We start from the raw sequence: 72,089 nt of genomic DNA, 5'->3' as shown, positions 1-72,089 counted from the left end.
GCAGCCTTAGCTCCAAGAAGTCCTTGTTTTTAGTCAGATAAGGGAAGTTCTGAGAAGGTTTTTTTCCGGCATCTGTTGATTCTCAAAAAATCTTCAGCTTAAAATAATCTTTATGCCAACTCTGAGCTTCAAGTGGGTCCCCAGAAGACTTCTCTGAAGATACAGAAAGAAAAACCAACTTGAACTCAAACTTGGTTTCTTCTACACTCTCACAGCACTGGCCACTTCTGACACAGATATTTGGGGTTTTCATGAAACATAAAGGAAGCAATCAGTTCTGCAGAGAACTCAGCTGAGTGTCCCCCATTTTATGTATGCATGTATGTATGATATATATGTATTTTTTTTTTTTTTGTGGTGGTGGTTCTTGGGATTAAACCCAGTGTTGTGTGCCCGCTAGGCAAGTGTTCTACCAGTGAGTCACATCCTTAACCCCTCATCACCTAATTTAATTCAACTCTGCCACTGTCTACCAAAAAATAGTGTCAGATGCCACAGGTTAAGGGCTCAGTCCCCAAGACTGTTCCTCCTTCAGTTGAAGGACCCAGGTTGTTTCAGCTGTGCTTCTGACCCAGTGACTACAAATCAGGGTTCCCACAATTCCTCCTTGGGTTCTATTTCGCCATGTGGCTGAGAACTCAGGGAAACGTGTTTACCAGTTTATTATGAAGAATGTTAAGGTCAGGCATGGTGGTACACTCCTGTAATCCCAACTGTTTAGGAAGCTGAGACAGGAGGATCAAAGCTTAAGGTCAGCCTCAGCAACTTCATGAGGTCCTAAGCAGCTTAGTGAGACCCAGTCTCAAAATAAAAAAATTAAAAAGGGGTAGGGATGTAGCTCAGTGGAAAAGCACCCCTGGGTTAAATACCCAGTATCAAAAAGTTTAAAAAATAAAATTTAAATTTAAAAAAGTTCCAGGCCAGGGGCTGGGGTTGTGGCTCAGCAGTAGAGTGTTCACCTAGCACATGTGAGGCCCTGGGTTTGATCCTTGGCACCACATAAAAATAGATATATAAAATAAAGTTTTGTGTGCAACTACAACTAAAAAAAATATTTAAAGAAAAAAAAATGTTCCAGGCCAGTCTCAGCAACTCAGCAAGACCTGCAGCAACTTAGCAAGATCCTATCTCAAAAATTTAAAAGGACTAGACGTGTAGCTAGATGCCATGGTGAATACCTGTAATGGCAGTGACTAGGAAGCCTGAGACAGGAGGATCCCAAATTCAAGGACAGCCTCAACAATTTAGCAAGGCCCCAAACAACTTAGTGAGACCCTGCTCAAAATAAAAATATAAAGGGCTGGGGATATGGCTCAGTGGTAATGCACCCCTGCGTTCAATCCCCAGTACCAGATTCATTAATTAATTATATAAAGGACAAAAGTTATAGACAAAAAGATGCCTAGGACAAAATTTGTGGGAAGGGGTAAGGTACTTTCATGCCCTCTAGGGGCATACCACCCTTCATTATCTGAAAGTTGTCCAAACCTTGTCCTTTTGGGGTTTTATGGAGATTCACCACATGGACATGGCTGAAGTATGGACAACAGTATTGAAATATGATTAGACAAAAGAAATTTGACCTAATGCTAACAGACTAGGCAGGAAAACCCAGCCAGGCCTGTCTGTTCAGATTCTTCAACATTCCTTCCTTGTAGCTACATGGCAGGACCCTTTGTGAAATGGGGTCTTATCTTCTACTATCAGACAGAGTAGGTCAGAGAATTTCTTTCTGACCAACTTCAAGGTAGGAGAATAGTAAGAGATTCTATGACCTGCCTTGGGGAGGAAAAGGAGCAGGTGAAGGGAGGGCAGGAGGGCAGAGAGCCATACTTTGCTTTCTAAGGCCTAAAACACCCTGATAATCTAATCACTTTTGCAATAACGAGGATGTTATAGTTTGGATCTTAAATGTTCCAAACACATGGGTTAAAAATGTGATCCCCATTGCATCAGTGTTCAGAGTTGGGTCCTTTGGGAAGAGACTGGATGGCTCCTGAGGGCTCTGACCTCATGAATACATTAATCTATTGATTGATCCTTAATGGGCTATTGGGAGGTGGAGGAACTTGAGGGTGGCACCTCACTAGAGGAAGTAGGTCATGGGGTGCACACATGAAGGTTGTCAGCCCCTTCCCCTTTTCCTTTCTTTTTTTGTCCTGAGAACCATCAAAGCTCCATCAAAGTGACAGGTCCAAGTGACCTAGGACTGGAACCTCTGACACTATGAGCCATAATAAATCTTTTCTCCTTTACATTGATTTGCTCAGGTATCTTGTCACAGCAACAGGAAGCTGACTAATACAAAGAAGTGTGGAAGTAATGAGCCAAGAACTGTGAGAGAAAACCAAAAAGTATATATCATAATATCACTTTCCTTTTTCTTTTCTTTTTTTGTACCTGGGGTACTGGGGATTGAGCCCAGGGCCACTGAGCTACATCCCCAGCCCTTTTTTTTTTTTTTGTATTTTATTTAGAGACAAGAACTTGCTGAATTGCTTAGGGCCTCACTAAGTTGCTGAGGCTGGCTTTGAACTCATGATCCTATGGACTCAGCCTCCCAAGTTGCTGGGATTATAGGCTTTCACCACTGTGCCTGCTATATCACAAATTTAAGAGCAAAAACTGAGGTTTGCTGTAGAAGTGATTCTGCTATAAGACTGCAGGTTCAACTTCTAAGTTCTGAGCTTCCAGCCTACTGGCCCACCCTATAAATTTTGACTTGTCTGCCTCTACAAGTGCCAGAGCCAATGCCTTAAATCTTTTTTTTTTTAATACCTTCATTTTTTTTTCAAATTTTTTTAAAGAGAGAGAGAGAGAGAGAGAGAGAGAGAGAGAGAGAATTTTTTAAATATTTATTTTCCAGTTTTTGGCGGACACAACATCTTTGTTTGTAAGTGGTGCTGAGGATCGAACCCAGGCCGCATGCATGCCAGGCGAGCGCGCTACCGCTTGAGCCACATCCCCAGCCCCTAATACCTTTATTTTATTTACTTATTTTTATGTGGTGCTGAGGATTGAACCCAGGGCTGCACACATGCGAGTCAAACACTCTACCACTGAGCCACAACCCCAGCCCTAAATCTTTTATTATACGTGTATAATCTTAGCTGCATGCACTTGTGCACACCTATAACCCAGCAACTAGGGAGACTGGGGCAGGAGGATAACAGCTCAAGGCCAGCCTCTGCAATTTAGCAAGGCCCTGTCTCAAAATAAAGAGCAAAAAGGATTGGAGACATAGCTCGTGGTAAAGTGCCCCTGGGTTCAGTCCCCAGTACAAAAAAAAAAATGTTTACTTTCTCTATATGTATAATCTCCTATTGGTTCTGAAAATCAAACAAATACAAAACAACAACAACAACAAAACCTGAAAGAAGCCAGAAATGGGGCTGGGGATGTGGTTCAGTGGTTAAGCCCTTCTGGGTTTAATCCCAGATACAAAAAAAAAGAAGAAACAGCAGCAGCAGCAGCCAGACATAGTGGTCACATACCTGTAATCCCAGTGACTCTGGAGGCTGAGACAGGAGAATCACAATTTGAAAATGGCTGGAGGTGTAGCTCAGTGGTAGAATAAAATGCCCTGGGTTTGATACTCAGTACCGCAGAAAAAGCCCCTGAAGATACAACTTGTCCATGATCTCATCATTTTTCATTTGTGCTATCAATAACTTAATTGATCTTTCTCTTTTAAGTATTTTCTGTTCCACATAATATTACAGATCAACAATAAATTTATCTTCTTGTAGTTATTTCCCCAGAACTTGCAGGACATAGCCCAGCGCATCAAGGGCAGTGTATGCCCTCAGCAGGTTGGCTGGTTCCCAGTGCAACCTCCTTTTCCACAGCTGTCTTTGTTCTCACAGTCTGCTCTCCTAGCTCCTACAGGAAATAGGAAGCATTGACATCTTTTCCTAACCGGATTTCACTTTTCTTTCTTTCTCTTTTTTGGGGGGGCAGGGATACCGGGGATTGAACTCAGGGGCACTGGACCATTGAGCCACATTCCCAGCTGTATTTTATTTAGAGACAAGGTCATTGAGTAGCTTAGCACCTTGCTTTTGCTGAAGCTGGCTTTGAACTCGCAGTCCTCCTGCCTCAGCCTCCCAAGCTGCTGGGATTCCAGGCATGTGCCATTGCACCTGGCCCTATCTGGATTGCTTATTACCCCATTTTCTCATCCACTTATTCTTGGTTGTCCATGCCCTTCCTTTCCTCCAAAGTCCAATTTTTCTGACAGTTTTTCTATTACTGCCTACATTGGGTTCTTATTGCTGCTGTAACAAATTACCAACTATTTGGTGGCTTAAAACAACACATATTTATTCTCTTACAGTTCAGGAGATCAAAAGTCCAAATTTAACTTCATTGGACTAACACAGATGTGTCATCAGGGCAAGTGGGTGAGGCCACAGGGGCATGTGTCTTAGTCCCAAATTCTCAGGAGACTGAAGCAGGGGTCTAGTTCCTGCAACATGGCAAGACTGGAAGCTCTGCAGGAGAATCTGTCACCTTGCCTTTTTAAGCTTCTGGTGGCTTCCTGAGCTCCTTGGTTTGCAGACTTGCCCCCCACCTTCAAAGCACATCACTGGCATCTTTTTTTTTTTTTTTAATATTTATTTAGTTAGTTAGTTAGTTTTTGGCCGACACAACATCTTTGTTTGTATGTGGTACTGAGGATCGAACCCGGGCTGCACGCATGCCAGGCGAGCTCACTACAGCCCTATCACTGGCATCTTTATCCTGTTGTGGTCACACAGTCTTCTCTTTGTCCTCCTTTCCTTTTGTAATAACACCTGTGATGACATTTAGGACATTTAGGACATTCATCTCCCCATCTCAAAATTCTAGATTTAATCACCATGTCTGCAAATTGCAAATTACTCTTTTTTTTTTTTTTTTTGGCACCAGGGATTGAACTCAGGGGGACTCAACCACTGAGCCACATCCCCAGCCCTATTTTGTATTTTATTTAGAGACAGGGTCTCACTGAGTTGCCTAGCGCCTCACTGTTGCTGAGGCTGGCTTTGAACTCACGATCCTCCTGTCTCAGCCTCCTGAGTCCCGGGATTATAGGTGTGTGCCACTGTGCCCAGCTGCAAAGTACTTTTTGTCATATAAGGTGACATGATATTCAGAAGTCCTGAGCTTTAGTATATCCTTGGAAGCCATCCTCAGCCTGCCACATTGCCCCATTTTTCTTTCTTCCTCAATTCCAACCAGAATGATGATTGTTTAAACCAATTCTTCCAATATCCTCCATTACTTTTCATCCACATTCCCTCTCCCCCTTATCCAGTAATATATTGTTTCTGGAATTCCTGAGTCTTACCAGGAGGAAAAAATTGACAGCTACAGATTATCACTGCTTCAAATTTACATTGTCGGATCTCAGCTGACCATAAATCCCCCCTCAATACCCCTTTCATTTATCCTTTGCTAGAACTCTCTCAAGTTCTTACCAGCAAAAGTTCCCTTACCATTCTCAATCCACACAAGCCCTCAATGCTCACTCTTACACAGGTTATCTTTCTTATATTTAATTGAGAAAAACAAGGCCATCAAGCAACATATATAAGCTCCTTCTACCCTAACAATGAATGTGGTTCCATTTTCCACTCTGATTGTGTTACTCAGCCTTATGTTGGCTGTGTACATTCCTAGAAGTCTCTGAGGGTGAAATATCCTTCCACTACTCAAGACCAACTCCTCCATCCACCTTGTTCCTGATCCCACTTGATCTTGTATAAATGTTTATGTTCCCCTAAAATTCATATGTGGAAATTTTTTTTTTGAAAAATTTTGGGGGAGATTCTGGGAATTTAATCCAGGGGTGCTTAACCATTGAGACATATCCCCAGCCCTTTTTCATTTTATTTTGAGACAGGGTCTCACTAAGTTGCTTAGGGCCAGGCTAAATTGCTGAGGCTGGCCTCGAACTCCTACTGAGTCTCTGGGATTTCAGATGTATGCCATCATGCCTAGCCATTTATTGAAATCTTGACCCCCAAGATGATGGCATTAAGAAGTAGGGTCAGTCATGATGGCAAATACCTGTAATCCTAGCTATTGGAAAGCCTGAAGCAGGAGGATTGCAAGTTCAAGGCTAGCCTCAGCAATTTAGTGAGACCCTGTCCCCCCCCCAAAAAAAAAGGCACCCCTAGGTCAAAAAAAGAAAAGAAATGGGCTCTTGCCAGGCATGGTGGCAAAGGCCTATAATCCCAGGGACTCAGGAGGCCGAGGCAGGGGGGCTGGGGACATAGTTCAGTTGGTAGAGTGCTTGCCTCACATGAACAAGGCCCTGGGTTTGATCCCTAGCACCAAAAAACAAAACAAACAACCAACATAAGGCTGAGTCAGACAATCACCTCCTTTGGGGAGGTGAGTAATTCACTAAGGAAGAACCTTATGAAGGAGGTTAGTGCCCTGGGGGGAGGGGGGGGAATCTGTGAGGCAGAAGGATCACAAATTCCAGGCCAGCCTAAGCAACTTAAGAAGGCCCAGACAACTTTGAAAGAACCTGTCTTAAAAAATAAAAAAAAAGGCCTGGGGATATAGCTCAATGGTAAAGCACCCCTGGTTTCAATCCCTAGTACCAGAGGAGAGCTAACATGTGAGGGCACAATGAGAAGTCTGCAGTCTACACTCTAAGAGGACCCTGACCCAAGACCCAGCCTTGGTGCACTCAGCTTTATGTTTCAAGGACAACCTGATATAGATGATTTTAAAGGTGGGAAAGACTTATTTTAGCTCACAGTTTTAGAAGTTCCAGTCTATGGTCAGCTGGCTCCAATTGCTTTGGTCCTGAGGTGAGACAGAACATCATGGCAGAAGGTTAAGGCAAAGGAAAGTTGCTCAGCTTATGGCAGCAGAAAGGGAAGAGTGTCACAGAGAGAGTATGCACAAGCACAGTCAGAAGGGGTCCAGAGAGGAGGTACAGCGCATGCTCAGTAACCTACTTCCTCTTCCAGGCCCTACCTCCTACAGTTCTCACCATCTCCCGTGAGAAACTGATGTGACTCCATTTTTGAGAAACCAGCCTCTACCTCAGAGCAAAGCCTGTCCAAGGAAGCAGGGGTGACCCTTGTCCTTGGAAAAACCCACAGAGCACTTCTAGGCAGATAGCCACCCTACTGAGTTGTTTGTCTGTAAATAACAGGAGAGATCTGCAGCGCCAGGTGTCCCTGACTCAGTCAGGCTAAGTGAGGACCCATAGCAACCCCAGCAACCTCCAATCAGCATGAGACAGGGAAAATACCTGGGATGCCAGGTGACCCCCCAGTAGTTTATGGTGGTTGATAACATGTTGGGAAACCATGTAGTTCAGCATGTACTCCCCTGGTGGCTTAAACCAATCAGTTCTAACGAATCCCCCTCTTGTACTAACCAATCATTTTTAAGTGCATCAACCCCCTGAACTAACAAATAATCCTTTCCAGATTCTTTCCCGCCACTTGATACGCTAATCATGTTTTAGAGTTGTTGTATGATTTTCCCACGGTGTGTGATGATTTGCTAAGAGATGCTATGATGTATGTGAAGTCCCTGCCTTCCCCAAAGAGTGTATAAAACTGCTGCAAACTCTGGGCTTAGGGTCTCTCAGCGTCACCAGGTGCTGTGTGCACAGAGGACCAAGCTAGCTCGAAATAAATGCCTCTTTGCTGCCTACATCGATCTTGGTCTCTGGTGGTCTTTTGGGGGTCTCAAACTCGAGCATATCACCAGTAATGCCATAAGGTATAAATTCCCTCAGTGGATTAATCCATTGATAGATTACTAATCTGATCCTTTCTGTCTCTGCTTTCTGGCTACATGAGTTGAGCAGCCTCTGACAGGCCCTTCTGCCATGATGTTCTGCCTTGCCTCAGTCCCAAAGCAATGGAACCAGTGGGTGATGTCTGAAACTTCTGAAATTGTGTGCCAAAATAAGTCTTTCCTCCTTTAAGTTGTTTTTTTAGGTGTTTTGGTGACAGTGACAACAAGCTAACTAACACACTGATCTTGGATTTACCAGCCTCCAGAACTGTGAGCAGTTCTGTTTATAAACCACTCCATATTTTATGGTATTTTGTTAAAGCACCACAATGGACTAAGACACCTTGCATATGGTTTTCTCTGAGAACCTGCTTTATCAGTCATACTCTTTGTCTCTAATTTCTTCCTTTTACCTGACTCTTTTCTTTCAACAGATTTATAGGAGTGCTTACCATGCAGCATAAAATGCAACCCTGTGTCCAAGCTTATGAACATGCTCAAGTCATGAACATACTAAAACCTAACAAACAAAACTTCCCTTGACCTTTCATCCCTAGAAAATAGGTCTATTTTCTCTTACTTCCTTCTCCAAATCAGATCTTATCACTTTCTTCCCTAAATCTATTCATTTCCTAGTTTTCTCAATCTCAGTTCATGTGACTATGATCCAATTTAGAAACACAGAATTTTTTTTTTTTCTTAAGGATTGAACCCAGGGGCATTCACTCATCTCACTGAGTTTCTGAGACTGGCTTTCAAATTATAATCCTGCCTTAGTCTCCTGTGTCACTGGAATTAAAAGCATGTGATACTATATCCAGCATGCATGGACATATTCTAGATCTCTTGTTCTCCTTCATTTACTCAATAATAGAATCCTTGGGCCAGGGTTGTGGCTCAGTGGTAGAATGCTTACCTAGCATACATGAGGCATTGGTTCAATCCCTGGCACCACGTAAAAATAAAACAAATAAAATAAAGGTATTGTGTTCATCTACAACTAAAAAAAAAAATTAGAATACTTGTTCTGTTTTTAAAATTTTTCTCATTGGGCATAGTGGCACACACCTCTAATTCCAGCAGCTTGGGAGGCTGAGGCAGGAGGATTGCAGGTCAAAGCCTCAGCAACTTGGCCAAGCCCTGAGCAACTTCACCCTGTCTCAAAATAAAATATAAAAAAGGGCTTGGGGGTGCCGGGGATGTGGCTCAGTGATAGAGCGCTGCTGAGGCACTGGGTTCAATCCCCGGCATCATATAAAAAAAATAAACAAATAAGATGAAGGTATTATGTCCATCTACAACTAAAAAAATATATTTAAAAAAAAAGGGGGGGGGGGTTGGGTTGTAGCTCAGTGGTTAAGTGTCCCTGGATTCAATTCCCAGCACCAAAAAAAAGAAAAAGAAAAAGAATCTCAATTTTGCTCTCTTTATCATTATATCTCGTTCTAGCCCTTAAGAATATTTTTTCTATAGAAACATAATTAAAGTGATCTGTTTGTGTCCAGTCTTAAATACCTTTCTTTCTACCTGCATCCCCAACCCCTTGCTGGGGATACATCCCAGGGCTTTGTGCATGCTAAGCTCACGCTTTTCCACTGAGCCTCAGTCTTTTTTCTTTGTCCTCTCTCTCTCTCTCTCTCTCTCTCTCTCTCTCTCTCTCTCTCTCTCTCTCTCTCTCTTTTTGGTACTGAGACTGAACCCAGGGGCACTTAATGACTGACTCACATCTCTAGCCCTTTCTGTTTTTTGTTTTGAGACAGAGTTTGGCTAATTTACTTAGGGCCTCCCTAAATTGCTAAGGCTGGCCTCAAACTTGAGATTCTCCTTCCTCTGCTTCCTGAGTTGCTGGGATAATAGGCATGCACCATCATACCTGGCTCCTAGCCCAGTCTTATTTCCTTTATTTTATTATTATTACTTTGTGTGTATGTTCCAATATTTTTTGTTTCTATTTATTTATTTAAATTTCCTTTTAATTCATTGCCAATAGAGTACCTAGAATTACTTTAAAATATCAGTCTCTTCATATCACTCCCCTACTTCAATGCTTTGAACCTGCTGACCATAGCTAAAGTTCTAGTTCTTCATTAACACAAATCCAATCATACATTTAACACTGTAGTAATTCTACATGTTCCTTGAACAAGGCATATAAATTTTTTTTCAACTTATGGGATCCTCCACCCCCATATTCGGGATGAACCCAGAGGTACTCTACAACTGAGCTATATCCCCATTCCTTTTTATTTTTTGAGACAGAGTCTCCCTAAATTGCTCAGGCTAGCCTCTGATTTGTGGTCCTCCTTCCTGCTGAGTAGCTAGGATTATAGCATGTGCCACTGTGCCCAGCCAATTATGGGCTTTTGCTTATGCTGTTCTTACAGTCTGAAAAATCCTGCCCATGTTTGTTCCCCTGACAACCTCATTTTTATCATCCTTCCAGATGTACTCATGCACTACTTTCTCCAAACCTCTGAATTCCAGACTGGTGTGAATGTGTAGACTCTATGTTCCCTCTGCTCCCTTAGTACCTTGTACATACTTTATTGTGTTATGCTAAAATAATTGTTTCGGAATTTTTTGCAGTTTTTTGGCAGTTCGGGGATTAAACCCAGAGCCTCACATGTGTTAAGCAAGTGCGTGGCTACTGAGCATACCCACAACCCTGCAATCAATATCTGTTCACTTGCCTGGATTCTCTACAGGCTCCTTAGGGCACAGACTCACTGAGCTCATATCGATATAAAAGTGAGTATACTTCATTTGATACAGGGTATTTTACTATTTACTTTTTGTATAACTGTTAAGTCTCCCTCATGACTGGAAGCTAATAATGTGCATCTTTATCAAACAGCAGAGTGTATGCACAAAAATATAATTAGTTATCATTATTGTGAACATTATGAGAAAGAACTCAAGCTTATACTCTACCACTTGTGAGTCAGTAATCAACTTTTTGTAATTGTGATGGATGGCAGAACTAGGTCTGGTGGTAAAATGAAATTATAAGAACTGTCCTGAAAAACTGGTGGTTAGTTCCCTTCCCCTTCTTGTTAGCCCTTCTTCAGGAACCTTGTTAACCATGGGCCCCTACCTTTTGGATTGTAAATAACTACCTCTAGGAATCTAACTACTCCGCTTTGAAGTGTAAACACCCCTTTGAGGCCTGGAACTCAAGGCCTGTGAGAAGAGCCAGTTTTCCCCCTTACAACACTCTGCTTCTGTACTCAAGCTTCTGTAGAAACCCCAATGCACAGCCTTCTATCATGTAGACCAGAAATATTATGCATCAGGTAGCCTATAAATGTTGTGAGAAACTGGAGATAGGGCTCAGAATTTGATCTCCTCCGAGTCCTCCAATGTAAAGACAAAAGTTTGAGTTCTCCCACTGAAGTGCCATTGCCCTTTCTTGACTAGTCTGATTCCTGCAACATAATCAGAACAGTTCATTTCAAGTCAAATCTATGTAACTATCTTTAAGGAAATTTCCAATGAGATCCTCCCCAGGAGGCTCAATAAAAACTTTTAATTGATTATAAGTTTTCTTATCATTGAATATTTGCTGCTAATCTTCACAAGAGTGCATTTTCTCAAGTGTTAAATGTGTCTTCAAATTGTCACCCAGGCCTTTCCCAAGGGGGTATTCCCAAAGCAACAATGTTCAAAGGATCATCTAGGCCAAATGTGTCAAGTGGAAAGGCAGGGTTTGACTAGCTTTCTCATTCACCAGCTGCACCTCTCCACCTCCAACTCAGGTGGAGCTCCTGAGGAGAACTTCAACAAATAATCTTGGCAGGACCTGGCTGGGAAATGCAGGGGTAGAGGGATTGGATTGAATTCCTGAACTGCTGTTTATTCTCTTTCAAGAACAAAGTACTGTGACTGGAACAACTCTTCATATCCAGGAGGAACAGGAACAGAAATTGTTCTTCATCTCAGAGACTCCCATTGTGAGTCAACACACCTATTGCCTGGAATGTCTGAGCTGCCTGGGACTGAGATTTTCCCCTCCCCTCTTCCCAGGGTTGGCTCAGCTGGCCTCGGGTGATGTGCTGGGAGACAGGTGCTCTCTTGTCCCTTCCCAAACCAACTACTCTCTCATTCATCTCATCAAGTGGTACTTGAAGGCCAGAATATTCTAGACAGTCTGATGTACTTAGAATGTGCTGCCCAGTGTGGTCATATGGGCCAACAACTCATATTGTCCAGGGGCTGCTGGAGTGAAAGTGTCATGGGAGAGGAGATGTCTCCAAAGAAGCCTCCAAGGAGTTCCCTGAGAGAAGAGGGAACCCAACTCAGGACCAGTGGGGCTCTTGGAATATGTGATAGAAAAGAATTTCAGCATGTGCTACTCAGATGCACAGACAGAGGTTTATTTAAGAAAGTAGATACATATTCAAGGGAAAATGGGGGCACCTTCAAGTGAGTTGTGGGGAAGAAAGCAAGGAAAATGTGTTCAGGGAAAACCTGGGCTATCTTCAGAGGGAGGCACAGCAAACTGTTGGTGTGAGGGCAGTTGCTAGGAGGACTAGAGGTACCTGCCAAGAGTGAAGGCTGGGTGGCTCCCGCGTTGCTACCTTTCCTGGGTCTTTTCTGCATTTCTGTTTCTTTCTTTCTTTTTTTTTTTTTTTTTTTTTTGGTACTGGGGATTGAATTCAGGGGCTCTTGACCACTAAGCCACATCCCCAGCCCGATTTTGTATTTTATTTAGAGACAGGATGTCACTGAGTTGCTTAGCACCTCGCTTTTGGTGAAGCTGAACTCGTGATCCTCCTGTTTCAGCCTCCTGAGCTGCTGGGATTACAGGCATGTGCCACCACTACCTGGCTTGTTTTCTACATTTCAGTGGTCATGGGCTCTTCCTTTGAGATTCAGCATCTCTCAGTTCATTCCCAAATTCCTATCTCAAAAGGACTCTGTAGAGAAATGTGAATGAGAGAAAAACAACCTGAGATTTTTCCACCTTTCTGAGGAAGGGGTGGGATCTGATTATAAGATTAGGTCTTTAGCAGGACTAAGACAATAGCCTGGTTCACTGATGTTTAAAATAAATATCAGTATTTCTCCCCATCCTAATAATACCTCCACAGACAGGAGGAGTTCTCTGATACTGATACTCCATGTGCAAAAGTACCTGGCAATTTACCCCCACGTGACAGGGAAAAGTAGAGTGATCTAGTGGGCAGTTCATTCCCAAATTAAAAAATAAGCAAACCTAAGAGATGAAGCAGGAGAGGTTTGAGGATAGCTGTTCAGAGTCTGGGCTCAAAGTCCAAGAGAACTAATGGTAGTAAGCAAGCTGTATGCACAGCTCTTCTCAGGGTCTCAGGTATGAGAGGGGAGAGTAGTATGGGGGTGGAGTAGGATCTTTGAGATTTCTTATACTGATGTTTAATATAAAAGATGAGAAAAGTAAAGCATCAGCTAATCTTATGCACATGCACACACACAGATTTTTGTTGTTATTGTAAAAGTATTTGGCTAAGAGCCAGAGTTCTCACAAAAAATGGTTCCCTGGATAGACAATACCTCAGGAAGAAACATCATACTTTATGGTGTATATGTGGTCAGTCCAGTTCAACCACATTCCTTCCATGGTCCCTTAAGCCCCCTTCCTCATCCCAGATCAATTCATTCCTTTTCAAAGCCACCGCCTGATCTTAGTACTCTCTGGCTATCTTACAAGTTTGGAGAAGTCTGGGGGAACCAAGGCAAGTTATTTATTCTTCTGTGTATCATTAACATTTTCAAGCAGTTGTGATCTAGATAAAATCAGGGAGTCCTTCAAAAGAAAAGAAAGAAAGAGCCATACGAAAGGGAAGCTTCCAGACTAACAAAATGACCTGATAAACCTGTTCTTATTCCTGGTGCTTCTATGTTAACATCTCAGGTGTGTCTGCATATACCTTCATATCACCCCTTTTTTAAACAAAAAAATAAAATTCTATAATTTTGATGTACTTATTTTAAAATGGTGCATTATAATTATACACAATAGTGGAATTCATCATAATTGTATCTGCATATAACATAATTTGATCAATCTCATTCCCCATTTGTGTCACCTTTTACCCTTTTAGTCCACCCCACTGTTAGTTCCCTAAGCTTAAGCCACCTCATCATCATAGGGTCTCTCTCACCCAAACACTTGGACTTTTCTTCAAGGAAAGACAGTTCTGATTCCACATTTGGATTTACAAAAATCATTAATGAATATGAGTCATTTAACAATAGGTGTTAGGCATCTGCTTTTTGCAAAGCAATATAGAAATTCGTGGATGAAACAGGCAGTTCTTCACTCTTTGTGTGCATCAGAATTGGCTATGTAGGTTTAAAATATGCAGATACCTGGGCACCAATTGGAGAATTTCTGATTCCTTTGGTCTGTGACATGAAAGGGTTTTTAAAAGTTCACAAGTGATTTTTTGTGCCCTCCAAAGATCAAAACTATTCCAGTCAACTCTTACTCTCATAGAGAAACACTAGGCTATACACAAATAACGGAAATATAAAGTAGAAAATAATATGTACCTTTGGGGCTGGGGATGTGGCTCAAGCGGTAACGTGCTCGCCTGGCATGCACGGGGCGCTGGGTTCGATCCTTAGCATCACATAAAAAAATAAAATAACGATGTTGTGTCCACCGAAAAACTAAATATATATATTCTCTCTCTCTCTCTTAAAAAAAAAAAAAGAAAGAAAGAGAAAAGAAAATAATATGTACCTTGAAAGGTGCTGACAAGGTTATAAAGAGTTGAAAGGAGCAGTATGCAGTGGCATGCATCTGTAATTCCAGCTACTTGGCAGGATGGGGGCTGAGGCAGGAGGATCACAGGTTCCAGGCCAGCCTGGGCAATTGAGCAAAACCTATCTTGTGGCTCAAGTGGTCGCGCGCTTGCCTGGCATGCGCGAGGCACTGGGTTCGATCCTCAGCACCACATAAGAATAAAATAATGATATTATGTCTGCCTAAATAAATAGAAAAAGAAAAAGGTCTGAGGATTTAGTTCAGTGTTAGAGTACTTGGTTAGAGTACTTGGCTGGCATGTGCAAGGTCCTGGGTGCAATCCCCAGTCCTGAAACAAACAAACAAAAAAGAGTTGAGAGGAGGAAAATAACAAATAACGACTGTTTAAGAGATTAGGGCCAAAGTCCATGGAGTGAAGTGGAATGAATTCTGAATGAACCAGGTCAAAAGTAGTTTCTTATCTCACCTCCTCCACTAAACAATGACACAGGAGACCCTGAATAGGCTTCACAACTGCAAAGGCACATTTTTTCATATGTAAATAACAAAGCCTAGCCATCAAAGGATTACTGTGAAGATTTTAAACAACAAAGTGAAATAGAACATGTGGAAGCATATAGAATAATGCTGGTTGCAGAGTTAACAATCAATAAACTATAATTTCATCTGAACTTGAGCTGGCATTTGAGTCAGGCTTTAAGCATTCAGAGAAGAGAGGGAAAGGAATTCTGGATAGAGGGAAGAAAGAAGAGCTTTTATGTGCTCCTTGATTTTTATATCCATTTTTATAAGCAGGTACTATGCACATGAGTAGGTATTTACAAGGTACTTTGGAAGCTTTAAAGTTAAATGAGATGAGGATCTTGGATTCAAGAAACTAACAGTTACCTCAGTACTTCCTTTGCTAAACTAATAAGGACAATTTTTTTTTCTTCTTAAATACAGGGGTACTCCACAACTGAGCTATATCCCAGTTGTTTGAATTTCCCAGGCCGGCCTCAAAACTGCAATCCTCCTGTCTCTGCCTCCTGAGCCAAAGGGATCACTGGTGTTCACCGATTGGACACTTTTTTTGGGGGGGGGGGTACTGTGGCTTGAACTCAGTGCCAAGCAACCACATCCCTATTTTGTATTTTATTTAGAGACAGAGTCTCACTGAGTTGCTTAATGCCTTGCCATTGCTGAGGCTAGCTTTGAACTCGTGATCCTCCTGTCTCAGTTTCCCCAGCCACTGGGATTACAGGCATGCAAAACCGGCTCCAACTGGACACTTTTTAAAAAGTAGTGTTCCTTATATTTCTAATATGCTACATGTGGGTTCACCCAACCCCGATACTGGGGATTGAACTCAGGGCCTCACACATGCTATAATTCTATGCAAGTGTTCTACCATTGAGCTGCATCCCCAGCATACATGTATCTCAATAGCTGTTTTTCTACTTTAAAATCCTTTATATTAAGATGGGTACAGTGGCTCACATCTGTAATCGCAGCAGCTCAGGAGATTGAGACAGGAGGATTTCCAAGCCAGCCTCAGCAATGGTGAGGCGCTAAGCAACTCAGTGAGACCCTGTCTCTAAATAAAATACAAAATAGGGCTGGGGATGTGGCTCAGGGCTTGAGTGCCCCTGAGTTCAATCTCTGGTACCAAAAAAGAAAAAACAAATTATATATACATATACATATATATGTAAATATACATAGTATTATAAATATAATTAATGCTCATGAAAGTTCAAAGAAGGCAAATTGCCGTAGTCCGGCTGGGCAAAATAATCAGGAGGTGACAAGCAACTTGAAGGTTGAAGCGGGAACTGCTTTATTGCAGGGGAACTCAGCGGGAACTCAAGGTAGCGGGAACCGCTTTATTGCGGAACAGCAGAGGTATATATACCTAACTGATTACTCAGTTAGCATCATCTAGATACAGCAGTCAGCCAATAAGGAATCCCCACCATCTTAATGGCTCAGTGGCATTGCCTCACAAACCACTCCTCCTAGCAAACTGCCAGGCGCCATCTTGACTTGATTTGCGGTCCCCAACAGCAAATTATAAAATAAATGCCACTACTCCTACTTTATTTCTCATTGCTATCCTCAGAAGTAACTGATTACCACTGTGGTATGTCTTCTTTTTGTAATCACTTTTTACATATGTGCCAACAGATGACATATATATATATATATATATATATATATATATATATATATATATATATATTTTTTTTTTTTTTTACTGGAGATTGAACCTTGGGGTGCTTAACCATTGAACCACATCCCCAACCCTTTTTTATATTTTATTTTGAGACAGGGTCTCACTAAATTGCTTAGGGGCTTGCCAAATTGCTGAGGGTGGCCTCAAACTTGTACTCCTCCTGCCTTAGTCTCCCAAGTCATTGGAATTATAGGCATGCACCTATAAACCATGCCCAGTTTATGTAATCAATTTTTATGGACCTAATGTATTGTTAATATCTTTCTCTGTTAGTCTATATAAAGCAAACTCATTCTTTGTAACAATAGCACTGAAGTCTATTTTGTGGATAAACCCTTATTTATTTAACCAGTTCCATATTTATGGGCATTTAAGTTGTTTCTATTTTTAACTTCTATTACAATTTATGCTACAATGATATACATGTACCTCTTTCTCCTTGTGGAAGTATATCTTAAGGGGAATTGTCAGAAGTGAAACAGTTTTAAATTTTGATAATGTTAAATTACTGTCTTAAAGAACAAATAATTTATACTCCCAATAATAAAATATGAGTTTCTCTTTTTCTAAATGGTAACCAACCAGAAATATTATGTAACACATAAATGACCAAATCTAAACTGGGTGCAGTGGCATAGGCCTGTAATTACAAGTACTTGGGAGGCAGGGAGATTCTAATGTCAAAGCAGTCTGGGCAATGTAGGGAGACCCTGTCTCAAAAAAATAAAAGGGCTGGGGTGTAACTCAGTAGGCCCTAAGTTCAATCCCTAGTACTGAAAACAGAAAAAGTTCTTAATTCAATTTACATTTAACCATATGAGTAAAGTTATTACAAAGTTTATAAACAAATAATCTTATAAAATTCAGAATATTTATATATGTTTATTTCTATTTACACTCTTTGGGGTGAATTAACTTTTCTTTCTTTGTACTGGAGATCAAACTCAGTGCCTCACACACATGCGAGGCAAGTACTGTACCACAAGCTGTGTATACCTCCAGCTCAAACTAACTTTTTTTATACTTTACTGATGTTAAGAATTAATCCAAAGAAAATGTGTTATATGTATACAATGAAGTTTTATTCAGCCATAAAGAAAAATGAAATTATGTCATTTGCAGGAAAATGGATAGAATTTGAGAGCATGATGTTAAGTGAAATAAACCGAACTCAGAAGGTCAAAGGTTCTATGTTTTTTCTCATTTGACGACTGAGCTGTATCCCTAGCCCTTTTTTATTTTTTATTTAGAGACAGGATCTCCCTAAATTGTAACTTATGATCCTCCTGCCTCAGGCTCCTGAGTTGCTAGGATTATAGGCATGCTCCATCATGCCCAGTTTAATTTAATTGTTTGTTGTTGTTGTTGTGTGGTACTGTGGCTTGAACCCATTTATTTAATATAAATTTAATTTCTAATTAATTAATTAATTTTTGGTAGTGGGAATTGAACCCAGGGAACTTTACCACTGGAGTATATCCCCAGCCTTTTTAAAATTAATTTTTATGGGACTGGGGTTGTGGCTCAGTAGTAGCGGGCTCGCCTAGCACATGGGAAGCCCTGGGTTCAATCCTCAGCACCACATAAAAATAAATAAATAAAATAAAGGTATTGTGTCCAACTGCAACTAAAAAGTAAATGTATAAAATTGAAAAAAATAATTTTCATGTTGTTATTTGTGTGTGTGTGTGTGTTATTGTGTTATTATTGGGGATTGATCCCAGAGGAACTTAAGCACTGAACCACTTCCATAGCCCTTTTTATTTTATATTTAAAGACAGAGTCTCACGGAGTTGGCTTAGGGCCTTGCTAAATTGCTGAGGTGGCCTTGAACTTGAGATCTTCCTGTCTCAACCTCATGCATAGCTAGGATTATAGACCGGTGCCAGCATACCCAGTTCTTTTTTCTTTTCTTTCTTTCTGTCTTTTTTTTTTCTTTTTGAGATGGGTTAGAGATGCTGTCTTACTATGTTTCTCAGGCAGGTTTCAAACTCCTGGATTCAAGTGATCACCCTGCCTTACTTCCCAAGCTCTGGGTCTATATAGGCATGAGCCACTGTGCCTAGCTGAATTTTAAATTTTATTCTTTTCTTTTCTTTTTAATGCCAAGGTGGGGTTCCAACATAGGACCTCATGCAAGTTAGGCAAGTGCTGTACTACCGAATATTTCATCTTTTCATTGCAGTATTCCTGCCAGGGCAAGGTGGCTGCACGCCTGTAGATTCTCCTTCTAGAGAGGATGAATTGGGAGGACCACTTGAGTCCAGGAGTTCAAGATTAGCCTGGCCGCTCAGTGGGTGTCCTATGCCTGTAATCCCAGCCACTTGGCTCAGGAGGCTGAGGCAAGAGGATCACAAGTTCAAACCAGCCTCAGCAATTTAGCAAGGCCCTAAGCAATTTAGGGAGTCCCTGTCGCAAAATTAAAATAAAAGGGCCTGAGCATCTGGCTCAGTGTTTATTTATTTATTTATTTATTTTTTAATTTTTATTTTTTCAAGCCTTTTATTTTTATTGTTGGTTGTTCAAAACATTACATAGTTCTTGACATATCATATTTCACACTTTGATTCAAGTGGGTTATGAACTCCCATTTTTACCCCGTATACAGATTGCAGAATCACATCGGTTACACATCCTCTAATTTACATATTGCCATACTAGTGTCTGTTGTATTCTGCTGCCTTTCCTATCCTCTACTATCCCCCCTCCCCTCCCCTCCCCTCCCCTCTTCTCTCTCTACCCCATCTACTGTAATTCATTTCTCCCCCTTGTTTTTTTTTTTTTTCCCTTTCCCCTCACTTTCTCTTGTATGTAATTTTGTATAACCATGCTGGCTCGGTGTTTAAGTACCTACTTAGTGGTAAATCACCCCTGGGTGCTGTCCCCTGGTGCCAAAACATAGCCTGGGTAACAGAGAGAGACCCTCCCACCTCCACCACCCCATATAATCCTTCCTCAAAAAATTTTGTATTAGAGGGTACAGCATTCTTTTAAAATAATATTTATGATTCACAAACAAATAGGGAAAAGTTTATAAATTTTCTTTTTTACATCAATTATAATAAAAGATAACAGATTAACAGAAATATATATATATATATTTTTTTTTTTAAAGAGAGAGAGAGAGAGAATTTTAATATTTATTTTTTAGTTATTGGTGGACACAACATCTTTGTTTGTATGTGGTGCTGAGGATCGAACCCGGGCCGCACGCATGCCAGGCAAGCGCGCTACCGCTTGAGCCACATCCCCAGCCCAACAGAAATATATTTTGTGTTTATTTAGTTTTCTACATCAGGAATTTGGACAAAAATAATTATTTAACATGCAAAATTTATTCTAGTAGGACTAGCAACAGTTCTAGATTTGAAGACATTGTGGAATGTAATTAATATATTTTTTAAGTTTTTTTAGTTGCAAATGAATCTTTCATTTTATTTATATGTGGTGCTGAGAATCAAACCCAGGGCCTCACACATGCCAGGCAAGTGCTCTACCACAACTCCAGGTTTTTTTTTTTTTTTTTTTTTTTTTGAGACAGGGTCTGGATAAATTGCCCAGGTGGACCTTGAACTTTTGATCCTTCTGCTTTATCCTCCTGAATAGCTGGGATTACAGGCTTATGCCACCAAGTCTGGCAGGAATGTAATATTTTAAAAGGTTTCTTCCTTCCTTCCTTCCTTCCTTCCTTCCTTCCTTCCTTCCTTCCTTCCTTCCTTCCTTTCTTTCTTCTTTCCAGATACAGTTTTAAAGACCTTAGACTCCCTGATTATCTTCCACAAAATCTTATATTATTATTATTATTATTATTACTACTATTACTATATTGTATATTACTATTATTATTATTTGTGGTGTGGTGCTGGGGATTGAACCCAGGGTAGAGTACATGCAAGGCAAGCACTTTACCAACTGAGCTATATCCCCAGCCCTTATATTGTATATTATTAATGTAAGTATGGGTTATAGATTTTATTATTGTAGTTCAGTAGAGTTTTGGTTCTCACCAAATTGTTTGAGTATTAACAAGCTTCCCTATTTTCAGCACAACCTAAAATATGTTTCCTAGCCCTATTCCTGTAAGAAAAACTTAAGATATGTTCAAATACTAAACCTTGCCTGCTAGGAAGACAGTATGCAATATGCTTCTCTCTAAAGATACCATCTTTTCCAGCCATTGCCAGGAATGCAATATGTTCACTCACTGACTGTTTCATCTGCTTTAATTTGTATTCCCATCTTTGCAACACCAATGTACCACTAAATTGACAATACTAATTGGTATACCAGTATGTCTAGATATACTACATAATTAACAGTATAATCAGAAACCTTGAAATGAACAACTTTTATATGCTGATCCAAGCTCTAAAATTGCTTTCATTTATTTATTTGTTTTTGGTATGGTACTGGGGATTGAACCCAAGGACCTTCTACTACAGAGCTACAGAGGTAGCTCTACCACTCAGCCCTTTTTATTTCTTATCTTGAGACAGTGTCTTACTAAATTGCCCAGGTTGGGCTCATCTTGCAATCCTTTTGCTTTAATCTCCCAGATTGCTGGCATTATAGGTAAGCAGCACTGTATCCAGTGACTGCATCCTATTTTTAAAAATTAATGTACTTTATTTCAAATTCTTCTTTTTAATATTTTTTAGTTGTTGATGGATCTTTATTTTATTTGCTTATTTATATGGTGCTAGGAATCTAACCCAGTGCCTCACACGTATGAGGCAAGCACTCTACCGCTGAGCTACATACAACTCCAGGCCCTTATTCAAATTCTTTAAAATATTTTTTAGTTTTTGGTGCACACAATATCTTTTTTTTAAAACATTCTTTTAGTTGTTGATAGATCTTTATTTTATTTATTTATAGTCAGTAATGAGAATCGAGCCCAGTGCCTCACACATGCCAGGCAAGTGAGCTACTGCTGAGCTACAGCCCTAGTCCCATGGACACAATATCTTTATTTTATTTTTATATGGTGCTGAGGATCAAACCCAGTACCTCATTCATGGTAGGCGAGCACTCCACCACTGAGCTACAATCCAGCCCTAATTCAAATTCTTTATTTTTTTAATTAAATGCCAACAAAATATTAAGTTATTCTATAGTCCTAGATATTTTAGCTCTTAGAAATGGCAATGCAGCTTGTTTCTTTGACTTTCTCTCTGTGTGTCTGCTTGCACACTTGTTCATCTGTTGATGATATAATATGCTTGCCTTCAGTAACAACCTGAGATAGAACAGGGGTTATTCCAGGAAGTAAACATTATAGGACTGGAGGAACAATACCCCCAGCCCCACCCCCAACCCCCCAACCCGTCCCTGTACCTGGGATTGAACTCAGGGGAACTTGACCACTGAACCACAACCCCAGCTCTATTTAATATTTTATTTAGAGACAGGGTCTCACTGAGTTGCTTAGCACCTCACTGTTGCTGAGACTGGCTTTGAACTTGAGATCCTCCTGCCTCACCCTCCTGAGCCCCCCAGGGTTACAGGTGTGCACCACCACCCTCAGCCTCCTGGTACTTTTTTTTTTTAAAATTTTTTAATATTTATTTATTTTTTGGCGGACACAGCATCTTTGTTTGTATGTGGTGCTGAGGATCGAACCCTGGCCGCACGCATGCCAGGCAAGCGCGCTACCACTTGAGCCACATCCCCAGCCCCTCCTGGTACTTTTTAATTTTTCACTGTTTATATAATTATATTTGGACTACCTGCCTTTCGCATTCCATATTATTCTTATATTGCTCTCATTTTATTGTGGGAGCCTGGAACATAGTTTATATTCAGTATCTGTTGAATGGATAAATGAAGGAATTCCATGTTCAAATCCCATCCTCTTCAAAAAGATATTTATAACCTCTCATGCTACAATGATAAATCACTGTCCTGAGCTTAAGGCACTTATTGTTTGTACCACTCACTTATCCCATGTGTAAGATCCTTGCTTAGCATCTGAACAGCCATCTTAAGTGACAGCCGCAATCTTAAGAAAAAATTTTGCTTTGGCGCCTAAGGGCCTTTCTGAGAAAGGTTTCCCACTCCCTTATACCAACCCCACCCTTAGCTGCCCACATTAGGACCCACCTGGCTCTAATCCCTGAGCCTCCCTCATAAAAGTCTCAAACCTCAAGCCTGTGTTGACTCTCTCCTATAGAGAGATGGCCTTATTTGTCAGCTCTGACAAATAAACTCTTGTGTGTATCTCTGCCTGGTCTCCATTTTTTCATTTCCTGCTCGCCTGTCTCCTGGTTCCTCGCTTTCCTTTCACCATGCAATCATGCAATTACAGATTCATAGGATTTGACAAGAGTTTAAAGGCTAGTTAACTAGTTAACTTCTCCTTCTTTTTTTTTTTTTTTTGGTACTGGGGATTGAACTCAGGGGCACTCGAACACTGAGCCACATCCCCAGCCCTATTTTGTATTTTATTTAGAGACTGGGTCTCACTGAGTTGCATAGCACCTTGCTATTGCTGAGGCTGGTTTTGAACTCCCCATCCTCCTGTCTCAGCTCCAGAGCCGCTGGAATTGCAGGTGTGAGCAACTGTGCCCCGCCTTATTTCATTTTTTTTTTGCAAGGGTTGGGGATCAAATCTTAGGACCTCACACCTGCTAGGCAAAAGCTCTACCACTGATCACATCCCCAGCCCTACCTTTGTATAGTAAATAATGCAATTAATCCAATGGAATTCTTTCTTTTTTTTTGGGGGGGGGGGCGGTGGGGTGGGGAGGTGGGGGTGGAAATACCAGGAATTGAACTCAGGGGTGGTACTTAACCAGGAGCCACATCCCTAGCCCTTTTCATTTTTTCTTTTGGGACAGGATCCTGCTAAGTTACCTAGGGCCTCACTAAATTGCTAAGGCTTCCCTTAAACTTGTGATCCTCCTGTCTCAGCCTCACAAATCTCTGGGATTATGGGATTGCACCACCATGCCTGGCTTGAATGTTTTCCTTCCTTCCTTCCTTCCTTCCTTCCTTCCTTTCTTTCTTTCATGGATACAATACCTTTATTTTTATTTGTTTTGCTTTAATGTGGTGCTAAGAATCAAACCCAGTGCCTCACATATGCTAGGCAAGTGCTCTACCACTGAGCCACAACCCCCACTCTCAAATGGAATTCTTGAAGGATGTGGATCTTGGTTTTGTGTAGTGAATATCATTAGTGATGGGAAGTTGTCTTCTGAGTATATCTTGAACCATTCTTGGAACATTTGTATATTTAGAAAAATTTCTCCTAAGTTTAGCAACATACTTGTATCTATCTACTCTCCCTCCCTCTTCCCTTCCTTCCTTCCTTCCTTCCTCCCTCCCTCCCTCCCTCCCTTTCTCCCTTTGTCCCTTTCTCCCTTTCTTCCTTCTTTAAGGATTGAACCCAGGAGTGCTTTACCACTGAGGAAAATCCCTAACTCTTTTTCTTTTTATTTTGAGGCAGGATCTCACTAAATGCTGAGACTGGCCTTGTACTTGGGATACTCCTGCCTCAGCCTCTTGAGTTATTGGAATTACAGGTGTAGGACACATGGCTCTTATGATTTTCAAGACCAATTTGTTCCAAAGTATAAAACAAGAAGAAATAAAGAGTCCATTTGCTCTTCTAGTGATAGTTCTTCACATAGCTACCTTGCTCAGTCAAAATATAGCTCCCCTTCCCCATCCTCACCCCACTCCCAGTAGTTAATTGGTAGAGTACTTGCTTAGCATGCATGAGACCACTGGATCAATTCTCAATAAAACAAACAATCCCCTTTTGTTATTGCTTTTATAATATTATTCCCATCACGGTCATTATCCTAATTTACTCTGCTATAAATTCATTCTAGTTTTCCAGAGTCCTTAAGTTAAATTAATTTTTATATTGATAATTTTACTTCTTAAAAGTATGCTATTCAGGCCTGGGGCTGTAGCTCAGAGGCAGAGTACTTACCTAGCTTGTGTAAGGCACTGGGTTCAATCCTCAGCACCACATAAAAATAAACAAATAAAATAAAAGGCATTTTCTCCATCTACAAACTACAAAAAGTTTTTTAAAAAATATGCTATTCATTCAGCAAGGTGGCCACATCTACAATCCCAACAACTGGGAGCCTGAGGCAGGAGGATTCCAAGTTCAAGGTTAGCCTGGGCAATTTAGTGAGGCCCTGTTTCAAAATAAAAAAAAATATAGGGCTGGGGATATACCTCAGTTGGTAGAGTACTTGCCTCACATGCACAAGGCCCTGGGTTCAATCCTCAGCACCACAAAAAAAAAAAAAAAGAAAAAGAAAAAGACCTGTTGTGTAAAGTGTCAATGTGTTGCTGAGTTCAATACATACTACCAAAAAAAGAAAAAAGATGGTGATATAAAACTTAAAATCTTGGGGCTGGGGATGTGGCCCGGGTTCGATCCTCAGCACCACATAAAAACAAAGATGTTGTGTCCGCCGGTAACTAAAAAAAAATAAATATTAAAATTCTCTCTCTCTCTCTCTTAAAAAAAAAAAACTTAAAATCTCTATGAATTCAGAGAATACTCTTTGTTTTTTTTTTTTTTTTTAATATTTATTTATTTTTAGTTTTCGGCAGGCACAACATCTTTGTTTGTATGTGGTGCTGAGGATCGAACCCGGGCCGCACGCATGCCAGGCGAGCGCGCTACCACCTGAGCCACATCCCCAGCCCAGAGAATACTCTTTGTAATAATATTTGTAATAGTCCTTTAAATTCAGAAATTTGAAAAGTTAATTTCTACTGAGAAATAGATACTTTTTTTTTTTTTTTTTTTTGTACTGGGGATTGAACTCAGGAGCTCTGGATCCCTGAGCCATAGTTCCAGCCCTACTTTGTATTTTATTTAGAGACAGTGTCTCCCTGAGTTGCTTGGCACCTTGCCATTGCTGAGGCTGACTTTGAACTTGAGATCCTCCTATCTCAGGCTGGGATTATAGGTGTGCACCACCACACCAGGCTCACGGAGAAATAGATACCTTTAACTGGCAGCAGTTGTTGGAGGATTGGGGTAACTTTGATGGAATAACCAATTCTGTAATTTGCAATGTAAAATTTACTGACTTTCTCTTACCACTCACTATTTGAAGGTCAAAGAGATTTAAATTAAAAAAAAAAAAGAGAGAGATTTAGGGGCTGGGGTTGTGGCTCAGTGGTACACCCAGGAGAGGCCCTGGGTTCGATTCTCAGCACCACATTAAAAACAAAATTAATTAATTAATTATATTGTATCCAACTACAACTAAAAAATAAATATCTTTAAAAAAAGAGATTTAAATAAATAAGTAACAAAACACGTGTTATGATGTGAGGAATAAAGTTCTTGGTTTAGTCTTTTTATTTTATTTTATTTATTTATTTATTTATTTTTATTATTATTATTATTTAAATTTTTTATTGTTGATTGTTCAAAACATTACATAGTTCTTGATATATCATATTTCACACTTTGATTCAAGTGGATTATGAACTCCCATTTTTACCCCGTATACAAATTGCAGAATCACATCAGTTACACATCCATTGATTTACATATTGCCATACTAGTGTCTGTTGTATTCTGCTGCCTTTCCTATCCTCTACTATCCCCCCTCCCCTCCCCTCTTCTCTCTCTACCCCCTCTACTGTCATTCATTTGGTTTAGTCTTTTCTTTTTCTTTTTTTTTAAACTGGGAATTGAACTCAGGAATGCTTTACCGCTGAGTTATGCCCTAGTCTGTTTAATTTCTTTTTTTTCTTCCTCCCTCCCTCCCTCCCTTCCTTTCTTTCTTTTTGCTAAAGAACCCAGTCACTTCCCCAGCTCTTCTTATTTTTATTTTTTTCTTTTCTTTTTTTTTTTTTAAAGAGAATTTTTTAATATTTATTTTTTAGTTTTTGGCGGACACATCATCTTTGTTTGTATGTGGTGCTGAGGATCGAACCTGGGCCGCACGCATGCCAGGCGAGCGCGCTACCGCTTGAGCCACATCCCCAGCCCCTTTATTTTTTTCTTGATTAAATTATTTATTTATTCTAATTTGTTATACATGATAGCAAAATGCAGTTCATTTCTTTTTTTTTAAGAGAGAGAGAGAGAGAGAGAGAGAATTTTTAATATTTATTTTTTAGTTTTCGGCGGACACATCTTTGTTTGTATGTGGTGCTGAGGATCGAACCCGGGCTGCACGCACGCCAGGCGAGCGCGCTACCGCTTGAGCCACATCCCCAGCCTTGGTTCATTTCATATTACACATTTAGAGCACAATTTTTCAAGTCACTGGTTGCACATAAAGTGTTTTCACACCATTTGTGTCTTCATACATGTACTTAGGGTAATGATGTCTAACTCAATTCACTATCATTCGTACCCCTTTCCTTCATCCATTCCCTTTGCCATATTTAAAGTTCCTCCATTCCTTCCATGCTCCCTCCATCGCCATTATGAGTCAGCATCCTCATATCAAAGAAAGCATTTGGCATTTGTTTTTTTGGGGTTGGCTTACTTCACTTAGCATTATATTCTCCAACTCCATCCATTTACCTGCAAGTGCCATGATTTTATTCTCTTCTAATGCTGAGTAATGTTCCATTGTGTATATATACCAAAGTTTCCCTATCCATTTATCTACTGAAGGGCATCTAGGTTGGTTCCACAATTTATTGTTCTGCTATAAACATTGATGTGGCTGTGGCCCTATAGTATGCTGTTTTTAAGTCCTTGGGGTATAAACCAAGGAGAGGGATAGCTGGGTCAAATAGTGGTTCCATTTCAAGTTTTCCAAGGAATCTCCCTCCATACTGCTTTCCAGATTGGCTGCACCAATTGGCAGTCCCACAAGAAATGTATCAAGTGTGCCTTTTCCCCCACATCCACACCAACACTTGTTGTTGTTTGTATTCTTGATAGGTACCATTCTGACTGGAGTTAGATGAAATCTTAGAGTAGTTTTGATTTGGATTTCTCTAATTTCTAGAGATGTTGAACATTTTTTCATATGTTTGTTGATTGAGTGTATATTCTCTTCTGAGAAGTGTCTGTTCATTTCCTTGGTCCATTTATTTATTTATTTATTGTGTGTGTGTGTGTGTGTGTGTGTGTGTGTTAAGGTTTTTGTTTGTTTTTGTGGTGCTGGGGATCAAACCCAGGACCTTGCCCATGCAAGGTAAACACTCCACCAATTGAGCTACATCTCAAGACACTGGTGTTATGGTTTTTGAGCACCTTTTTATTTTTTATTATTTATTTATTTTTTTGCTGCTGGGGATTAGAACTCAGGGCCTTGTGCATGTCAGGCAAGCACTCTATCAACTGAGCTATATCCCCAGCCCCTTATTTTTTATTTTGAGACAGGTCTCACTAAAATTCTTAGGGCCTCCACAAATTGCTGAGGCTTGCCTCAAACTTCCAATCCTTCTGTTTGAGCCTCCTGAGTTACTGGGATTATAGGCATGCACACCACCTCGCCCAATTTATATAATCAATTTTTATACATTTAATGTATTGTTAATATCTTTCTATGTTAGTATATATAAAGCAAACTCATTCTTTCCAGGAAGGTTTGTAAACATTTTTCTAAATCAGCAAAATGTAACAAAGGCTTAGGTAAAATCATATATATAATCAGAGTTCAAACCTGGGCATGTCACTCATCTCTGAGAGGAGAGTGTCACCCACATTTCCTCTTTTTTTTTAATTTTTTGATTATAGATGGACTCAATATCTTTATTTTGTTTATTTAATTTTATGTGTTGCCAAGGATAGAACCCAGTGTTTCCATATGCAAAGCAAGTGTGCTGCTACTAAGCCATAACCTCAGCCCCATATTTCCTCTTGAATGTGAATTTCTTTGCTATCCAAAAATAAATGTTTACCTGTGCCTTGCTTATTGATGCATTCTGCAATTCTATCCATGACTAAGTTTCCAAATTGATGTCCCCCTCATTTAGGACCTCCTCAGACCTTCACTGGTGATACTTTTTTTTTTTACCATAATGGGAATTGAATCCACAGTTGCTCTATCATCAAGCCACACTCCAGGGGCTGGGCATATAGCTCAGTAGAGTGCTTGCCTCACATGCACAAAGCCCTGGTTCAATCCCTAGCAACACACACACACACACACACACACACAAAACAACCAAACAAAAAACCCAAAAAATCTACACTTCCACTCTTCTTATTTTTATTTTGAGATAGGATCTTGCTGAGTTGCCCAGGCTGGCCTTGAACTTAGGATCCTTTTACCTCAGACTCCCAAGGAGCTAGAATCACAGGTATGTGCTACTGGGCTTACCCAGTGATACTTCTGATGAGAACACCATAGGCCTTCTATTTGTTTGTTTATTTCCTTATTTTTTTAAATTTATTTAGGCAATAGTAGGGATTGAACCCAAGGGTGCTCTACCACTGAGCTACATCCACAGTTCTTTTTATTTTTATTTTAAGTCAGGATCTCACTAAATTGTGAGGCTGGTCTTGAACTTGTGATCTTCCTGCCCCAGCTTTGAGTTGCTGGGATTACATGTATGTGCCCCCATGCCCAGCTTTAGCCTTCATTTAAAAACAATCCATAGGGCTGGGGATGTGGCTCAAGCGGTAGCACGCTCGCCTGGCATGCGTGCGGCCCAGGTTCGATCCTCAGCACCACATACAAACAAAGATGTTGTGTCCGCCGAAAACTAAAAAAAATAAATAAATATTTTAAAAAATTCTTAAAAAAAATAAATAAAAACAATCCATAGTTTGAATTGTCATTATAAATATTATTATTATTGTTGTCATTAAAAAATATTATTAAATTGCTGATAATATCCTTAATTACCAAGCAAAAATTGTCTTTTTCAATCGTTTGTGTATGATTTATCTTTCAATCCAAGAATATTATCAGAAATTCTAAAGTTGCTGAAAAGAATTAAATGTCAGGGCTCAGCGGTACAGCGCTCCCCTAGCATGTGCAAGGCGCTGGGTTCAATCCTTAGCACTACATAAAAATAAACAAATAAAATAAAGGTTAAAAAAAAAAGAATTTAAAGTCAAAACAAGGCAGTACATTCTAGAGAAGGAAAGGTAGCAAATAAAATAGAATTATAGAGAAACAAATTATGAGTTGAGGGAGCCTGAGCCCCAATTATGAGATGGTTATACTATCTGGCACATAGCTATGATAATTAAATATTTGCTAAATGAATGCAAATGTTCAAGCACTAAGGATATTCTACAGCAAGAAAATACATTATAATAAAAATGCTTGGCTTAACCAGAATCCAGTTAATTAGCTATTTTCAATTTCAAAAATTTTGAGAACTTATATGAATTCAACATAGCACTACAGTCACTAAAAAGACTCAGACATTTCCCTAGCATGTTGTAATTCAATATCCTATAATCTAAATATATATATTATAAATTACTTATTTTCTTTTTTTCTATTCACTTGGACTGTTTACGTATTAGTATCTGAAAGTAGTCCATAAGTGAGCTATTGGCCCTGGATAGGGCCAGCAATAACAACATGTTCCAACAAGGAAATGAACAAAAGAAACTTTGGAATGCACCTGGTTGCTTGTTCAAAAATAGCAGGTGATTGTTTTTTATTTTTTATTTAAAAAGACTGAAGAATTGGGGCTGGGGATGTGGCTCAAGCGGTAGCGCGCTCGCCTGGCATGCGTGCGGCCCGGGTTCGATCCTCAGCACCACATACAGACAAAGATGTTGTGTCTGCCAAATACTTAAAAATAAATATTAAAATTCTCTCTCTCTCTCCCTCTTTCTCACTCTCTCTCACTCTTTCTTTAAAAAAAAAAAAAAAAAAAGACTGAAGAATTCAAAATTGTCTCAAGGATTTTTGTTGCTACCCTTCCAATAAAAATTACCCTGATTACTTCTTGACCTCTACTTTGAAATCAGAGGAAGTCTTGCCATTTTATATTAATTCCATAGCTTTGGAACTTCTAGGTTTTCTTTCTTTCTTTTTTAAATATATTTTTTTAGTTTTAGATGGACACAACATCTTTATTTTATTTTTATGTGGTGCTGAGGATCAAACGCAGTGCCTCCAACATAGGAGGGGAGCACTCTACCACTGAGCCACAACCCCAGCCCTCTATGTTTTCTTTCCTTTTTTTTGATGGTGCTGGGGATTGAACCCAGGGCTTTGTGCATGTGAGGCAAGCACTCTACCAATTGAGCTATGTTCCCAGCCTCCTCTAGGTTTTCTTAAAGGGTATATTCTAAATATGGTGATTCCTGCATTGCTTGCACATTCAAAGCACACTCAAGCTCATTCCATCCCTGGATTACTACAAACATACACACATATATATTTATATATTTTTTCCTTTTTTGTGGTGCTGGGAATCAAATTCAGGGGCCTGTGCATGCTAAGTAAATGTTCTACCACAGAACCACAACTCTAGTTCTACAAATACACATACACACACACATACAGATACACACGTAAATGCATTACATAATTTTCAAGAGAAAGGGCATTTAAGGTACTTTTTTTTGGGGGGGGGTACTAGAGATTGAACTCAGGAGCATTTAACTGATGCACCACATCCTCTTTTTACTTTTTATTTTAAGACAGGATCTTGCTAAGTTTGTTAGGGCCTCTCTAAATTGTTTGAACCTGGCATCCTCCTGCCTCAGCCTCCCAAATTACAGGCCTGAGCCACCATACCTGGCTTAGGGAACATTTTTCTATTTTATATATAGTATAGATGTTTCTCTGTTTAGCAGTAATTGAAGTTTAAAAAATATTATGATACTTTCAATTTTCCTACTTTAAGAGGCAGTTAATTAAAATTATTTTTGGAGGATCTGTCACTAACCAAATAAGTATTGGAGACAACTCAGAACAGCGTTTAAAATTCTTTTAAAAAATTAGAGGGTAATGGGCTAGGGTGTACCTCAATGATAGAGTACTTGCCTAGCATATCATGTTCGAGCCTTGGGGTCCATCCCAGTGCCTGAAAAAAAAAAAAAAGGAAAAGAAAAGTAGTAAAAATTTATGCTTAGAGCCAGAAATGAAAAGTGCGGAAACAGGGTTTTTTTTTTTTGATGTTGTTGTTTTGCAGGGGTGTGAGTACTCAGGATTGAACCCAGAAGGCTTTTACCACTGTGGCTCAGCCCTTTTTATTTTTAAAATTTAGACAGGGTCTCACAAAGTTGCTTAGGGCCTCTCTAAGTTGCTGAGGTTGGCCTTGAACTTGTGATCCTCCTGCCTCAGCCTTGCTGAGGCATGCACCACCATGCCCGACCAGAAATAGTTTTTATTTTTTTTTTATTTTAATTTTTTGGTACCAGGGATTGGACCCAGGGGTGCTTAACCACTGAGTAACACCCAACACCCCAGACATTTTTATATTTTATTTAGAGACAGGGTCTTGCCAAGTTGCTGAGTCTGGCTTTGAACTCCTGATCCTTCTGCCTCAGCCTCCAGAGCCAAGGGCTTACAGGTGTGTGCCACTGCACAGTTAAAAACTGTTCACAGTTTTTAAACCTATTTAAAATTTTTCTTACCACAAGAACTGAGATGGCATTGAATAAGAATGTCAATGGTCAGTCTTATTCAAACACAGGAACCACACCTGGAGGCAACTAGTAGACATATGAATGAGCACCATCAGGGCCTATTTAAAATGTAAAACACCTTGGGGCTTACCAGTAAGGACACCCAGCAGCCAGCTCCTTTGTCCCCAAGGTGGAAAAGGGAAGGTGGGTGTGAACCAGATGGAAGTTATAGGAAGTCAATAGCCTTCATACTTTTTCAATGCCTGTTTAACATACATTTTGCTAGTGCTCTACCCAGAACCATACATAAACTCCTTAGATGGCATACCAAAATGGTTTTTCTGCTATCAGGCCTCCTTCTGCATGGCAGGATTTCTATCTTTGCTTCAAAAAATCCTGCTTTGTTTACTCTTCTGTGATAGACCATAGGTTTATTCTTCAAAGTTTGTGAGAAAAGAACCCAGAGGAAATTAGTGAAACAAAGAATCTAGTCTCATCTTAAAAACTCCAGTGTCAGCATCATATCAATCAAAGTTGGTCACTATAACCTCCAAACTCATTTTAGGTCACATAAATAATACAAGCTAACGGATTGCCTCACTGGAGCCACAGTGAACTCATTTTAGGTCAAACACAATTGTAAAGATGTTTTAACTTGAGATAAATCTGTAATAAAAGTTTACTTTTCCAGTGCTGGGGATGGAACCCAAGGTCTGGCACATGCTAGGCAGGTGCTGTATACTGAGCTATATACCCCGCCCAACCTTTATAAATTAAAAAATGTACATTGACTTATTGTTTCACAAGCAATTATCCAGTATTCAGAATTTTCTGTGCTCTCTCTTAGTCACTGGGATACAAAAATGGGTAAGATAAAATCCTGTCCTTGGGCTGGGGATATAACTCAATGGAAGAGCACTTTCCTAACTTATGTAGGACCCTGGGTTCCATCCCCATCTCAGGCACACACACACACACACACACAAAATACTGGTAATATATTTACCCAGGCTTGGTGGTGCAAGCCTGGAGGCTAAGGCAGAAGGATTGCAAATTCCAGATATAGTTCAGCCATAGAGTGTCTTGGGTTAAATCCTCAGTACCACAGGAAAGAAAACAAAAACAGACAAATAAACAAACAAAAACCTTAGTTGAGGACTTCAGAAGTGGGTTTGTAATGTATGTTCAATGAACTGGCTGTTGAATTAAATTAGCGTTTCAGAAGTATCTATTTAAATTCTTATTGTTGACACTACAGTGAAAGCAGTGAAACTTGTCAGCAGATGATAAAGTTTTATGGTTGATTTTCACACTTTCATAGCTTGGGACCAATATCAAGTTTCTGGAAAAAACATCCTCTTTCCCCACCCTCCCATTACCAATAAACCAGACTGTCTGTCTCTGGAGTTACATGTGTCCTTGGAATAAAGAGGTATCACAATCTTTTACTTTTTTCATTTTCCATTTTTCCAACTGAGAAGTTACTTCAGCCTCCCTTCCCCCAACATCCCCCCCATCCCCCCATCCCCGTGTCTAAAATAGTTTAGGTTGTTAGATTATTATACGTTCCACAGGGAAAAGCCTGCTTTTCACTGTTTTTTTCAATTCCCAAGACCACCAGTTAGTGGTATTATTTCTGGGTGACTGGAACACCTTTTACAAGCAGCTGGAGGAGGTATGCGTGTCCCTAGATTACTGGCTTTCCACCGACTAGTCTTTTAAGAAAGCGGCACTGTTCCCATGGAAATTAACAACCATTCAATTCTGAGAGGCCTGAAATCTCACTGCTAAAGTGGGGGGAAAAAAAAAACAACCTGGATTGTTATGGGTTGGGTTACCGTGTGAGACGGGCACGCGGGAGCTGGTGGATAGACAGGATGTCAAAATTGTACTTCATTAAACGACTCATTAAACTAAATCTTTGCTGACGTAGAGGAGGATTAAAAGATAAAAACTCAATTTAAAACAAAATTCAGCAAACATGGGGTTAGTATAACTTCAGTCTGGTGCTTACAAGACCACCTTCTCGGTCACCTCAAGCCAGAACCTGGGCACAGGTGTGAGGATTTTGCAAAGCAGTTTTAAAACTATTTTTCAACGCCAAGTCGTGATCCCTAAGAACTTTGGGAGTGCAAAGCACGTCACGCAGCCTAGTTTTCTCCCCCTGTTGCTAACCTTTCCGCCTTTCCCATCCTGCCACTCCCCCTTCGCAGTAGGACTCCAGCCAGGAGGCGTTTGTTTATGTGACGTCCGCCGTAGTAAGCCGTCCCCGCCCTCGTTTCCCTCAGGCCGCCTCGTTTCCCGCGCCGCGGTACTTCTCCCCTTAAAAGGACAATAGAGGCCCCGGGAGCGCGCGCGGCCGCCCGGCCTTCTCCCCTCCCAGTCCGCGACGCGCGCGCGCCCGTATGCAAATAAGTTCGATTCAAGAGAATTTTGTACCGGGAGCCGCGCGTGCGCAGAGGGAAAGAGGAATCTACACCTTCCCGTCCGGCGGTAGCAACTGCAGAACTGCAGGAGACAATCTTTCTAGACAAGGCAGTTGAGGAGGGAGCGCTTGGAGGGGGTTGGCCTGGTGTGCACTCCGCACCTCGGGGACGCTATTGCGCGTGGATCGGCAGTTTTGGGAAGGTGAGTGACTCTGATCATTACTCTGGTGCAAAACTGTCTCACAGGCTTTGATTTCAGAGTGTTTTTTTTTTTTCCTCTTTCACCTCACCCACCTCCCCCCAGCCCTTACACACATACACACACACGCACACACAAACACAGGAAGTTTTGTCTTGGAGATGGCATTGCTGGGAGCGCTGTTTTTGTGATTTTCAGACCCCGGAGTCTTTTGTGTGTACATGTTTAACGTGTACTCAATAATTGGGGAGGGTATTTGAGGTAAACCGAAAGTCGGGGGCCGGGGGAAGTGAGTGGATCCTGGAAATGACTGAGGAGTCGCGGAGTTGAGGGATCCACGTTGAAGGTGACAATGACTTTTCGCAGCCGCAGTGTTCCCTAGCGAAAGGGAACCCGGTGGCTGGAAGGCCCGGGAGGAAAATGACTTGCTGGCAGTCGCGGGGCCGCCCGGGGTCGTGCGTCCGCGTGGGCGCGAGCCCGAGGAGGGTCGGGCGCCGTTGTGAAACCTCGTTCTGTAGTTTGAACGCAGCCCCCTGCATGTGTTTTGATAGGGTGGACAATAAACGCCATCGCTCGAAAACTAAGTTGCCATCTCCTTTCCGAGCTGGCGGCGCTAGGGGGTTTAAATCGGCCTTCGGTGGTCAGCCCCGGGTTTCTCGGGAGCGCACGCGGCGTGGCGTTGTTTGCCGAACTCCGGGGGGATGCGGATGCTACAATGAGAGCAACACGCGGTCGCTTAAAAACAGCCTGGCTTCCACACGCCTGCTGTCCGCGGACCGCGCCCAACAGCCGCTGGTGGCCGAGGTGTCTTTGCAGCCCGAAGTTTTGCTCCCCATTTATTCACCTGTAGCGTAGGTGTGGGCGCTACTCGAGGGCTTCCCATTCGGAGGGTGACCGCCTGCGGTTTAAGATGGCCAGTTAAGCTAAGTTCCTGGGGGATGGAGGCAGTGGCGCTGTCTGCGCTGCGGGAGCGAGCGAACTCCGGAGGGCACCGCTTTTTGTGCTCAACATGACAGACCACGTGCTTCGGGCAGCAATCCTGCTCTGGGTCTGAATGTCCAGCTCCTTGTGAGCTGTGGGATGCGGTCGCTGTCGGGCAGGTCCGGCCGGCAGGACAATGTGATTCGCTGATGATGGCGTCCTGCCAGTTTAAAAAGCAGAGTGAAAGTCGCCAACTCTCAGCCTGTGCGGGGCGGGCAATCCGGGCATTTCTCATCAAGGACACTGCAAAACTTTGATTAAATGGGCTCTTTGCCGAGGGGAGGACGGGAGGACGGGGCTCCGGACCCTCGGGACGCGGGTCGGGACCCTTCCCGGAGGTGCTCGTCAAGTGTCTCGCCCCTGAGAAACACTCCGACATCCTTGATGCTGCACGTAGGCAGTGCCGGGCTGGACAGAAAACAAAGAGCTGCATGTGCCCGTGTGGGCCCCGCGGCACTCGGGGCGACGGCCGGGCGGAGGGCCATGCGGGCCAGGGGCCCCGAAGTTTGGGCGAGTGTCGGGAGGGGCTTTTGTCCCTCAGGCCCTCGTGGGGAAACTTTGGCGGCGCGACTTGTGCTAGGTGCCATGCTGGTGCGCAGGGAGGCGGCGTGCTTCCCTGCTCCGGGCGCGCGGGTGAGGCGACCGAGTCGGGCCCCCAGCGCTTCAGCCCAGGCTCCGGGGGCCGCGGCCGGTGAGGGTCGAGGAGAGCTAGACTCGGACTTTTCGGGCCGTTACTGGTGGCCCGGGAGTCTGCGTCTGGGAGGTCTGTGGATTCGCCTTTGAAGTCGAACTGTTGCCATGTTTGAATTACGTCAGGGCAAAGCCATGAGGAGGAACAAGCCCCAGCAGCGCGGCGTGCGGGAGGCGCGGCCTGCGGGAGGCGCCAGGCGGGCCGGGCGGGCGCGGGGGCCCGTTGTTCCCACTCAGGTGAGGGAGGCGACTGCGGGGGATGCGGTTCACCTCCCGCTGCCCTCGCCCTGGCGAGCCGCCCTTCACAGGAACTTTCTTTCTTCCCGACCCGTGATGTTTTATTTACCAACAAATCCACCAGGGAGCATTTCTATTTGCCGCCTGGTGTCTCTCTCCGCGGTCGCCACGTGTCGAGGGGACGCGCAGTTTGGGGGGGGGCGAGACCCCGGGAGAGCACGCGGGAGGCATTTTGCTGCTTTCGGGGAAACGGGCGAGTGCCGCTAGCCCCTCCTCCACGCGAGCGTCCTCGCACGTCCAGGGGCCCTACCCGGACGACACCCGAAAAGCCCCGTGGGGAAGTTTCGGGGCGCCTGGTTGCCCTGCTGAGGGAAGCCAGGTCTGTGGGCGAATCGTGCGTGCCAGCAGGCTTTGTGTGCTTTGGTGTGGGAGGGGGAAACCGGGAAGGGCAGGTTTGTTTTGGTTGGGGTGGGTTTCTTGGGGCGGGAAGGTGGTGCGGAGTTTGTGCTGGTAACTATGACCCCAGTCAGTTTCTTTGTTTTTATTTTCTCCTTCTAACCTTCCATTTACTGCGGGCACTCAGAAGAGGAGGAATTACTGTTTAGCCAAACAGGGACCCTGTTACAGTTTTATCCCAGCATTGGTTTTCCCTTGCTGACGTTGTCCCAAGGAAGTTTAAAGACAACTTTTTTCTTTTTCTTTTAATAATTAAAATGAATTTGACCTTATCATTAAAAGTACACTGAAAGCACCTGCTTTGGAATTGCTAGTTTGCCAGACTTGAAAAGCCCTTTAATAATTGATGTTGCAGAACTGAACACATTTAGTTGCCCAGCCTTAAGTCTGGGAGTTTCTGATGAAGTTCCGGAGCAAGGGCTAATGGCATTTTATGTGATGATTTTGGGAGAGGGGATCTTTTTTGGCCTAGGTGTGTGCGACTCAAGTATTCAAATGCATTATCTTAGCATGACCTTGAGGAAGCAAACGTTAAGGGGGTTGGGCCTTTCAGAGATATTATAAGGGGCTGGTGAGGAAGCTGCTCCGGAAGATGACACTGGTAATGGCTAGCTAGCTTGACCCTTCTAGTTTCTCCCTAGTTCCTGTGAACTGGGGTTGACCTTCTGGTTACAACCCCTCCTTGGTGGTTTCTTTTTTTGGGGGGCGGGAGTATGTGGCCTCAGGCATAGCTCAAAAAATTATACTGGTTTGACACATGGATGCTTCTTTGGTATTTGGGGTTTGCCTGCAGTCTAGACATTCGATAAGCAGCACCATATCTGTTGCTTCTTTGCTTCTTTCGTGATTTCTACTGTTCTAATCCGTTTAAGGGTTAGTTTAGAAATGGTTATGACTGGAAAATAATGTCCTTAAATGTTTTGCACATACACACCAAAAATTCCATAAAAATTGAAAACCAGTTTTTCTTTTCATTGTTTAAAGAACACATTCCTCCTAAGTTTTGGATGACCAAATTACAAATACTGAAAGGCAACCAGTATCAGTACATTTCTGAAGTGAATAGGAAGAGCCAGGTCATGAAAATGAAAAACCTTGAACATAGTAAATTTTGGTTTTCCTTCAGGCTATTATTTTTCATGTATTTAAAATGCCTGAGAGGTGTTTTGCACATAGATTGAGATTGTTTTTCTTAGTTCTTCATATCTCAGTTACTGGTAGAATTTCTGTATCCTGGGAAATTTTAAATACCATAGAACTTAATGCTTTCATTCTAATAATCAGATGGTGTATATAACAAAAGATTTGGTTTATCAAGGGGAATTAGGGTGGGAAAGACAGACAGGGACTCCACTATCTTCTGTTGGTATTTTGTGGGAGATTGGAGATGAAAAGTCAATGGGTAGAATATTCTAGAATCTTGATGGACAACAGGCTCTAAGGCTGCTGTTTCACAGTATTCTTTTTTATTTCTATGTATCTGAAATCTGTATGGTCAAGTTCTTTTGTCCCCTCCATTCCCTGTGCCCCACTGTATTAATTAGGTCTTGGGAAAATATTTGACCCTGAGCTCAGACTCAGGAACATTTCTGTCAGCAACATAATTTGAGTGTGATTTTTCTCCTTGTAAAATAAACTGAAGCTTATTTGAAACCCAAACCAACTTTATAAGGCTGTTATGAGGACAGTTAATTACTTTACCATTGCAGGCACATAGGTTGCTTTAGAGATATGTCATTTTCTATTAACTTCAGAGATGGTAGGAATATAATTGAGAAGAAGGGGAACATGTTTTTTACAGCGCACTTGGGTTAGTGGTTCAGAAGTTTCTGGATCTGAGATCGGACAGCCTAGTTTCCAAAGCTGTGATCATCCATCATCCATCTCAGAGTTACTTTGTGGTCCAGTTTTCTCATCTGTGAAATGGCAGTCGAATCTATCTCATGGAGTTGTAAATTATTAAGCAAGTGATATGGTTAATAAATACTGGCTGCTCTTATCCTCACAACATTGGTAAGCAGACATTTTACATAAGATAAAACTGAGACCTTTGTCAATTACCTTGCCCAGAGAAACATTCAGTAAATGTTGAATGGAAAGAGTGAATGTTTGGCCCCTTCCCCCACTTTCAGAAACCGGTTCTGGGAAGACACTGCCTTCAACTCCTGGTTGCCTTTCCAATTCTGATTGAACCATTTTACATCAGAAAGCCCTCTCTAGACCTAGAAAAGGCCACTTTTCTTTCTTGCTGATTTCCCTTGTCCACAGGAATGTCTTGTATTTTTGACATTTAGTTTTGATTCTGTGGGGATTTTTATTGTCTTGGTTCTCCAGTGTTTCTTTTAATTGTATATGTAACTAAAATTTTTTGTACTATGGAAATAATCTGGAAATCTAGTCCAAAAGACAGGTTCTTGTTTTCAATGTAAGGAGGTTTTCTTCTTGCATCAGTGATATTAAAGTTCTAGGTATATTTGCTATTATATATTCAAGTATGAAAGTTGCAACTAGGCTAAATTAATTCACTTCTAATGTTGTATTTAGTTGTTTCCACCTATTGGTTATTGTAATTTGGTTAATGGTAGTCTATGCTGAATTGCAGTAGTTCTCATTTTCCCCCACATTAGTCTGCTAATCTCCCCACACTCCCATTAGAAATAAGCATGAAATCTTTTTCCTACCAGTTTTGAAAATTGTTTACCATTCATTCTTCTCTTCAGTAATTCATTCAATTTACATTTCCAGGAAATCTATTTTATTTTTTAGTTTTCGGCAGACACATCTTTTGTGTGTATGTGGTGCTGAGGATCCAACCCGGGCCACACACATGCCAGGCGAGCGCGCTACCACTTGAGCCACATCCCCAGCCCCTCCTGGGAATCTTTAAACCTCACAATTTATAGACCAAAGGTTAAAGAAAAGGAACTCAGAGTAGGTAATACAAATAAACAAGTAAGTGATATATTGTTTGGGCAGGTGTTCTAAAGTGGGTATGGAATAGTTTTGTAAAAATTATTAAAGAATTATTTTTTAAATTTGGTACCAGGGATTGAACTCAGGGGCACTTGACCACTGAGCCACATCCCCAGCCCTATTGTATTTTATTTGGAGACGGGGTCTCACCATTGCTTGAAGCTGGCAATCCTCCTGTCTCAGCCCCTGGAGCTGCTGGGATTACAGGCATACACCTGGGTAGAATTCTTAAAATAATTTCCCAGGTTTAGGGAATGGGAAGGATACCATCTCATACTGAGTAACAGAATGGCTAGTTGTTAAAATTGGTCTGATACTCACAGAATATAAGAGTTCCAACCTGGGAGCAGCTAGTAGGCAGGACTAGATCCTGAAGAGCTTTGAAATCTTTGCCAAGGAGGTTAGATATTATCCTAAAGTCAGGGTTGATACTGTGGAAGGGAAGATTTAAATTTGAGTTTTAGGAAGATAGTACCTGTTGGAAGGATGTAGAGAATTCAGTTATGAGGTCCTAACAGGAGACCAAGCACCAAGATGAAGGACAAACAGGCAGTAGGGATGGAGAGGAGGATATGAGAAGGGAAGAAGCAGATCTCTAAAGGATCTCATAGATCTCTTGATGGGGGATCCTGGAGAGAATGAGAAGGAAGAGACTGGTTGACTTCAGATTTGTGTGTGTGTAACTGTGGGTAATAACCAAGACAGGTAAACACAGGAAGAAAAGATTTAGAAGGGTAAGTTATGTAACCAATTTAAAAGGGCATATAAGGATTAAAATTGACCAATTGGCTCTATTGAGCTACAGCAAAAATAAGAGGTTGAAGCAGGACATGAATATTGGGAAATTACCATTAAGGGTGTTGGTAACTTCCAGAGAGTGGATGCCCCAAACAGAAAGCAGAATGATATCTGAAATGTTAGAGAACAGAAAAGGGAAAGATTCATGTATCAAAAGAACTGTCAGAACTGAGTGTAAAGTACCACTTCTTGTTGTTACTTTAAAGATATTCAAGAGTTAGAATTTATCACTATTTTATAGATGAGGAAGCAAAAGGGTCAGAAAGGTTAGGGAAATTTACCGAGGTTTGGGTTAGATCAGGTCTGTGTTTACCATAACCCCTTTCTTTTTTCTTTTTTCTTGTCCTGGGGATTGAACTCAGGGCCTACTGAGCTAACCCCTGGCCCTTCATTTTTTATTTTGAGATGGGGTCTTTCTGTGTTACCCAGGCTGGCCTCAAATTTGAGATTCTTCTGCCTCAGGCTATTGAGTAGCTGGGATTACAGGTACATACCACTATGGATGGCCCACATCCCTTTTCTTAACATTTTTATCAAGCCTGAAAATGAAAAACATCTTCATAAGAAAGGACTATGGGCCTATTATAACTGTAAAGTCTCCTTAAAAAGATCAAGTTCCTCTTTTCCTGCAGGCCTAGACTTAAAACCTTAAAATAGGGAGAACTTTCATTTAATTTGTTGGATATATCCTGGTAAAGACAGAATTTACATTTCTGTAATGTGCAAGTCTTAAATTCAAGGGAAAAAACCGTGAGCACAAGCACTTGTATTTTCTTATACTTGTTTCACAGCAGCATCCTTGGAAAGTAGAAGTGAGATTTTTTTATCCTAATATACAAAGAGGCAAATAAAATTAAAAGTTACTTCCTATTAAGTTGTAAAGACAGAACCCAAATAGATATCAAGTTGACCCATAGTACTTTTTTCATTGCTCACTATAGTTAACATTTTGTAACTGATAATCATCCCTTAAAAGCAAATAAAGACTCTCCAACCCCTTCAACTTCCTTATCCTCTGGAATCACTCTTAATGTAGAATTGGGATAACTAGTATTTTTTTATACTATCTAAAGTCTGGATTTGTGATTTTTATTTTCAATCTGTGCTGCTTTAGCTGAAGGCTTGTTTTTAGTTTGGACCCCTTTTCTGTAGGATAAGTTTTAGGCTCCTCAGCCAATTATGGATCCTGTAGACAGCCACAGTTATAAATGTTTTTCCATATTTTATAAGAGACAGGGTATGTGTGTGTGTAAAAGCTGTTGGCAAGCAAGTGGGGGTCCAACACCCCTTTTTCATTTCTTCCAGGCAGATTTAAATTTTATCTCTTAAGTGATTAAATTCAGAACCTTTAAAGCTGGGACGTAATGCTGGTATCTGGAAGCAGGTAAGAGGAAATAATAATGTTTTATTGTTCCATGGCTTCCTTAAGCGCTGATGAGATATGTTTCATTGTTGGTGAATACTACAACCAAGTGGCCTAGCAGCGGGAGAATACAAAGCGCTTAGGTCCTGTTGACCCTTTGTGAAGAGTGTTGCTCTAGTTACACTGTTAGTGTTTACTGGATCCTGTATTTACAGATGATTAAAGATAGTATACGATTGACTAAAATGGTGGCATAACCCATTACAGCAACTCTAGTATCCCACAGCATGTGATCAACAGGGTTTTTTTTTTTTAATGCTTATTTTTCTTCCTTTCCCATCATCCTGTCATTTAAAGCTTGGCTCTAAAAGAAATGCATCTCTTTTCACTTCAAAGTTGTCTTTGGTTGCTTGGTTCCTTTTGTCTTTGTTCATCGCTGCTTCCTTCCCATTTTACAAATCTTTTGCTTGTCTCCTCTGGGCAGTTTCCTTCCCATTCTGCTGTTGTCTATTCTGATTTCACTAGTCCATTCTGTAATCTGTCCCGTGTAATGTATTTTCTAACATGTATCTCTCCATCTGTAGATCTTTGAGGAAGTTTATTTAAGCCCTCTGGGCTTCTTTCGGTTTCCTCTTTTAGTTAAACGAAGGTGTGTGATGATAACCAGAGTTATGGGGGAGTGATGCTCTTGATTTAAAAAAGATAGCTGTATAGAAGGGAGCAAAGTGAAAGTAAGCTGCCTTCATTCATGCTCATTCAGAGGCAACTACTGTTTACTATGAAGTTCTCACTTTTAAAACAGTCTGTGCTCGTTATATAGAACAAGATATTTTGGACATAAGGAATGAAACAGTTTTTTATAGTACTAGTCTGATAATCTATGGACATTAGGTCATTTCAAATGTTTGTGTGTGTTTGTTTAGGTCTAGGTTGTTGATTTTTAGAAAGAAAACATGATGACTAGAAGCTATAAGGTTTTAGTTTATTGTAATCTAAGAATATTTTCACTTGGGAGGTTGGTTGCTTTCCTAATTTGTGCCTATCAGAATTTCAGTTCCCAAGATGGCATGGACAAGTTGTGAAATTAACTGTTGATTTACCACCTTTGGCTACTTCTCTTAGTTTTCTTCCATATAGTCCATCCAGGGGAATTTTTGAGTTTTGAAAGGTATGTTTGAATGTAAAACAGTCAGAAGTACAACTCTAGAAAGTGGAATTGGGAAGTTACTGTATTGGAGAAACTATTGGTATCCTTTAAAGCCATAAACAATCAATTAAGGTGAGTCTAACAAATGTTACATTTATAATAAGAACTCTCTCCATTTACCTAAGTATTAAGTTAACAAGCTTGGGGCTGGGGATGTGGCTCAAGCGGTAGCGCGCTCGCCTGGCATGCGTGCAGCCCGGGTTCGATCCTCAGCACCACATACAAACAAAGATGTTGTGTCCGCCGAAAACTAAAATAAATAAATAAATAAATATTTAAAAAAAAAAAAAAAAAAAAAAAGTTAACAAGCTTGTAAGATTAAAAAGAGATAAAAAATGCTGGACAGAAGTAATTTCTTCAACTTTTCACCCAATTCCATGCTAAAAAGGATATTAAAACTGAAATTTGCATTTCAGTATTAGTATTTGGTATTAATATTTTTAAAAGGTCATCTTCAACATTATCAGAAAACTTAAATGGTCTTCCTACAATATTGACTTACAGTAGAAATTCTTTTTCCATACTATTTATGTTATACACAGTGAACTTAAGTGTGTTAAATTAGGTAAAATATTAGACATTATCTCATCATCTTTGGCTTCACAATCTCATTCAAATTGACCCTTTACATCTTTGATATATATAGGGTGCTCTTATTCTTTTCTTTTTCTTTTTAATATTTATTTTTTAGGTGTAGATGGACACAACACAATGCCTTTATTTTTATGTGGTGCCAAGGATTGAACCCTGGTCCTGCTCTACCACTGAGCCACAATCCCAGCCCCTCTTTATCCTTTTCTTGACTCATCAACACCAACATTACATTCCCCATGTTTTCATTGAGATGATCATTAGATTTATATGAAAATCAACAGTAGGTAGAAAAATCCCCAACAGATGTTTAGAATTAATTTTTGTATTTTGAAATGTCACTTTTTGGTCTCTTTGATATTTTGTTTGTATAGTTAGTTATTTCTTACCACTTTTGCTGATTTATTTGAAATTTGGGAGGTTCACTTAAATTGACAGAACTAAAATTTTAGGGTAGCTGATTTGTTTTTAACTGTTACAGTAATTCTAAAAATTTGAGTGTTTAGTCAATAGTAGCTAAGGAAATATGTCAATGAATGTACTTTGTCAAATATTTATCAAAGGTAAAGTGTTATACAAATGACAGCTTTTAAAATAATTTATATTTGTGGTGCTGGGGACTGAACCAAGGAGTGCTTTACCACTGAACGACAGTCCCCAGTCTCTTTATTTTTGAGGCAGGGTCTCATTAAAGGTCTCAGGCAGTTCTTGAACCTGTGATCCTCACAAGTAGCTGGAAATTATGCATTTGTGCCACTGCATTTGGCAAATGACAGCATATTAACAAAAGTTTAGTCATGAGGCCCTAAGCAACTTAGCAAGACCCTGTCTCAAAAAATGAAAAGGACTACGGATGTGGCTTTATAATTGAGCACCCCTGGGTTCAATCCCTGGTTAAAATTCTTAAAAAAGCCACATTTATTGAGTATTCTCTGATACTAGTGCTATCATAGACGCTGAGGTTATGAAGATGATAAAGACAGGAGAATTCCCAACTCATTTAAGTGTATCTTTAAGAAAGAGGCTTATAATAAATTCACATGCCATAAACTTCACATCATAATGTATGCAATTTGGTGGCCTTTAGTATGTTGACCAAGTTCTGCAGTCATCATTGCTATTTAACTTTGGAAGACAAATTTTTATAATATTTTAAATCCTCCCTTATTTTTGGGTTTATCACAAAGCTTAATTTTCTTCTGTTCTCCCTAAATGCACCCTTAAAGGTAAGATTGTGTAGAGTCTGCCTTCCACTGTAATTGTTCATCAGTTAGGAAGTGGATGGTATTTGCCTCCATCTATTAAAACAGTGCTGAAAGGTGTGATGCTTTTAACCCAGAATAGATTTAAAAGGTGCAAAGAATTTAATAGCTAACTTGTTATTTGAACAAATAAGATAGATTGTGGAGGAATTATTTAATATTTCACAAGTGTAGGACTAGGAAAGAGTTCGAGAGAACTATCATACCATTTCAAATAACAAATGACATTTAAAATCAAATTATGCCACACCAGCTCTCTACTTTCTCAAAAATATTCAGAAACTTGGTTTCAGAAGCCATTTTATGTCCTTACTTTTACTCCAGAAATTTGGTAGGGATGTTTGTTTGGGGATTTAACTCAAGGCTTTTACACTGAGCTGCATGTTAAGCAAGCACTCTACCAACTAAGCTTTATCTCCAGCCTTTAGCCCTTTTTATTTTTTGAGATGGGGCTTTGCTCTTACATAGCCTTGGACTTGCAATCCTCCTATCTCACCCTTCCGGAGTCTCTGGGATTACAGATAGATATGTCTTACCATGCCCAGTTTGTTTTAAAACATGAGTGAGCATTGACTTAAATTTTTTTTCCAGTTAACATTAGGGCTCCCCAAACCTGAAGAATGGTTAAACACCAACTACTGCTTACCTGGGTTGCTGTAAACAAAGCCCAAAATGAAACCCCTGTGTATTTGCTGCAGATTCCCAGGTGCCTCTAAAGTGCAGAAATAAGCTCAGAAAAAACCTTAATAGCTTTATTAAGTAGTCATCCTTTAAAAGGTTCATGTGCCTCAGTGGTAGAGTGCCTGCCTCAGTGATAGAGTACCTGCCTCACGTGTGAGGCATTGGGTTCCATCCTCAACACCACATAAAAAAATAAAAATAAAAATAAAGGTATTATGTTCATCTACAATTAAATATATTTTAAAAAAGTAAAAAAAAAAAGGTTCATGTGCAACTTGGATGTTGTATCAGAGCAAGTGTCTGCCATCCCACTCCATTTCTCACTGAACACTGACTGGAAAATGGTGAAGCCTAGGGTTTAGATTCCCCTCATGTTCAGGCAGAATTTTTTTTTTTTGGCAGTTGGGGGTACCTAGGATTGAACCCAGGAGCCCTTAACCACTGATCCACATTCCCCAGTGCTTGCATTTGTCTATCTGTCTGTCTATCTATCTACCTATCTATTTATTTTTTAGTTGTAGTTGGACACAATATCTATATTTATGTTTATGTGGTGCTGAGGATTGAACCCAGGACCTCAAACGTACTAGGCGAGCGCGCTACCGCTAAGCCACAACCCCCCCCCCCCCAGCTCTTTTTATTTTTAATTTTGGTCTTGCTAAGTTGTTTAGGGATTCTGTCAGAAAAGTTTCATTAGGACAAAAGTAAGGTCATAGAGCTATGTAAAGAGGAATTATGAGTCCTAAGGTATCAAGCTGTTTCCTGATGTTTAGGAAGAATATTCCTCAAATGAAGAATGAAATGTCTTGCCAGGGACTAGTGACTAAGTTTGGTCCCCACCAACAAAAAATCACTTAAGATGAACACTGGATTCACATTAGCTGTTGGTTAAAAAGAAAGCCTCAGTCATAACATTCTGTTAGCTTTCCATTGTGATAACTGGGACAAACTCTGGCTTCTTGGCCAAATCCAGCTTTAATGAAGGCAGTTAAAACTTAGAGATGATTTGAGTGCTGCATAGTTTTGCTCTCATAGTTTTGGGAGGTAAAGAAAGAGATTGTGAGGGTGGGGATTGGGGAATCTGATTGGGGAATCTATCTGTTATAATAGGATTTGTGTATTAATGGAATGAACTGCTCATTTTTTTTGTGTATGTACTTCCTTTGTCCTTGCTGAGGAGAGAGGCTGAAGTTTCCTAGAGCTATTGATGATTGTAAGAGGAACTGTGGACTTTTGACCTCAGAGGCAGGGTGTTAGGGAGTTTGGAGATCACAGGATGTTTCTAGGACAGAATCTGTATTACAGTTTACTTTAAAATAGGAATATACAAATTAAAACATTAACTTCTACTTTCCTGTTCTATAGTCCTGTCATTTGATATTGCTTTTTCTTTTCTTTCTTTTTTTAATATTACTTTTTCCAAAGCAACACATGACCATTTTTGGGGGAGGACCTTTTCTTTTTCAGTTCTCATGTAGGTTGCTTTGTTAGATTGAAAAAGATATATGCCCCAAACCTTTCCTTACTATGTAGAGGGTACTTTCTTTTTCATTAAAAAAAAAAATCCCCAAGCATTGAACTAAAATGATTATGATAAGAATATTATGCTATCTTGTTTTAACAATTCTTTTTTTTTAAGAGAGAGAGAAAGAGAAAGAGAGAATTTTTTAATATTTATTTTTTAGTTTTTTCCGGCGGACACAACATCTTTCTTTGTATGTGGTGCTGAGGATTGAACCCGGGCCACACGCATGCCAGGGGAGCGTGCTATCGCTTGAGCCACATCCCCAGCCCTTTTAACAATTCTTATAGGTAACTTAGTTTAGGCTTAATCATTGAAATGCATAAGTGGTCTTCTGTTTTGCCTCATCCCACTCTTTTGGCTGCATCTTCACCAATAAAACATCAAAAAGGAACATGTGGTTAACAATAAATCTGTTTAAAAGGGAAGTTTCAGCTTTTAGCCAATTATTTTCTAATAAAAGTCTTTTAAGCTATTTTTAAAAACATTGTAAAACCAGCTGACCACGGTGGCTCACACCTGTAATCCCAGCAGCTCAGGAAGCTGAGGGAGGAGGATCACAAATTGGAAGTCAGCCTGGGCATCTTGGATGCTATCTTAAAATAAAAAAAGAAAAGAACGGGTACCTAGCTCAGTGGTAAACCATCCCTAGATTCAGTGTCCAGTACCCTCCCCACCAAAACAAAACAGAAAGAATGGATGGTATTCTGTGGTTATACCTTCTAGAACTATGATAATTATCTGTTCATGCTTTATATGATGCTTTTGTGATCATCAGTTGGACCCTTGCACATACACTAACATAACCTCTGCACTTGCCCATTGGGGTTTAGTTTCTATATTCATTACCTTTTCATCACTTTTCTTAGTCTAGGTGTGCTGGTTTGGTTTGGATATTCCAAATTCTAAGATATACATTTTTGTATCCAGGCCTAGAGATGTTTTCATCCTTCCTTGATATTGAGATTATTTTGACCAGGAGAATTATATTTTATTTCATTCTGTATTTCTGAACATTTGCTTCTCACTATTCACTGCTCTAGCACAAAGCCTCATAGAATACTTCCAAAAACTTTATGAGGAGCAGAGCAATGGTCAGGCAATATGAGCTCATTGTTAATTTGAATTAATGATTAATAGAATTATTATTTTTTTCAGTACTGGTGATTGTACCCAAGGCCTTGCACATGCTAGACAAGTGCTCTACCTCTGAACTACACCCCCAGCATGGATTTTTTTTAATTATTTATAAATTCTAAGCTTAGATTTCTGTGAAGCTTTCATTTTCCTTTCAGCAGTTATAATTCAGGGCCAACATTGACTGCTTAGAACTTCCCATTTTTTATAGAAGAAATCCCCCCTAATTTCCCATAGAGCAAAGTGATGTGGGTTGATGCATAGTGTGCTATTTTAGTTTGAAGTGTAGTGGTCATGGTAAATGCACAAAATTTCCCCAGAGGGAAATCCCATTAATTACAAAGGTGCAGAATACTAAGGTGAATCTTAAATTTTAGGATGCATCCTTGATTGTGATTTTTGTCATTTTGTAGGACTTGTGGTGGCCTTTTTTTTTTTTTTTTTTTTTGCTTTAAAACTTGATTTAAGAAAAAAAAAATGGGCTGGGGATGTGGCTCAAGCAGTAGCGCGCTCGCCTGGCATGCACGCGGCCCGGGTTCGATCCTCAGCACCACATACAAACAAAGATGTTGTGTTCCCCGAAAACTAAAAAATAAATATTAAAAAATTCTCTCTCTCTCTAAAAAAAAAAAAAATGCTCTCCTTTTCCATTTTTGGAATAATGAGTATTGGCTAGGCTAGGAGGTAGAAACCTCCCAAACGGACTATTTTGTGGTTTTATACACTTGCCATGGTAGTGCCAAAAATGATGATAGATGCAGAAGTGCTTTCCCAGAGCAGGCCTCTTCACCTTGGTCATGAAACACCCAAGTTGCTTGGGGGTGGGATGGAACAAAAAAAAATCTTAATGTTTTCTTTTTTCTTTTTTGGTACTAGGGATTGAACCCAGGGAGTTTGACCACAGAGCCATATCCCCAGGTCCCCCACTTCTTTTTTTTTTTTGAAATAGGGTCTCTCTAAGTTGCTAAGGGTGTCCTTGCTAAATTGTTGAAGCTAGCTTTGAACTTAGGATCCTTTTGCCTCAGCCTCCCAAATCAGTGGGATTATAGGTTTGCACCACCATGCCTGTCTTAATGTTTTCTTCTTATATCCCTCAACAAAGCTGTGTCAATTCCCTTGACTTTACAGGCTTTTGCCCAGAAGAAAAGATGTTTGGTTTTCACAAGCCAAAGATGTACCGAAGTATAGAAGGTTGCTGTATTTGCAGAGCTAAGTCCTCCAGTTCTCGATTCACTGATAGTAAACGTTATGAAAAGGACTTCCAGAGCTGTTTTGGGTAAGATCAGTTGATGTTTGTACCATTTTAAATAATTCAGATCATTTATATTCTAATCTAGGCTATTTAAGGTTTCTCTTCTTAAAATAAATGAAACAATGCTGACAGCCTAATTTTTTTTTTTCATATTACTAGGAGCTAACAACCAAATTGTGAGCCCCTTATAGTTCTAATTAGACAAACCCTTTTGTTATCTTCATGATATAAAGAGATTTTTAAAGATTATCTTTATTCTCTTATTAATAGTGGTTCTTAGTATTTCATACTGTAATCTAACTTAACAGAGGAAGATGATGATAAAATTTTCTGCCCTGAAACCTGCTCAGGGTATGTATGGTTTTGTTTCATAATTATATTCCTCATTTATGGCAATAAACCTTTGCTTAATAAGATGAAACTATTTTTTTAAAATTTTTTTTTAGTTCTAGATGGACACAGTACCTTTATTTATTTGTTTCTATTTTTATGTGGTGCCGGGGATGGAACCCAGTGCCTCACACATGCTAGGCAAGTGCTCTACCACTGAGCCACAACCCTGGCCCCAATAAGATGAAACTTATTCTCCAACAAACACTGGATAAAAGTGTTTGTTATATTTCAAATTTTAAAAAAAAAAATTTTTTTAGTTGTAGATGGACACGACATTTATTTATTTTTATGTGGTGCCGAGGATTGAACCCAGCATCTCACACATGGAAGGCACGCGCTCTATATCATTGAGCCACAACCCCAGCTCCTTTTATTTCAATTTTTGAGACATGGTCTCTACAAGTTGCTGAGGCTGAACTTGAATTCGTGATTCTCTCATCTCCGAGTTGCTGGGGTTACAGGTGTGTGCCACTGTACCTGGCTTAAAATGTTTAATGTTGAACCATTTCCCATATTCAAAATGAATTTGTTTTTGTATTACAGCTTAAAAATATTTGACAACTAGTCCTATAGATTTTTCTCACTATACAGATTAAAAAATCACTTTAAAAATTACAATACATCTTTTTTTTGTTGTGAAATTGGAACATCATGATACATTATTTTACTTAAAATGTGGCATTTTATTGCTTAATGCAATATCTACATATTTCAAGAATGACAGCATTGCTTAAAACCATGGTGATCAGGCTCTCTTCTAGATCGTAAGTCTTATTATTTTGTTTTACAAATATTTAAAATTGTTACTGATTCATTTCTTCTTATTTTAAAATTACCAAATTGGAGTATGTAGACTTGTTTCATTGCCTCTATAGAAGTTAATTATATTTCTGAAATATGTCCCTGAAACAAAGGACTAGGCAATCTACAATGATTAGAAATTGCATCTATAAGTCATAAATGAATTTTTTTTTTCCAGGAGAAATGTATTTGTGTGTATCCTTTAAACTAAAGCGACTAATACAGGTTTTATTGTTTATCATCAGGTTGCATGAGACTCGTTCAGGAGACATCTGTAATGCCTGTGTTCTTCTTGTGAAAAGATGGAAGAAGTTACCAGCAGGTTCAAAAAAAAACTGGAATCATGTTAGTTCATCTGTTTTTATCAGTTATATCTCTATTATATTTAAAGTAACATGAATTTCTTTCTACTTTAGGAAGTAATATGCCTAGGATGGCAAAGTTTGAAGAATAAAAAATAACACTACTTGCTGCTCAGATATATAATCATTTACCATGTTGATATGTTTGGAACAGAATAGCCAGGTGTGGCATTTCATAAGGCAGTATCCAATTCACAGTGCATATTCACATATCTTAAGTACCCAGAGTTAGACATGGATTTTTTTTTTTTTAACTCTTAGAATAACATGTTTATTTGAATTCAGGTTGGTACTAATGAGCCATATAGGTTTTAGAATAACACCTGGGGTTTGGATCTTTTACCACTTACAGTAGTTGTGGACTTTAGGCAGGTTATATTTATTTACAAAGGGCAAAACAGTTATCACACATAGCTAATGTGAGAACAATGAGATGGTATATAAAGTAAAGCATATAATAATCAGTTAGATTGAAGTTGTTTTTAATCTATTTAAATCTAGTTGTTCAAACTGGAAATTTTAGCCCTTTTATTTTCCCATGTCACTAGAACTTTTTTTTGTGAGTGTGGTGCTGGGGATTGAACCCAGGGCCTTGTGCATGCGAGGCACATGTTATTACTCAAATATCTACCAACACAATTTTTTTAGTTTTTGATAAATTAGAACAACACATTTAAATTTGTTTGGAGCCGCAGGGTCTGGCATACCCCAGGCAAGTGCTTTTTACTGCTAGCTCCCCCTCAGCTCCAAGTGTTACTTAATATGATCTCTTTTCAGTTCCATGAAATTTCCACAAAGTATTGTTTTTAAGTAGACAAGCATTTTTTCTTTATCTTTTCCTCTATTATCCTTAGTCTGTCTTTTGATGACAATGTTAAATTATTGTGATAGATTTTTTTTGGATCTGTTAACCTTACTAACTATGAATTTTTCTTAAATAGTTCACCTGGAGAAGATTAAAATTCTGATTTTTTGGGCTGGGGATACGGCTCAAGCGGTAGCGCGCTCGCCTGGCATGCGTGCGACCCGGGTTCGATCCTCAGCACCACATACCAACAAAGATGTTGTGTCCGCTGAGAACTAACTAACTAAATAAATAAATAAAAGAAAAAAAAAAAGGAAAAAAAAATTCTGATTTTGAAGATGGCAACCTTTTCTGTGTGTGGGGTGATACTAGGGATTGAACTCAGGGGGACTTGACCATTGAGTCCCCAGTGCTATTTTTTATTTTATTTAGAGATAGGGTCTCACTGAGCTGCTTAGCGCCTCGCTAAATTGCGGAGGCTGACTTTGAACTCTTGATCCTCCTGCCTCCATCTCCCGAGCCGCTGGGAATATAGGTGTGTGCCACTGTGCACCACTCTTTTTTTTTTTCTTTAAAACTTTGGTTTTTAAACTTTTTAAATTGTAGATGGACATAATATCTTTATTTAATATTTTTTAAGTGATGCTGGGGATCGAATCCAGTGACTTATGTTTGCTACACAAGTGGTCTACCACTGAGCCACAACTGCAGCCTGACAACCTTCCTTTTTACATACATATCTGCAAGTAGTAAATGTGAATGAACACACAAGAAATAGTACCATAGTAGAACCATCGTGGATAGATCAATGGCCAGGCTAGATAGGGGAGCATGTATTGCCTTTGCATAACTGACCTCAGGAATTCAACTATATAGTGAAAAGAACATGAAGAACAGATTTGAAGACCTTGATTTCAGTCTTGTCTCCTCTCTAATCACCTTGATTATTTATTAGCTTAATGGAAAAACGCAAAATACATAATTTTCTTATTACCTTGATTTTCTTCAGACTAAAATTAGAGTAACAAAAAGAGCCTCTTTACTGCTTTGTGGTAGGATTAGAAATAAATGAAAGCTGTTTACATTGTTATACATCATCCTGTAGAATTGATTCTTGATTCTTCTTCACCTAGTTGGGTCATCTAGTAATGATTAACCCATAACATAAATCTATTAAATCTTTTTTTCCCACAGACCCTGTGATTATTTCAAAAAAAGAATTTAAAAACAAACACCCAATAGATAAATAGTATTCTTTATATTGTGTGATGATGAAAGATGAATCCTCAGAAACTCTGAGTTTTGTAAAACTCTGGTTTGTAAAACTCTGAGTTTTGTAAAACTCTGGTTCTCAAATAGGCATGGGTCTGAACCAAAGGGATACATATAACTCTTCAATGGTATTAAATATTCAGTGTTTCCTTCCAGGTGGTAGACGCAAGAGCAGGACCTAGTCTAAAGACTACTTTGAAACCAAAGAAAGTAAAAACTCTATCTGGAAACAGGATAAAAAGCAACCAGATCAGTAAACTGCAGAAGGAATTTAAACGTCACAGTAAGTTTGATACTTGAACATTGGTACTGAGAGTAATTTTTCAGTTTTTATTTTTTTGTTGGGGGTGGTATATCGTATGTGTGGACAATTTTTCCCCATATTTCTTAACTGACTTGGTAGAGATCTTTATTTTTATGAAATTTTAGATTTTGATCTTAAAAATACTTTACTGAGCCACTTCAGATTGTACTGCTTTGATGTCTCTTTATAAATATCTTAGTTTTCTAGAAGGTACATTTCTATTTTATGTATTTGATTTTTATGCAAAAGGAAATTGAATTTAGGAGGTATGCAAAAAATATATACCATATTTCACTGTATAATTGTTGTAGGTTTCCTGGTGGTACCAGGGTTTGAACTCAGGGTCACTCAAAACCACTGAGCCACATCCCCAGCCCTGTTTTGTATTTTATTTAGAGACAGTGTCTCACTGAGTTGTTTAGGGCCTCGCTTTTGCTGAGGCTGGCTTTGAACTCATAATCATCCTGCCTCAGCCCCCTAAGCCACTGGGATTTTTTTTTTTTTAAAGAGAGAGTAAGAGAGAGAGAGAGAGAGAATTTTTTAATATTTGTTTTTTAGTTTTTGGCGGACACAACATCTTTGTATGTGGTGCTGAGGATCGAACCTGGGCCGCACGCATGCCAGGCGAGCGCGCTACCGCTTGAGCCACATCCCCAGCCCGAGCCACTGGGATTATAAGTGTGTGCCACTGGCCTGTCCTGTTGCAGATTTTATGCCAATTTTTTTTAAGAACAGTAGAGTGTGGGGGGCTTTTATTTGTAGCTCGGTGGTATATAGAGTGCTTACTTAGCAGGTGTGAGGTGCTGGGTTAGATCTTCAGCACCACATAAAAAAATAAGTAGGGGCTGGGATTGTGGCTCAGTGGTACAGTGCTTGCCTAGCATGTGTGAGGCACTGGGTTTGATCCCTAGCACCACATCAGCAAATTGAATAAACAAAATAAAGGTATTGTGTCCATCTACAACTTAACAAAAAAATTAAAAAAAAAAACAAAAAACCAGTGGAGTGTGACTATTATGTGCAGCTCTTTTTTTAAAAAAATTCTGCTGTTATTACTCAAATATCATTTATGATTGAACTTCTTTAGTGCAAGAGAAGGATGCTTGGAATGCTTGTGAATATACATTAAAACTGAGTAGTCCAAATCAACAAAGATCATTTCTTTGACAGTTTATTGAACATTTTTCTGGTCTGAAAAAAATAAAAACATTAGTTCTTCAGGATTTGTGCATTATAGTTGAAATATTACACTTGAAAATTTTACAAAATTTGCAAAATATGGACTTAAAAAATCTGTGTCCAAAGATTCTGCCATTTTATTATTGGGTTTGTTATCTGATGGTGCTGTCCTCAGTGACACTTGTTTAGTACTGCAGCACTTATGAGCTTGTACAGACAATTCTAGGCTTGGCTTGCAGTGTCCACAAGGACAAATGTGCATCCATATGCCACTGGTGAATACTTTGCTGCTCTGTTTAATCTTTTAAGTGGCATGAAGAACAAGATTAATTATACCATGTGATGATTATGCAACGAAAGGTTATAAACCAATTTTTTGACTGAAAAATCAGAGTGCAACAATTATGCAGTAAAATATAGTAAGCCAGGCAAGGTACACAAGCCTTGTTCCCCCCCTGGAAAATATCTGTTACTCACAAAATAACTGCTATTTGGGATATTGAGGCAAAAAAGGCCAGCCGGGGCAATTTAGTGAGATGCTGTCTCAAAATTAAAAGGATTAGGGGTGTGGATAATGATAGTGGGTCCCTGGGTTCAATCCCCAGTACTGCCTATAAAAAAAAAAAAAAGGTATGTAAATAATTAGTGGACAATCTGAGAGCAAAGCCTGGATTCCTAGAAAGTAATTTTAGAAATTATAACCCACAAATTGAGTAATGCCTGTCTCCAGACTTTTAGGTTGAAAGTCACCTGTGTTGTGTGTGAGATTACTATGAGTATCACGTCTGAGGGATGGTATTATGGTGGCATAACTGAAAGACAGTTAAGTGTAAACTAGGAAAAGTACTGAGTGAGGGAGAACTAATTTTTGACCACTTTTGTACACTTTACATCTCTATCGCTATTATTTCCATTTTATTACTTAGGATAGGAAGCACAGAGAGGCTATTTCTTGATCCAGGTCAGTTAGTAAGTAAGTGATTGAGGTGAGTTTGACTTACAGGTTTGTCTTAACTTCAAAGTCCTGTGCTCCAAAGGGCAACTGTTTTTCCCTGGTAGCATAACAAGTGCTTCAGTACTTGATCTTTTCAGATCATTCTTAGTAGAGAGTGTTATACACAGTCTTCCTTTAGTTACTCTAATGATATATTTAATTTATGGTAGCTATTTTAATATATTAATAGTAAAACATTTAAGAAACATAACAGTATGTCTGTGTGTATGTGTTTTAATTATGTGTGTTCCTTTTTTTTTTTAAACCAATTGTCATCTACCTTCCAAAAATAAGAAGGTTTAATGTTGTTACCCTCCATTCTGACTAGATGTTTTAATGAATATTTTGGAAATTGTAATATTCTTCTATCACTTGAAGGCAGAGGAATTGATTATTCACATGTATATTCTTAGCTCTTTTCCTTTAGTAATAGACAAAGTAATATTACTTTGATCTTACCTAAGGAAATATGTCCATTGTACCTTAAGAGTTTTAAGATAAAGCTGGACTGTGTAGTGGTTGGAAACTGAAAGTAAATCCCTTTGATAAGGTGTGTGAATATTCACAACTCAAACTGAAATAGGTTTTTCTTAGGTATATTGTGAATTACTAGATCCTGTATACATCATAACAAGTTTGGAGACAGTACATCGTGTATGGTCTGTATACTCCCTTTAAAAAAAAAAAAAAAACAATACTGGGGATTGAACCCAGAGGCACTTCTACTGAGTATGACTCTAGCTCTTTTTAAAGACAGGATCCCACAACTTTCAATCCTCCTGCCTCAGCCTCCTGAGTCTCCGGGATTACAGGTGTGTGCCACTATGCCCAGAAAAACATTGTTATGTGGTGTACTGGAAAGGCATTGGACCTAGAGCTTAAAGATTTGGGCATTTTGGCCCATATCTGTAATCCTATAACTTGGGATGCTGAAGTAGGAGGATTGCAAGTTTGAGGCCAGCCTCAGTAACTTAGTGAGACTCTTTAAATTTAGAGCAATTTAGTGAGACCCTTTCTCGAAATAAAAAATAAAATTAAAAAAAAAAAAAGGGCTGGGAGCAGCTTAAGAGGCTGAGGTAGGAGGATCATAAGTTGAAAGCCAGCCTCAGCAATTTAGTGAGGCCCTAAGAAACTCAGTAACACCTTGTCTCTAAATATAAAAAGGGCTAGGGATGTGATTCTGTGGTTGAGTGCCCTTGGGTTCAATCCTTGAAGGTCTGGGGATGTGGTTCAATGGTAAAGTACCCCTGGGTTCAATCTGCAGTACCAACTGAAAAGAAATAACAGTTCTTATCATTAAGCAATGGCTTGCTTTGGAGTCAATTAACATTTATCCACAATATTCTAATTGGAGAAATGGGGATAATTGCATTAAAAAAGGGTTTTGTAAGACACACAGTCTTAGCTTTCTTTTGTGGTGCTGGGGATTTGAACCAAGGGCCTTGTGCATATAAGGCAAGCACTCTACCAACTGAGCTATATCTCCAGCCCATTCGCTATCTATTATTTGTTTATTTTTGGTATGGTGGATTGAACCCGGGGTGCTTTAACATTAAACTACATCCCCACTTTTTATTTTGGGACAGTGTCTTGCTAATTTGCTGAGGCTGACTTGCAATTCTCAGAACTTGCAGTTCTCTGACTCTGCTCCTGTGTTGTTGGGATTTACAGGCATATGCCTGAGTAACACCTGACTTGGCTATTTTTTGGGAGGGTAGGGTACTAGATTGAATTCACAGGCGCTTAACCACTGAATCACATCCCTAACCTTTTTTTTTAATGAATTTTTAAAAATATTTTTTTAGTTGTCAATGGACCTTTATTTTTTTATTTACTTATATGTGGTGATGAGAATTGAACCCAGTGCCTCACACTCTACCATTGTGCACAATCCCAGTACCCTCAGCCCTTTTCATTTATTTATTTATTTTTAAATTTTGAGACAGGGCTTTCTGTGGTCCTGACTCTGGTTTTTAACTTTGTGATCCTTGTCCATCAGCCTCTTGTTTAAAAAATATATATATTATTTTACTTGTAGATGGACATAATACCTTTATTTATTTATCTATTTATTTATGTATATATATATAAAATTTATGGTGCTGGGGATCCGAACCCAGTGCTTCATGCATGCTAGATAAGCGCTCTACCATGAGCCACAGTCCCATCCCTTCAATCAGCCTCTTTGAGCCACTGGGATTATAGGCTTGCCACCACTATGCCTGGCTCGGTATTCTTTTTATGGCATCCTTTTCAAAATCTACATTGATTTCTGATTGTGATAGAATAAATGTTCCCTAAAAAGTCTTTGAAGGTCCTATTTTAGTAAAAGCATATTTGAGCTAAATCAGTTTCTCAGTTTCTGTAGCACATAGTGGCTTTCCTTATTACCTTTACCTACCTTATGCTTTTTTTTTTTTTGGAGACAGGGTCTCAGTGTGTTGCTAAGGCTGGCCTTGAGCTCAGATCTTTCAACCTCAGCCTCCTGAGCAGCTGGGTTTATACAGGCGGTATACCACTATTCCCAGCTAACCTCATGTTACCTTAATCACTCCTTTGTACCTTTTTAAATCTTACCTAATTTTAAAGACTTTTAAGATTGCAGTTATTTGAAGAATTTCCAGATTTACATTCTAGAAGAATTCTTCATTGTGTTCAAATGTACTTCCTAGAGTTTGAGATTAAACCATAAGAAATGGTTTGTTTTTTTTTTTTTTGGTGGTGCTGGGGATTGAACCCAGGGCCTTGTGCATGCAAGGCAAGCACTCTACCAACTGAGCTATATCCCCAGCCCCAAGAAATGGTTTCTATAGGTTAAAGAAAACAGGGTAATCCAGCCTATGTGGTGCATACCTGTAGATAGCCTCAGTCAGCTACCCTAGAGATTGAGAGGTAGGAGGATTGCAGGTTCAGCAGTTTAGCGAGGCCCTAAGCAATTTAGGGTCTATCTCAAAATTAAAAAAAAAAAAAGTTTAAAAATGGCAAATAACTGGATTTTCAAATGGTTTGAAGATGTTAAGCACCTCCTAGGACAGTGAGCTTTCCTCAGTAGTGTAGAGCTGACTACTAAGGTTAATTATGTGGAAAGTTTGTTTTTTTTTTTAATATTTTTTAGATGTGGTTGGACACAATACCTTTATTTTATTTTAAATCTTTTTTTTTTTTTAATATTCTTTTAGTTGTAGATGGACACAACATCTTTATTTTTACGTGGTGCAGAGGATCGAATTCAGGGCCTCACACCTACAAGGCAGGCACTCTACCACTGAGCCCCAGCCCCAGCCCACCTTATTTTTATTTATTTTTATGTGGTGCTGATGATCGAACCCAGGGACTTGCTATTGCTAGGCTGGTGCTCAAGAACTGAGCCACAACCCCAGCCCCATATTTGGAAAGTTTTTATTCTCCTGTACTTATTCCTTTGAAGCCTTCTGTGTTTAAGGATTTTGTTAGGTTTTTTTTTTTTTTTTTAATGACCTTGAATGCTATTTACACTGGAAATAAATTAATGTATTAAAAACACTCATGGTACTTTTTAGATACATAATCTTATGCTATTTTATGTAAATGCTTATTAATACAAACTTGTGAGCTCTTTAGTATCCTTTATTCTTTTTCACTCATGTAGCATATAACAGGGTTTTGTACTTAATAAATATTTGATTGATTTTCTGAATTATAGAATTATTCTGTTCATTTGTCCTGGGAGCAGGGAGTTTTTAGTTTAGAGGTTGCATTAAATTTCACTCTTTATTATGATACTGGCTGTGATATAGCAGAACTATAGCCTTTTGTCATAGTGAGTATCAAACAAAAGATTTGTTTTCTGGCATGTTTATATGACGACTTCTGAGGGCCAAAATATTGGTCAGGTTTAGTTCTGCATCTAATAAATTGCCTTTATTCCTTAGTAAATCAGAATCTATTGGTTTTCCCTAATAGGTAAAGTGTTTTTCTGTAGTTGATTTCTTTCTTCCTTCTTTTTTTTTTCCTCTTTCCTTTCCTTTCTCCTATTCTTCCAGGACTTACAGTAGGGTTTCACTGTGTTCAGATTTGGTAATTTCTGTTCTTTCTTCTGTTAACTGTTTAGGTTTCTTTGTCCTCTCCATTGTTGAGCCTGTTTACTGAGCCTATCCCTTGCCACTTTGCACAAGGGATTGAGCCCAGAGGAATTCTGTCTGAGCCACACCCCCAAACATTTTTTATGTTGATACAGGGTCACTTTAAGTAGCTGAGGCTTTCTTGACCTTGAGATCCTCCTGCCTCAGCCTCCACAGTACTAGGGTTATAGGTATGTGCCATTGGCCTGGCTTATGTTTTCATTTGTTTTAAACATTTCATGATTGCTTATTGAAGTGTTTTTTCTTATGACTGCTTTAAAATCTTCATTAGAAGCCAGGTGCAGAGGTGCATGACTGTAATCCCAGCAGCTGGAGAGGCTGAGGCAGAAGGATCATGAGTTCAAACCCAGTCTCAGCAAAATCGAGGCTGCTAAGCAAGTCAGTGAGATCCTGTCTCAAAATATGAAATAGGGTGGGGATGTGGCTCCAGTGGCCCTGAGTTCAATCCCTGCCCCCCGCCCCAGAGGGGTGGGAATCTTCATCAGATAATTCTAACATCTATCTTTTTGGCATGTCTTTTCATTTGGTTGGAATCTTTGTGGGTTTTGGTATGATGTGATTTTTGGTTGAATCTTGGACATTTTCGGCTTATATTGTTAGACTTTGGATCTTATTTAAATTTTACCTTTTTTGGACACTTGCATCAGGGCAAGGGGGATGGGGTGCTATCACCATGTTATTACTACTTTTTTTAGAAGTCAGATCCCTCAGTCACCATTGACAGGTGAGGGCAAAGATTCCTTGTTATTAGTGTGGGGAAGCGAAGCAGGATTTGTAGGACTTTCACATGGTAAGGTAGCTTTTTTCTTAGTGAAAGTCCTGGCTCTTCACTGGGCTTCCTCTGGCACCTGGTGGAGATATTGGTGCCTCAAAGCAATTTAATGAAGGTGGAAATCTAGGTTCTCTGCTTAGTCTTTGCTTGGAGTGGTGGGCAATGGCCACCAGTGTGCTGCTGGAGATAATCATTATTGTCTAATAAAAGAAAACTGTCTTAATTGCGTTTTTCCTGGTCCTTTGACTAGAGAGAGCTGGCTTTTATTGAACCCTTTGTTTTTTTTTGGCGTGGGGGGCGGTTGGGGAGTCATCTGTGCATTTTGTTGTTTTTGGTTTGCTGAAGCTTCACTTCCAAATTTGAGGTGAAAAGAAAATCCAGTAAAAGTAGGTAATTCATGACTGTGTCATTCATTCCTTGGGCCCCAAGCTGCATATATGGTCATCACCTTTCAGAGTTTAGGTTAGTTTTATATGTAATGCACAGGTTTTTAGTTCTATAAGCAGGAGGAACAGAGAAAAATACATGCATTCCATCTTCTTGGAAACAGACATTCTCTTAAAAATTATTGCAGTGCAAACATCTTTAAATATCAGTCTTTTTTTTACCTTCTTTTTGCCAATTTATTCAGTCTTAAGTCTCCATTATGTCCTTGATTTAGAATTTCTTGATTGTATGATAGTGTGAAAACAATATGCATTTAATAAAAGCAATACTTCAGATTTTGAATTTGAATCTTTTCTCAAGCTAGCTATGTATACAGTATGATTTCCTTAAAATGCTGGGCAGCCACAGCAAACAGTAGCTTCTAATCAGCTATACAGTCAAGCCGGAAACAGCTATGTTTAGTAGGCTAAGGTGTATTGAATACATTTTTAAAAAAATATTTATTTTTTAGTTTTAGGTGGACACAATATCTTTATTTTACATTTATGTGGTGCTGAGAATTGAACCCAGGGTCTCATGCATGCTAGGCAAGCACTCTACCACTGAGCCACAATCCCAGCCCCTTGAACACATTTTTTTTTTTTTAATATTTTTTTAGTTGTAGATGAACACAATATCTTTATATGTGGTGCTGAGGATCAGCAGTACCTCACATGTGCAAGGCAAGCACTCTATCCCGGAGCTACAGCCCCATCCCAATCACATTTTGTATTTAGCATTACTTACAGTGGGCCTATTTGTAATTAACACAATTTGAAGTTTAACAGCACTAGTTGCATTTACATATAATGAAATTAACTGTTTTTTCTATTTATTACAGATTCTGATGCTCACAGTACCACCTCAAGTGCCTCCCCAGCTCAATCTCCTTGTTATAGTAACCAGTCAGATGACGGCTCAGATACAGAAATGGCTTCTGGCTCTAATAGAACACCAGTTTTTTCCTTTTTAGATCTTACTTACTGGAAAAGGTAAATGCAACAGAAAATTTCTTCTTTCTTTCTTTTTTTAAAAATATATATATATATTTTTTTAGTTTTCGGCAGACGCAACATCTTTGTATGTGGTGCTGAGGATCGAACCTGGGCCGCACGCATGCCAGGCGAGCGCGCTACTGCTTGAGCCACATCCCCAGCCCAGAAAAATCTCTTTTCAATCAGCACCCATCTTAATTACAAGAAGCATTTTCCCACTTACAACTTTTGTCATCAAAAAAACCTCCAAAACCACAGCTGCTAGACACATAATTTTAAAAAGTTCCTTTTTAAAGTCAAATGTCATTAATGGGTGGGTAAGTTAATAAAGAATACCCAGGACAAATGCTAAGTGAATGTGTGGCCCCAAAGCCCCAAAAAGAGAAAGTAGATAGGGATTTTTTTTTTTTAGGATTCAAGATAAACAAAAGGCAAGATTTTCATCTGTAGACATTGGGTAGTGAAACTACAGAATACGAAAGACAAAATATAACTGTAGGGAGTGAGAAAACACATTATTTTCAAAGGAACACATTAAGAAGCATGGATAAAAAAAGCAAGAAAACAGTAGATTAATATCTTCAGTGGACCAAGAGATAATACTTCGTGATCTAAAATTATATATAGCAAAAATATCTTTTGTAAAAAAGCTAATGAGACATCCTCCCTCCCCCCAATGCTTTATTTGGTTTATTTAGTTTTATGTGGTGCTGGGGATCAAACCCAGAGCCTCACACATGCTAGGCAAGTGCTCTAATACTGAGCTATAACCCCAGCCCCTCATGAGACATTTTGACTAGGAAAAAAAATTGGAGCTTGCCAGCAAGCTGATTCTCACAGAGGCAAAAGGAAAGAGATTCTACATTGAGGTTCTGGGAGGAAAGAAGGATAAATAAATTAATAAACATCTAGATAAATTTGAACACTTTACAAGGACAGTAGTTGTAATAGTGAAGAAAAAAAAATGCATGATAATTATAGCATTTTAACTTGAAGTGATAGAGGTGGTAGGAAGTGTCTAAATGTTCTTTGCCTTTTGATAATAAGACTGAATAACTTTTTAGAATTTGATAAATTAATTGTGTAATCACTAAAAGAATAAAAAAGTATAAGACCTCCAAAGAAAAATGGAGGAGGCGGGAATTATAGAATAAGAGTAGTTTCCTACCCAAAAGTTTGCAAAACAGAAAAGGCATAAATCACAAGTGGGACAAAAAGTATAGTAGAAATACAGTAGAATAGGGCTGGGATATATCATTGTTAGAACTTAAAAAATATTTATAACTGAACAAAAACTAAATAACACCATAAAACAAGATGTGCACAGTGAAACTAAAAATGCAGATGGAGAAGTATTTATTGTCTTTTTTAATGTGTATTTTTTGGTTGTAGTTGGACACAATACCTTTGTTTTATTTATTTATTTTTATGTAGTGCTTGAGGATTCAACCCAGGACATCGCACAGGCCAGACGAGCATTTTACCTCTGAGCCACAACCCCAGCCCCATATTGTCTTTGATTGCTAAAAAAGGAAGACTTGGGCTGGGGTTGTGGCTCAGTTGTAGAGTGCTCCTTTAGCACATGAGAGGCTCTGGGTTCGATCCTCGGCACCAAATTAAAAAAAAAAAATAAATGAAACAAAAGTATTGTGTCAAACTATCATTAAAAATAAATTTTTTTTAAAGGAAGGCTTAAAAATGAAGAATGTGATATGTATCTAACATAAAAGCCAATACAACTATATATATAATAAACGGGAATCCCAAAGATGAGAGTAGAAGATTGGAGATGTAGCTCAGTGGTACAGCACTTGCCTAGTGTGTGTGAAGTCATGAATTTGATCCCCAGCATTTGAGGGTGGAAGGGGGAAGACAAGAAATAAATAGGACAGAAAGGTGATATACAGAGGAGAGAATTAGTAGGTTTTCAAAAAGGTTCTTATGAAAAAAATTAACTGGAGATGAAGTGCATCAAGAAAAAGAACATACACAAGCAATTTTAGGGAAGGAAAAAAGAGGCTTAGATGAAGTAGAAATTTAAAAGATTAAAAGTAATTATAAACAACTTTGCCAATAAATTAAACTTTTGTAATGTGGACACATTACTAGAAAAATCTAACCAAGTCTGTCTCAAGAAAGACTTGAATTTTCTTTTAATAAACATTGATTCAGTGGTCAAGTCTCCTCCCAAGCCGATAGGGGTGACACATGCCTATGATCCCATTGGCTTGGGAGGCCAAGGCAGGAAGAGCACAAGTTCAAATCAGCAACTTACTGTGATACTGTTCCCCCGGCCCCCCCCCCCCAAAAAAAAAAAAGCGGTAGGTGGGGATTTGCTGGGATGTGGCTCAGTGAATAAGTGTTCCTAGGTTCAATTAAGACAGAGGGAGAGACTTCCCTCAAAGAAATCCTGGGCCTTGAGTGGCAAGTTCTACTAAACACTCATGATTGTAATCTTGTACTGACTTTTCCAGTCTGTGGATATGGGTAGAAGAAAGCATAAGCCTCAAACCTTTATAAAGTCACTTTGATACCATAAATTACCAGATACATATATTTTGGGGATGTAAAAGAAAGGGAGGGTGGCACAGAGAAGGTTTTGACAAATGCAAACATTTCTTTAAATTTTAAAACAAAACATAATACAGGCATAGAAGAGAACTCAATTACTTGGATAATGGGTATATTAAAAAAAGTACAGCCAGCATCATACTTAATTGTGATAAAATGAAAGCATTTTCTCTTCAGATTAGGAATAAATCAAGGAATGTTTACTATCACAGAAGGTTAGCAAATTCAGTAGCTATGGATGATGTGGTGATTGTTGGTTAGTGGTAGTAACAGTAGTAGCAGCAGTAGTAAACACTTGGAACAGTGCTTTATAGATGGTTTGCATATATTATTCCATTTAATCCTTAAAACAGTTGTAGGATGCATTTTATGGAAACAGGTAGAAAGGAAGTAATTTATTTATTACACAGTAAGTCAAACAGAATTTAAGCCAAGGCAGTTTTGTGTTAGAATATCATTAGAAAATATTTTTAAAACCTAGTAGTAAATAAATAAATAAAACCTAGCGGGAAATATAGAACCCTTTATGTAGAAAATATCTAAAAATCATATACATTATTGAATAACATTTTTTTTAATTTTTTTTTTTTAGTTGGTGATAGATCTTTATTATTTATATGTGGTGCTGAGAATCAAACCCATTGCCTCACACATGCCAGGCAAATGTCGTACCGCTGAGCTCCAGCCCCAGCCCCTGAATAACATTTTAAATAACTAACGAGGCATACCACATTCATGGTTATAGTAAAACTGAGAGGATGTGGTTTTGTAGCCTGCATGAGTCCCTGGGTTCAATTTCTAGTAGAAGGAAGGAAGGAAGAGGATATCTAATACATCTGCCAAAATATTAGTATGTTGAATACATAAACAACTCCTGTGAAAGGAAGTATAAGACAAACGAACAGAAAACTGGGCACAGGACTTGGTATTACACAAATGAAATAGCTCATTAAATGAAAACATGTTAAAAAAATTTGATAATCAAGGAAATATAAATTAAAATTGAATTTTCTACCCATTATTGTTAAAAATAGAATAAAATCTGTTGTCAGATGTTGAAGAAGAATTGAAATGTTGGTTATGGTATAAGTAGTTCTAACCACATTGATTAATAAATTGGCATTTTTGAGTAAAGGTGAAGATAATCCCATTCCTATATCCTAGCAACATGACCTAGAAAACTTTAGGCGGTATACCCTGGCAAGTACAGCAGTGTTTGTAATAGCAAAGAGTGGATAAATAAAACTTGTATATTCACATGTTGGAATAGTATACCTAAATTATTTTAAATAAAGTCCCCTAACTACATGTGAATCTCAGTTACTCAGTGTTGAGCAAAAACTTGGAGAATACGTTGTGTGGGTGGGGGTTGTTTTTGTGGTATTGGGGATTGAACCCAGGGATTTTATATTACTGAGTTACGCTAAATTTTCTATCCTTCTCTCTCAGTCTCAAGTCGTTGAGGGTTATTGGCATGTGCCACTATACCTGGCATGTGCATGTGTTTTTATGATGAGTTGTTGAGCAATATGTTCAAAGATGCAAACAGATAGCAAAACCATGAAGTGTAAAGAAAAAAGGGAATAATAAACTACAAATTAAGGCAGGAGAGAATAAAATGGGAGTTAGGTAGGACTGGAAAATGTCATACAGGTGAATTCATAGGAATTGATGTAACATTCTTGTAATATGTGATGCACTGATTTTTGTTGTCTTTAAAAAATTTTTAAAAATTTATTGGTATTAGAGATTGAACCCAGTGGTATTTAGCAACTGAGCCACATATTCAGCCATTTTAATTTTTTATTTTGAGACAAGGTCTTGCTTAGTTGCTTAGAACCTTGTTCAGTTACTAGGCTGTCCTTGAACTTGGGATCCTCCTGCCTTAGCCTCCTGAGCACCTGGGATTACAGGCATGCACCACCACACCCTACAGTTGTCCTTTTTGGATGCCTTTATGTATATTTGATAATGCATATATATGGTTTTTTAGTATTTAACTGAAATAAAACCACAAGCTCTATCAGCTTGTTTGGGGTGGATGGTTTTCTTCAAGAACTAGTGATACTTGGCTGGGGATGTGGCTCAAGTGGTAGCGTGCTTGCCTGGCATGCGTGCGACCTGGGTTCGATCCTCAACACCACATACAAATAGAGATGTTGTGTCCGCCAAAAACTAAAAAAATAATATTAAAATTCATTCTCTCTCTCTGTCTCTCTTAAAAAAAAAAAAGAATTAGTGATATCTGGGTGCAGTAGTGTGTGTTTATAATCTGAGAGACTCAGGAGGCTGAAACTTAGTGAGACCCTAAGCAACTTAGTGAGACCCTGTCTCAAAAAAATATATTAAAAAGACTGGGGATGTGGCTCAGTGGCTGAGAAGCCCTGTGTTCTATTCCTGGCACCCCACCTCACCCCACCCCATCCCACACCAAAAATGTTGATATTTGCAGGAAACAGTTAACAACTTTAATAGCAGTTGCTATCTTTCAGAATGCCTTCTTCCTCCATACTTGAGAAAAATTTTCATTGTGGAATTTAAAGAGACTTGAGTAATTCCCATTCTTTAGCTATTGGGGTAACTCTAGGAGCCCTTTCATTGGGAATGTGAGAAGATTATCAAAGTACAGCCTTTTGGTCATGTTAGGCTGGTTATTACATGAGGAGTAGAGTTTTTTGTATGCTTTTGGTATTCTATTCTGCTTTATTAATATATTTCTCCGTTTTTTCTTTCAGACAGAAAATTTGTTGTGGGATTATCTATAAAGGCCGTTTTGGAGAAGTCCTCATTGACACACATCTATTCAAGCCTTGCTGCAGCAATAAGAAGACAGCTGCAGAGAAGCCAGAGGAGCAGGGGCCCGAACCTCTGCCCATCTCCACTCAGGAGTGGTGACTGAGGTTTATGTAGAAGGGGAACAAATGATTTAAATTTTGAAAAGACCACAAAGCAACAAACTGACCTTACTATTTTTGACTTGGATACCTGCTATTCTGCCAAAACACAATTTTCTAGAATAGTTTTGAATGGGTTATTTTTTCCTCCAGTCCCATAAACTTTGAAGCCAGTGTCTAGCTTACTAAAAGAAAAAAGAAGTGTACATAATATTTAAGATGCTGAGTATTTCATAGGAAAGCTGAATGCTGCTGTAAAGTGCTCTTTAAGTCTTTTTTTTTTTTTTAATAATCCCCTTCTAATGAATTAAATTAGGGGAATTTCAGGGGACACAGATGGGATTTGTTGTATGATAAACCATATGTAGTTTTTAGTCTTTCTATATTGAGAAGCAGTGGTTGGGGCATTTTTTAAAGATGGCTGGCTACACTTGTTTTCCCTCATGTTAGTAGACTTGTCATAACTCAATAACATGTCTTGCCCCTAGAGGTAGTTGTTAATAATTTTGATATAATTGAGTCTCTCCAACTTTCTGATGAATCAAACCTGTACTACTGATGATTAAGCAGGACAGACTGAGCTTTTTGGTGCAAATACCTTGACGGAGGAAGTAATTTCTAATTATATAGAGAGAAGCTTGACTGTATGTGTTGCATCCTGTGTCACCTTCCTTCATATTAATATTTGTTAAAGATTTTAATTTATGTGAAACTTTTCAAGCAGAATGAAATCTCCTCTTGGAGAAGAGGTGAGTAGGTGGGATAGATGAGATCTTATATGAATAGTACCAAAGCATTACCACACCGTGGAAAACACACTCTTCAAAATGTTAAACTATGTGCAAGTCTTCAGGATGGCACAAAACAAAGGTTAATGCTTCTTGGGCACGTTGCTTGTCGGGCTTGCCCGAGTGTGTAAATAATTGACTTTATTTGTGTTACATGACTGGTGACTTCATTGAAATCTTCACAATTCAGTTTTAGCTCTGGATTACTTCAGTTGACCTTTGTGAAGGTTCTATCTGCATAGAGTAGGTGTTTGACTTGTTTTAACCTGTTGGGCTTTTGGTTTTTTTTTTTTTTTTTTTCACTATTTAAAAGTAAAATTTACTAAGAAGAAAGGTGGGTTCATGCTAAGGGGGGGTTAGTGTTGGTTTGGCTTCTTTTATAGTCAGTCTTTCTGAACATTGAGATAATGCTGAAACTGGAGCTTTTAATTCTAAAATCCTTATTAAAAGCCTCTTATTGAACCCAAACCAAAGTATTCTTATTGCTTCTTTTCTAAAAATTCAGGAAAAAAATAGCACCAGTTCAAACTTTCCATACATGAGGGAGGAATATTTGTCTGCCTTGTAATAACATGACTCAGTGCTTATTTTTAAAACTGGATTATAAAAATTGGATAGCATCACAGTAAGGAGTGAGCCACTTTTTATGGGTACCCTATAGTTTTATAGTTCTTAAAACTTATTTTATATTTCTTCCTTTTGAGAAAATACCTACATGCTACAAGCCACCATATGCACAGACTACACAGTGAGTTGGGTCGGCTCTCCCATAGCCTTTGAGGTGTATTACAAGAGTCCAGCCATTATCATTCTCCTGAGTTATTTTGAAATGTTTTTTTTTTGTACATTTTGGCTGCAGTATTGGTGGTAGAATATACTATAATATGGATCATCTCTCTCTACTTCTGTATTTATTTATTTATTACTAGACCTCAACCACAGTCTTCTTTTTCCCCTTCCACCTTTCTTTGCCTGTAGGATGTACTGTATGTAGTCATGCACTTTGTATTAATATATTAGAAATCTACAGATCTGTTTTGTACTTTTTATACTGTTGGATACTTATAATCAAAACTTTTACTAGGTTATTGAATAAATTTAGTCTTATTAGAAAATAAAAGGAGATGTTTTGTGGCTTTTTGTTAAAGGTCTTTGGTCAGAATAATGTTTTTGTTCTGCACAGGTATTCCATTTAAGTTTATAGTATGGTAACAAAGACATGAGGCAGGAAAATTCTCTTTATTCCCTCCTACCTCTTATTATTACCCATTTGAGCAATACAGTTTAGAGGGGTTTGTGTGTGTGTTTTTTGTTTTTTTGTTTTTTGGAGACGGGGTGACACAGAGTTGCTTCTGGCTGGCCTCAATGTTACCTTCAACATACTTTTTCCTTAATACCCGCCCCCCCCCCCCCCAGCTTCTTTACAGAATTATGAGGAATCCTAAGAGGTATAATCCACATCAATTCTCAGATTGTTTTGTTTTCTGGGGAAGATTGATTTTATAGGCCAAACTTTTTATAGTATTGTTGAAGTTTAATGTGTGGATGTGTGTAGGGATTGAACCTAGGGCCTCCCTCATACATGCTAGACAAGCACTCTACCAAATAGTAGAAAGGTGACAGTATCTGTATTATCAATTGCTGTATAACAATTACCACAAACTTAGCGACTTAAAGCAAAATTTGTGCTAGGTGCTATCACATCTGCATGTAATTCCAGCAACTCAGGAGGTTGAGGCAGGAAGAGTGTAAGTTTAAGGATAGCCTCAGAAGGTCCCTGGTAATGTTAAAACTGAACACCTCCCACCCCTTCCCAATCTCTGATGGTGACCCCCCTGCCCCCGCATACTGGAGGTTGAACCCAGATGCTCTACTGCTAAGTGACACCCCAGTTCTTTTTTTAAATTTTGAGTCAGGGTCTTGCTAAATTGCCCACTCTAGCTTCTGCATCAGCTTTCCCAGAAATTGGGATTACAGGTGAGCACACGGCTGTGCCGTTTTTTTTTTTTTTTTTTAAGTATCAAGTGCATTCTTGACTTTTAGCTACTTCTAAACTATTCCATGCTGTTCATACTGCCCTTTCTACCTCAAAGTTTACTGGTGGCTTCATGGGAAATTCCAAAGCCCTCATCTTATTTTTTCAGGCTTTTCACAGCAATTGATGTTATCAGTGGTTACCCTGTTGAAATAATAATAATAATTATTGCAGTGCTGGGGATTGAACCCAGGACTTTCATCTTGTTTTATCTCCAGCCTTTTTGAGATATTCTTGACTGATAACACTGGCTTCCAGGTTATCTCTTAATTCAGATACTTGTTGGTCCAGGCTTTACCTTCAGCTTTCTCAGACCATCTCCATTCTCATGGTCCTAAATGTCATGTAAAATATGTTGGAATCTCTCAAACTGTCTGTAGAGCTTTATATCACTTAGGTTGCTGGCAGGAAGTTGATGGCTTATTGAAATTGAATAATTGGAGGAGAGTTTAATAAAGGGACTTTATGTGTACAAGGTGTACAGGTACTTCAAGGGAGAGTATAGTTCTCAGGACCCGTAACTTTGGTGCTAGTAATAGGATGCTGTTTCTACTACTGCTGGTCTCATGGTTGAGGGAGGAAGTGGTCAATGGAAACAGGAGATAAACAGACCATGTAAAAAGGGCAAGGGTTTCGAAGAAACAGCAGGAATAAACATTATCACTCTCCATCATTATTCCAATGTATGGAAGCACATACATTACTCAATAATGTATGTGCTTCCATACATTATTCCCCCTGACCCATTTCCACATCATATAACTAAGCAATATCTACTTGTCTTTAAGGTTTAACTCAGGCCCCACTTAGATAAGCCTTCTAAAACAAAACATTCTCTCCAACACGCAAAAATGGGATTATATGCTAAATGGGTTCCATGAAAGCCTGAACCATATTTTGTCACATTATAGCATCAATGCATTTAATTAAAAAATATTTTTATTCAAAAGTGGGGATTGAACCCAGGGCCTGCCTCATGCATGCTAGGCAGTTGGTCTGCCATTGAGCTATATCCCTAACTTTTTAAAAATTAATTTATTGAATACTGGGATTGAACCCATTAGTGTTTTATCACTGAGCCTTTTTATCACTTAGCCCTTTTAATTTTTAAAATTTTTAGACAGGGTCTCATTTAAATTGCCGAGTCAAGGTCTTTCCTGCCCTTGAACTTGTGATCCTCCTGCTTCAGACTCCTAGATTGCTTGGATTACAGTGTATGCCACTGTGTGTGTTTTTCCCTTTTGGAAATGAATAAGTCTGCAGTGAAAACTGTGGCAGTTTTAAAACAGACTTTTATTTAAGTACTAATTAAGCTCCTATATCCCAATACCCTACTAAGTGTTCTAAACAGTCATTTGATACTTGAGAAATCATGGGGCTAGAAACAG

The 72,089-nt window shown here is 39.3% G+C and overlaps 1 protein-coding gene and 1 non-coding gene across 5 annotated transcripts; one reads left to right on the top strand and one right to left on the bottom strand.

Moving 5' to 3' along the window:
- The first annotated feature begins 34,605 nt into the window (after window positions 1-34,605).
- Window positions 34,606-69,786, top strand: Sinhcaf (SIN3-HDAC complex associated factor). Of its 4 annotated transcripts, none has more exons than XM_046436241.2 (6): window positions 34,606-34,842; window positions 49,866-50,013; window positions 51,429-51,528; window positions 53,779-53,905; window positions 62,260-62,410; window positions 67,720-69,786. In XM_046436241.2, the coding sequence occupies exons 2-6, from the start codon at window positions 49,886-49,888 to the stop codon at window positions 67,877-67,879; spliced, it is 666 nt and encodes a 221-aa protein (XP_046292197.1). In that variant the 5' UTR covers window positions 34,606-34,842; window positions 49,866-49,885; the 3' UTR covers window positions 67,880-69,786. The 4 variants fall into 4 exon arrangements, with proteins under 4 accessions (XP_046292197.1, XP_058432257.1, XP_058432256.1 ...); XM_058576274.1 differs by lacking the exon at window positions 34,606-34,842 and adding an exon at window positions 36,660-36,747; XM_058576273.1 differs by lacking the exon at window positions 34,606-34,842 and adding an exon at window positions 36,973-37,126.
- On the bottom strand, window positions 58,816-58,888 carry Trnaa-ugc (transfer RNA alanine (anticodon UGC)). Its single transcript has one exon. It is a non-coding gene; the product is annotated as a tRNA-Ala (tRNA).
- Window positions 69,787-72,089: the final 2,303 nt, after the last annotated feature.

Source organism: Marmota monax, unplaced genomic scaffold (assembly GCF_021218885.2).
Source record: "Marmota monax isolate L192 unplaced genomic scaffold, Marmota_monax_Labrador192_F-V1.1 WCK01_AAM20220418_F8-fsc00012, whole genome shotgun sequence".
Lineage (NCBI taxonomy): Eukaryota > Metazoa > Chordata > Mammalia > Rodentia > Sciuridae > Marmota > Marmota monax.
This window is presented reverse-complemented; position numbering and strand designations above follow the sequence as displayed.

Bases quoted from the DNA above. Each gene is read 5' to 3' on its own strand.
- Sinhcaf (XM_046436241.2), top strand. From the start codon at position 49,886: ATGTTTGGTTTTCACAAGCCAAAGATGTACCGAAGTATAGAAGGTTGC. The intron at 53,906-62,259 runs GTAAGTTTGATA...TATTTATTACAG, and splicing joins GAAGGAATTTAAACGTCACA to ATTCTGATGCTCACAGTACC. The intron at 62,411-67,719 runs GTAAATGCAACA...TTTTTCTTTCAG, and splicing joins GATCTTACTTACTGGAAAAG to ACAGAAAATTTGTTGTGGGA.